Source organism: Cryptomeria japonica, chromosome 7 (genome assembly GCF_030272615.1).
Source record: "Cryptomeria japonica chromosome 7, Sugi_1.0, whole genome shotgun sequence".
Taxonomy (NCBI): Eukaryota; Viridiplantae; Streptophyta; class Pinopsida; order Cupressales; family Cupressaceae; genus Cryptomeria; species Cryptomeria japonica.
This window is the reverse complement of record NC_081411.1, coordinates 181,944,447-182,016,535: the sequence shown is the minus strand read 5'-3', so window position 1 is coordinate 182,016,535 and position 72,089 is coordinate 181,944,447. Positions and strand designations below refer to the sequence as shown.

The 72,089-nt window shown below is 33.2% G+C and overlaps 3 protein-coding genes across 3 annotated transcripts; 2 read left to right on the top strand and 1 right to left on the bottom strand.

Annotated features, from left to right (window-relative positions):
* Nucleotides 1–23,318: 23,318 nt before the first annotated feature.
* LOC131027889 (replication protein A 70 kDa DNA-binding subunit C-like) lies at nucleotides 23,319–25,655 on the bottom strand. The gene is made up of 4 exons (XM_059208392.1): nucleotides 25,611–25,655; nucleotides 24,905–25,207; nucleotides 23,790–24,665; nucleotides 23,319–23,627 (listed from the first exon to the last, which is right to left on the bottom strand). The coding sequence occupies exons 1-4, from the start codon at nucleotides 25,653–25,655 to the stop codon at nucleotides 23,319–23,321; spliced, it is 1,533 nt and encodes a 510-aa protein (XP_059064375.1).
* A 3,258-nt stretch (nucleotides 25,656–28,913) lies between these two features.
* On the top strand, nucleotides 28,914–32,661 carry LOC131027884 (disease resistance protein Roq1). The gene is made up of 4 exons (XM_057957986.2): nucleotides 28,914–29,578; nucleotides 29,681–30,806; nucleotides 30,923–31,225; nucleotides 31,444–32,661. Exons 1-4 carry the CDS (start codon nucleotides 29,040–29,042, stop codon nucleotides 32,659–32,661), a joined length of 3,186 nt encoding a protein of 1,061 aa, XP_057813969.2. The 5' UTR covers nucleotides 28,914–29,039.
* A 38-nt stretch (nucleotides 32,662–32,699) lies between these two features.
* Nucleotides 32,700–35,660, top strand: LOC131856556 (uncharacterized). The gene has a single exon (XM_059208391.1). The coding sequence runs from the start codon at nucleotides 32,700–32,702 to the stop codon at nucleotides 35,658–35,660; it is 2,961 nt and encodes a 986-aa protein (XP_059064374.1).
* The last annotated feature ends 36,429 nt before the right edge of the window (nucleotides 35,661–72,089 follow it).

Below are 72,089 nucleotides of genomic sequence, written 5' to 3'. Positions count from 1 at the left end.
ACTAAGCTTTCGCAACCGCTTTGGTGAATATATCTGCTAGCTGATCATGGGTGTTGATGTGCATCAATTCGACATCCTTCTTCTGCACCAAATCTTGTATGAAGTGATATTTCAAATCAAAATTCTTTGTTCTGCTGTGATGAACCGGATTCTTAGCTAACTTGATGGCACTCACATTGTCACAATAAATTACTGTAGGCTAAATTTGTTATTCTCCAATTTCTTCCAAAACTTTTCTGAGCCAAAGAGCTTGTGTACCTGCTGAGGTATTTGCAACATACTCTGCTTCTGTAGATGAGAGGGCAACAATACTTTGCTTTTCTGAGCTCTAGGTAATCAAACCAGAACCAAAAGGAAAACAATTTCCAGATGTAGATTTACGGTCATCCGTACTACCTCCCCAGTCTGAATCACTAAAGCCTACAAGATTGAATATTTCAGAAGAGTAGTAATGAATACAAAAACTTAAATTCCCTTTCACATACCTCAAAATCCTCTTGGTTGCCTTCATATGTATTTCAGATGGATTTGTCATATACCTTGAAACAAGTGAAACTAAATAGGCAATATCAGGCCTTGTGTGGATTAGAAACATCAAGCTCCCCACAATACTTCTGTAAGCTATCTCATCAACTAAATCAGCACCATCATCTCTACATAACAAATCTCCATGAGCACTTGGAGTGGAGGCAGGGTTACAATCAATCATATTAAATTTCTTCAGCATATCCTGTGCATACTTTGTTTGACAAATGAAAAGCTCATCCTTACTTTGAAAAACCTCCATTCCTAGAAAATATTTCATTAGACCAAGATCTTTCATCTCAAATTCTTTCATCATAGTAGCTTTGAATTCATCTTTCATCTTAGAACTACTACCCATATACAAAAGATCATCAACATACAAACTTATGATGAGAATATCAGTACCTTTTTGTTTGTAGTAAAGGGTAGGATCACTCTTACTTCTCTGGAAGCCATTCTCCCGAAAGTATCCATCAATCCTGGCATACCACGCTCTTGGTGCTTGATTGAGGCCATACAAAGCCTTCTTCAACTTGTAGACATAATTATCTTTTCCTTCCACTTCAAAACCTTGTGGCTGCTCCACATATACTTTCTCTTCGAAGTACCCATTCAAGAAGGCACTTTTCATGTCCATATGATGTATGCTCCACTTCTTCTGAGCTGCTAATGAAATCAACATTCTTATGGTCTCTTGTCTTGCTACTAGTGCAAATGTCTCTTCATAGTCAATTCCATACTTCTGTGTGAAGCCTTTAGCAACTAATCTTGCCTTGTGTCTTTCAACACTCCCATCACTATTAAATTTGGTCTTGTAGACCCATTTGGTGCCAATCCTTTTTTTGTCATGTGGAAGTTCTGTTAACTCCCAAGTATCATTCTTGTGAATGGAATCCAACTCTTCTTCCATGGCTTTCACCCAAATTTCATTAGTACATGCATCTTCAAAACATGATGGTTCAAAATCAACCTTGGCTAATAAAGCAAAATTCACTGTCTCACCTATTGGGTTTTCTTCATGTACTTGATTTCCACTCTTCTGGTAGATATCACTCAATCTCCTTACCTTCCTTGTAGAACTTGGAGAAGAAGCTGGACTTGAACTTGGTACTAAAGAACTTGATGAAGGATTGCTTGGTGGAGTTAAACCACTAGATACAGAAACATTAGTTGGCTGCTAATGATCAATATCAGGAATTATATCATCATTCAAAATAGATTTTGGCTTCTCAACATGGCCTTTTTGATGACCATAAACTCCCCCTTCATCAAAAATCACATCTCTTGAGACAATAAGCTTGTTAGTGAGGTGATTATACAATCTATAAGCCTTGCTTTTCTCACTATATCCAATAAAAATACATGACTCACTCTTTGCATCTAATTTCTATCTATTCTAATCAGGTACATGCACATAAGCCAAACAATCAAAAAATTTGAAATGATTAACATTAGGCCTTTTACCATCCCAAGCTTCATAAGGAGACATCTTTTCTAGTGCACTGGTGGGGCTACGGCTGAGGATGTACACTGCTGTAGCAACTCCATCTCCCCAATAAGAATTGCTCAATCCCTTGGTCTGTAACATGCACCTTGCCATTTCAACCGTAGTATGATTCTTCCTTTCAGCTAATCCATTCTGTTGAGGTGGGTATTCAGTAGTAAGTTACCTCTTTATGCCATTAAAATCACAATAACTTTGGAAGGCCTTTGAGCAAAACTCTCCTCCATGATCAGTCCTTAAACATTTGATCTTGCACCCTTTCTCATTTTCCACAAGGGCTTTAAACTTCTTGAATGTATCCAAGGCTTCATCTTTGGCCTTCAAAAAATATACCCAACAATTTCGTGAGTAATCATCAATAAAAGTGATGAAATATGATGACTTACCCAAACTCCTAGTCTGCATAGGACCACATATATCTAAATGAACAAGCTAAAGTGGGTGATGAGCCCTCCATGCATTGCCCTTTGGAAACTTTTCCCTTGCATGCTTTCCTTTAGCACAACCTTCACAAACCTCCTTGTGTTCCTCAACCTTGGGTAAACCAGAAACTAATGCATGCGAGGTCAGAAACTTCAAACTATGAAAATTTAAATGCCCATACCTGAGATGCCATAACCAACTTGAATCTTCGTAAGCCATATTTGCCAAATTGTTGTTATGTTCACCAAACCTCAAGGGGAACATCCTATTTCTTGTCATAGGAACAACAGTGATCACCCTATTATCCTTATTCTTATCATGGATAGTACAAGTCTTATTCTCAAAGACTACTTTATAATATTTCTCACAGTGATAACCATTTCTTACTATTCTAAATTTAATTATTATAAAATTAATCGCTTAAAATAAGTATCAATTATCTATAAATCTATTTAAAAATAAATAAAATTATTTCTTACTATAATTAATATATATATATGGAGGTCCACAAAGTAGTTTTTGCCACGACTAAGACGTATCCATTCCGCCAAATTGACCCGGGGCACGATCCTAGCCTCATCCCTTAAGATGTCGAAGCCATGCACTCAGCAAGACTTGATCCCTGGTGGGCTCATTTAGAGCCTTTCAATTTCACCAGTAGACCAAAGGCCCATTGACAAATATATATTTTTTAAATTTATTAATAATATTATTTTTTATATTAAAATTGAAAAAGTAAATTATTTAACTATTGATGAATTATTGTTTAAAAATATCAAAATTAACATTCAAATCTTAACAATAAAAAATAAAAGATAATACTATGAGGAAAAAAGACATCGCAGTTTTGTTAAATATGTCAAAAGTTTCTCTTAATCATGTTTTAAATAGGCGGCACCAATAAATTTGTAAACGGATGGGAAGGGCATCTATAATTTTAAAAACTGCCAGGAATATATCTTTACCCAAAACAAAACCGTGACTGAAAACAAAACAAAACGGGCAGTAGAAAAATCTGACGTGATAAAAATGAGATGCATGATACTAAGCTTGAAATCGCCAAAATTTTAATGCAAATAGATTAATCCTGAAATTTTTATCAACATGTGTGAGACAATTCCGATGGGCTATGCCTAGGTTATAATAGCCTATCGGCTAAACAAGGGCTTAAAATCAAAATGCGTGGGATCTTTCCCAAAGATGCTAGAGAAAACACAACAATTAGCAGATATGAAGGTATTTTATATTTAAATTGAATTAATATATAAATTATATCATAGAGTTAGAAATGGGAAAAAATAATTTTAAGTGGGTAATGTAAATCAATTAAGTAAATGTAAATAATTATGTATAAATTAAAGTAATATTAAATTGTAAATGTTGAAATGGAGTATATCGAATAAGATAATTTTATATATGAAGTATAATTGTTTTATGAATAATAATGATTGAAGAGTGAGATTGCTTAGTGTTAAGACCAAACATGACTGATTGATCAAATGATAAAGTCAATATGCTTCAAAATATACAATTTTGAAATTCAACAGTCTATAAGTTTTTCTTTAGGAGCTATTAGAAAAGTATATACTTTGGTAGAAATATATTATATTACACTCTCAAGTTTTTCCCATCAATCTTGGTAGTATTTAAAATTAAATTGGCAAACAATAGGCTTCTAGCATGCATGTGAATCTCAAAATGCTTGCTAGGTGATTCAAATGCACCATGATGGGCATGATTAGATGCTTTTTTTCATTTTAATGTAGATGTAAACAATTTTGTGTATGGTATTTAACAATTCTCTCTTAATTGAAGCATTAAAAAATTCTAAAATTAGGCCCTTGTGAATTAGTCAACTTAAGGCTAAATTTTAAGATGGGCCAACTAATCAAATGTTTGATTTTAATTTTATAAATAAGATGATCAATATCATGGTTGTCGAGATGAAATATACTTAGCAAACATGACCTAGATCTAATAGCCATTATCAGTCCTTTCTTGATTTCTTTCAAAAACAATAATTCTAGGTTGAGAGAAACATGCTCTCTCTTAAGAAAATTGTACACCTAACCTTAAAAATAAGTCATATAGTATAGTTTAATTTCTATTTATTTATTTATATTGGTGAAATATTAATAATAAAAATTATAGTTTATAGTTTATAAATTTTAATGAATTTATGAATTCAATGTCAAATACATAATTTAATATGTATAAGAGTTTGAAATAATGTTTTATATTATGTAAGGTTTAGCTATGAAGATATCCAACTAAATTTTAAAAGCTTTAATGAAAGTATAAGATTTTGCTGCAAAATTATCTTGAGCATAGTAGAGTTGATCACTCATACTTTATATATATATATATATATATATATTTCATAGGTAATAGGCCATGGCCGATATATTTTATTAATTTTGAAAAACTTTACATTCTCGGTTCAGTGTGAGCACCGGTAGGAAAGAACTGGGTAAAGAAAACCTTTTGTCTTGGCCAAGGAATATACCAAGTAAAGAAAATCTCTGGTCTTGCCCAAGGAATATAGTGAGTAAAGAAAACCTCTAGTCTTGCCCAAGGAATATACATTCCTAGTTACAAAACTGAACAAACATCTCATAAGAAAATTACATTTATTGGCTTACTACCACTTGATTACAATACAACTTTCAACAAGGTTCCCTCTCCACCCTTCCAAAAGTCTACCCTTATTACAGAGATTGTTGGTCTTCATACATCAAAAATAGCTCCTCTAGCAGGTATTTAATATATTTATTGTTTTAGTAATTGTTATGCCAGAGACGAGACCATTTCCTTAGACTGAACTTCACATATAATGCTTTGCCAATGAGAACACCTTCCCTGCAAATCTGATAACCACTAAAAGCTCAAAGACTTGTCAACTTGTTAGTACACTAGAAACCTGCTCAAAAATTTCATAATCCTTGAATTCCACCAATAAATCATGAAATCCTAACTTGAAAGTAGAATATCCTTGAAGAAGAGCAATAGCATATCAGGTCTTGAAAGGGACAAATTATCACAATAATTTTAGGAAGTCTAAACATAGACTATGCATCTGTCTCAGAGGGTGCTCAAAATAGAAGCTTAAGCCTAAGCCATAATTGCTCATAGCACAAAACCAACTCATAATGCCATTAATTTAAATATAAGTAAAAACTAAATGTGAATATTGCGATTAAGCTGCAAGAATCCATTATCCCCAGAAAGTAAATTATCAGCATTAAATTATCAATTAACCAAACATTTTGATAATCTCTAATCACGAAAGAGCTCCCAAGATGCATGAAGACTATTGCAATTAGAACTCTCTAACCACCCTAAGCAGAGATTTATCAACCAATTACTAGGAAGGCCAAATATCATTATTCATTTGGATTCTTTTCTAAGTAAAGACAAACAATTCAGTGATATAATCTTATTGCCGTTAGAGCTCATCATCCACTCAAGACAGAGATTTATGTACCAAAAAATGAGGAGTCCAAGATGAATAAATGCATTCAGTTCAGAATAAAGATAGTCAATTCTGTATCTCATTCTACCTTATGTAAATAGTCATTTGATATTAATAGTCTATATGTCTATATATATATGACAAGATATATGTAACTGTGTGTATTTTTGTATATGTGTGTGAGTGTGTGTGTGTGTGTGTGTGTGTGTGTGTGTACATACATACATACATACATACATACATACATACATATACATACAAGCATATATATACATACATACATACATACATATATACACACACATATATGTATGTATGTATGTATGTATGTATGTATGTATACATATATATACATATATGCACATATATGCACATATATATACATATGTGTATATGTATATGTATATGTATATGTATATATGTATGTATGTATGTATGTATGTATGTATTTATATGTATGTATATATTTATATATATAAATGCATATGTATGTATGTATGTATGTATGTATGTATGTATGTATGTATGTATGTATATGTGTGTGTGTGTGTATGTGTGTGTATGTGTATGTGTATGTGTATGTGTGTGTGTGTGTGTGTGTGTGTGTGTGTGTGTGTGTGTATGTGTATACATATATATACATGAGCTTAAAAATCACAAATACCAAAAAACCCCATTACAAAAGACCTTCTAATGTAACATTTTGATAAACTGAAAATATAAGGAAATGAACAGTCATCCCTGTATACCAAGAAAAAATATAACCCATAATCAAAGGTTTCTAACAGGGAAAGTGTTCAAAGGAGTAGACTGTAGAAACATATACAATAACTCATTCTCTCAAATAGAATATAGAAATATTTCCAAGTCTAGTAAATATAAAAGTCTTTAATTAAAACTGTTATTTAAGCTAAAGCATAAGACCTACAAAAGAGTCCTGTAATGGTGGGAAAATGGTGAATGATAAATCAAGAAGGAAAACTACCCTTTCCCTAAAAGAGAGATGAGAGTTTCTCTATCGATTACCATTCAAGCACTTTTCACCATTACATTAGGAAGGGGGAGAAGAGAATTCACTAGATTCAATCTCTCCACACAAAGATGGTAGATTGAATTCTGAATGTATTGGGAATGCTAAGTTGATCCCCTCTTCCCTGTTTGATTTGGAAAGGAAATTGATTGAATTATGTAGTGCAAAAGCGATAAATAACTGATTGTAACTTGAGATCGGAATATGGGATGAAGCTGTGCACCTAGATCTGGCAGTAAAATATCGAGACAAAGTCGCCCAGTGAATTTGAGGAAAAGTTGCCTAGATTGTGACAGGAATGTACCCGGTCCTCCAAAAAATCCGTGAAACAAAAAGGGTTTTTTCACCTTTGCAAATGAATCCCGAATCTGAAAGTATAGCTGCATACCTGCAACCTACACACAGAAAAGAGAGGAAAATGGGTTGTGATTGGGGGTTTGCCTTTAAGTCAAACCCCAATTTTGGATTTAACCAAGTAATGAAAGAAAGTACTTGCAAGTAGATGTAAATGAAAGATTGAATTGTAAATCACCTCAAGGGAGGTTGTAGTAGCAATGTTGATAGAAATGCTTGTGTGGAATTGTATGTTGAAATCAATCTCCTCTTCAATGGTTGAATCCTTGACTTTAATGCAACACCTAACTTTGAAGGGAGACTTGAGAATGCTCAATGTTGGAAAAGAATGCTTGAATGCTCTTGAATGCTTGATCGCTTGTACATACTCCATTCTTATATAACTTCCACCTATTGAACTTATGAAAATCAGAGAGCGAATGGCCCCCTTAAATACATTTTGGTGAATTTGAATTTTGTCACGAGCCGACATCGGGGGAGATTTCCCGCTCACTGTACAACCTTCTATGCAACCCAAGGAAGGGTCCTGCCCCAAAATAGGGCAGGGACAAGGGCACGACACCCCTATCCTAGGAGGACAAGTGCACCATGCCCCTATCCAAAGGGGGACAGTGGCGCCATGCCCCTATCCTACCCCTTTCTCCAGAGCAAAGTGCAGATAGAGTGGTGCGGAGGTTAAGGGAGAAGTTGATTCTGATGGTTGAGCAATCTCTGGTCTCTGATCAGGATAGAGGATTCGAGTTTGCATGCATGAGGACCCTAATGTAGTCAAAAATTGCTAGGGTTGTAATTTTATGATACTACAAGTCCATATCCATAATTTCAAACTACGACCCAGTTTAACATACCAAAAAGAAAATAAAAAAACTGGGGAGGCTCCACTATCATTGCCTTACTCGCATCTCCTACTATGTGTTAAAACATCGATTACTATCTATATGTGGTTAATCCACCATAGCCTATAGTAATTTTTAAATGATATCAAAAAAGGGGGTTCATCTATTCCACCTAGGGAGAACAGATCAACTGGGTTCATTTTCGTAGAGGTCTCGGGCTCCTCGCATGGCTTCTTTCTTGACTGCAACCAAGGAAGGTTCTGCATCATCCTTGAGATCCCTCGTCTTTCTTTTGAAAGGGTCCTTAGACTTCTCTTTTATGCCTTGCAAGTGGAGCGCTTTGATGATAATGGGTGGTAAAATCTATAAGTTACCGATCTCCATTTCAGAAAATTCTAAAAGGGGTTCAAAACCTTCTACTTTAATGTATTCTACCCACCAATTGATGTCCTTGTTTGGCTTCAGATGAAGCCATTTTTGGGGGAAGTCAATTTTGCATTCCATAATCGACTTTCTTTCTGTGAATTGCTTCCTACCTTTAATCACTAGGATACGGTGGTGAACAATTACTTCCTTTCAACTCTCAATAGCCGTACTACCTTCCATCTTATAATCTTTTGGGAAGGAAATTCTTAGATATTCATCGATAATTTGCACCTCAATTTCTAGCCCTATTAGCAGGTCCTCCCTGAAAATACTTTATATATAGTTTTGCAAAAAGGGTTTTGAAATTATTTTTCAATTCATTTTTGATAATTATGGGAACATCCATGTCATATTAGAAATTATGTTATTGAGATAAGTATGAGTATTTCTTTGTTGGTCATTGTTGATACTTTGTGCCACCCTTCTTTTTCAAATATTGATAACCAATCTAAGAGATATTTGTGGGTATTTCTATGTCATTTTTTCCTTTTTTTTTTCTTCCCTTTTCTTTTCTCTTAATCAACTACCTAAGTGCAAAATATCTCAAAATTAGCTAAGTGTCCTAGTCTTCTATGCTTTCCACCTTACATTATGCCTAAATGGGAACTCATAGTTTAAATTTGGGTTTTCAATCCACAACTATCATCATGGACCTCTTTGTTTGTTATGTTTGATTCATTTCATTCTATACATCATAACAAAGTACTTTTATAGCCTCTAATTAAAGAGGGATCAATTAAGGATAGTGAAACAATAGGTCCCTTAAACAAATATTAGTTATTTTTTCAATGTAAGGTTAGATGAAAGGATTTGATGAGTGAGATAGGTATGGATGTTGTAGTATAGTGGATTATTGGAGCCAATAATACCACCTATTACTTTAGGTTTAGGGATATCATATGTGGGGATGAATAACTACTCTAGCAAACATTGTACTTATGTTTATCCATTGAGTTTCCAATGAGAGAGCTAATGGGGACCATATCTTTTGCACCCTTACTATTAACTCAAGATTCTTGTTCAGTCAAGAGATTGCAACATTAATCTTATTCTTGACTGAACAAGAATATTATTTTTACCTATACTATAAACCTTGTTTTTCAATCTTTCTATTTTCTTGAGGTGAAAACTACTCTCCATGGCATCCAAATTGTTGAATATAAAGGAATATCTAAGGTGCTCACCAAGGGTGACTCCGACAATGTCATCAATATGTTACTTGGTAATGTAAACCTTAGTTGGCCTCTCCAAAATTTTACTATAGAACAACATCTTTACATGATGGACCTCTAAACCCACGGGACAAAAGACATGTCCTAAGAAGGTAACAAATTAATGAACTTTCTTGTTAATATGGGTTCTCAAGTTCAATCTATCATTAGCGACATTTTAAATATGTATCCTTGAAATATATTAGTTGAAAGGCATGAACATCATATTCAACATCATGTAAGAACTTGAGTTAAAAAAAATTATTAAAAAAAGGAAGCATTCTGAACATCATCATCATTAGTAGCAAAATTCAGCATTACATGAATCATAAATGCTTAATATATACATATACATAGATGTTATAAATAATATACTAGATGTAAATAACATATATCATACAATATGTTAAAAGTATGAACTATGTTATCATCAGATTTATTAAATCATTAATATTAACAATTTCATCACAGACTAAATTTAACAACACCATCTAACATATTTAAGAACTATAATATAATTAAAATTAACCAAAAAAATTAAACAAAAACAAAAGTTTGATGCTTATTGATGTGAAAGATGCGTCCGACAGATTTCCCATCACGCATCAAATTTAACAGTCACTTATGCCCTTAATTGTGTTTTCCACCACGCATTTGTTGAGTGCTACTGATTAGTATTGTCAATCCAATGTTAACTAGCAGTTGCACACTATTGTGTGCACAACGGGAAGTTGATAGGTAAAATGGTTCGGTGAACTGGTTTGGTTAAGGAAGCAGAAATATGTGCAATATTTTTTTAAGTATGGAAAATTAAATTGAGTTGTTAAAATTTAATAAGCATTTGGCAGCGTGAATTTTCCAAATTTATTTTACCTTTGTTTTACCAAAATAGCCAAAAAAAAAAAATGCATCGTAGCAGAAACCAAAACTTTGTATAGAAAATATTAATATTTGAGTGACAAATTTGTACAAGGGTGAGGAGAAAGCAGCAAGTTATGCTCATTCATTGAATTCAATTGTTAAACATAGTGGATTTCAGCAAAGGAGAACATTGAATTAAATGTAGCAATGATTGAAGAGAGTAACACAAGTAAGAAAACGTGAATGTTACAATGTCAATAAGTGTAAGCAGTCATTGTGGGAGTCTAGATCTTAACGACTCTTAAAAACATGATACGGTAACGGCTTGGTCATCTTGAACATGTTCATATTTGAGAACATAGGGCTTTGAGATGTAAAATAGCGGGTTTTAAAGAATCAAATAATTTGAAAGCTATTGAAAGCTGCAAGATGCGTAATGGCTGATGACGGATTGACCCGCATTGCATGGAAATCAAGTAAATACATTTGTTAGCAATAGAAAGTGTTATATAAAATGAAATATGCAAGGTTTAAACCTAAATTAGAACAACTTACTTCTTGATGAGCAACAGCATGAAGCCAATGCGATCAACTTGTTTTAAATTACAATGCTTGCTGAGTTTTAAAGCCTGCAAATTTTGGAATACGGTAAATTTTGAAGTTGTGTATCAAAGTGTTAGGCACATTTAAAAGTGAATTTTGTGTTTCAATGAATGAAGAGTTAAATATATTATTTACCTCATGTTCAGTAGTATGGAGTGAGAAAATGACCTGGTAAAGTAGAATAAATATACATTAAAATTGCACTATAGAAATAGTTTTAAAGCTTGTAACTTGGGAATTTTTCAAGTGTTACTTTTATTGAATAGTACAATGCTACAATTTATAAAATAATTTAATAAATACAAAAAAAATTTGGCATGTGAAAATCAGAGTAACAAGTAATATCTAACAAGAAAGAGGAATTGGCAATATATATTTTGCAGATCATGGCGAGGAAGGTCATGCCTATCAAGCAGATCAACCTTCATAGATTTGTAAGAGGCAATTTGTAACTATTGCAACGTGAATGAAGTGCAATCCTGCAGAGAGGAGTATGTAAGATGGGAAGGTGCCAAAAACATGGAGCTGTAAGAAATGCTAAATGTAGAGAACAGTTGGTAGGAAAAGAGAAAAAGGTAGGTAAAAAAGTGCAAAAGACAGGAAAAGATGAACCTTAGAAAGTTTGCAGATTGTATTGAATGTAGGAAAGGATTATCATGGAGGGCGTATCAAGAAAAAAATTTAAGGATAATTGTTCGTGCAGTGTGAAGCAAAATTAAACAAATGATAGCATTTAAAATGGAAGAAAGGTATTGGAAAGCAATGAATTATTCAAGTGAAATTGAATAATAGCAAGAAATGAAAATCGAGCAATGCAAAATACTTAATTGAAATTTGTAACTAACCTAATTAGTGTCATAAATCTGGAATGCAGTGAAGTTTCAAAATACCCTAAAAAAATTTTTTTGTTGTCTGCAATTTTTGCAAGGGCAACAGAGTCATAGATTTGAGATATTTAAATCTGTTTGTAATGGGGAGATAAAACATTAAAATAAAGAATGGGAAAAGTGATCAATAGCTATAATGGTCAAATTTAAATTATTTTAAGAAAGCAAAAGGAATATGACCTGAAATATGGGGAACAAAATGAACAGATATTGGTGAAATAGGAAAGCTGATTTAGTTTGGTTGGTCAAAGGTTTTGCTTGCATTGAAGGAAGCAACGTCAGAACGATTAATTTGGTAAAGTTGGAAAGCAGATATAAAGTATAAATTGGGAAATGACCTGAAACTGTTTGTTTGTAATCGGCACGGAGTGCAATCATGGGTATGTTGTTGTCTGTTAATATGTATCTCTACAACAAAAAGAAGAAATATGGTTAGTTTCTTAAATTCAACATATATACAATTCATGTGCTAAAAGAACTGAAGTGGTGTGGCAAAGGGAAGTAATTGTCATACCTGGGTGAGTTGTTTATGTTGCAGCAATGACTTTTGAATGGAACAGACACTTTTGTAACTAAAGTCACCAGAGGATAATACACAAGTGCTGTAACAATGAGAATAATAAAAGCTGTTAGAAATGTTTGAGTAGTGTAAAGTTTAAAACTGATTAGAAATATATTCATTTTAGTGTTAAAAGAGTTAGAAATTTAATTCTATCTCTATCTTTCTCTTCACGGCCCCATCGAATGCATCCCATACTAACTTGTGCTTTGCAAAGTAGCATTTTGCTATCAAGTCACCTTCATATCTTGATATGCTGTGGCAGGAAAAGAATCTTTTACTACTCAAAAAGTACCAATGTACACTATGAAACATAAATTCTAATAAAATAACATATGAGAATCTTTTAATAATTCCTTCATATCTTGATATGCATTAGCAGGAAAAGAATCTTTTATAATTCAAAAAGTAGCAATGTACACTATGAAACATAAATTCTAATGAAATAACGTACAAGAAGGTTTTAATAATTAACAAGTTACAATAATGCATTTGCATTGCAAACAGAAAATTGGGCTATGGTTTTATATTATAAGCCGTTACCTACCATGCCCCAATCCTCAAAACTGGCATATGGAAATTGGAGGCTTTGAGATTGGCTCAAGTTGCCTGGTGTGTTGCAGAACTTGCATCCTTCCTTTGAAATCACACCTAGAAAGTATTTGTAAAACAAAAGTTTCATATGAGAGGCAAAGATGCAGTCATCCACAGGTTTTATGTCGTCTTCTATTTAACTGTCAAATTGTACAGATAAATATTTCTGATACTGTGAGATGGAGCTTAATATTGGTATACATTGAAACAAATTTTTCATAGCATATACAGAAACTTAGATACTATTATTTCTCTCTTTTCTATCTATGCATATAAAAAAAAACAAAGAAAAAGAATAGACTAAGCATAGCATTGTTATGTCATACCTGGGTGAGTTGTTTATGTTGTAGCAGTGATTTTTGAATGGAACAAACACTTTTGTAAAAAAAGTTATCAGAGGATAATACACAGATGCTCTAACAGTGAGATTAATAAAAGCTGTTAGAAATGTTTGAGTAGTGTAAAGTTTAAAACTGATTAGAAATATATTCATTTTAGTGTTAAAAGAGTTAGAAAGTTCATGTTTTGCAAAGAAAAAGTACAAACTAAGTATAGCATTGTTTTTTTGTGTGTATAACTTTGTATAATCGACATTGACAAGACTTTTTAGCTACAACCAGTGCTAACTTGAAAAGTGAGAAGTGTGCAAGCATGGGTATGTTGTTCTTTGTTAATATGTATCTGTACAACAAAAAGAAGCATTGAAATTTGTAACTGACCTGATTAGTGTCATAAATCTGGAATGCAGTGAAGTTTCAAAATACCCTAATTTTTTTTTTTTGTTTTCTGCAATTTTTGCAAGGGCAACACAGTCATAGATTTGAGATATTTAAATCTATTTGTAATGAGGAGATAAAACATTAGAATAAAGAATGGGAAAAGTGGTCAATAGCTATAATGGTCAAATGTGAATTATTTTAAGAAAGCAAAAGGAATACAAACTGAAATATGGGGAACAAAATGAATGGATATTGGTGAAATAGGAAAGGTGATTTAGTGTGGTTGGTCAAAGGTTTTGCCTGCATTGAAGAAAGCAACGTCAGAAGGATTAATTTGGTAAAGTTGGAAAGCAGATATAAATTATAAATTTGGAAATGACCAGAAAATGTTTGGTTGTAATCGGCACAAAGTGCAATCATGGGTATGTTGTTGTCTGTTAATATGTATCTCTACAACAAAAAGAAGAAATATGGTTAGTTTCTTAAATTCAACATATATACAATTCATGTGCTAAAAGAATTGAAGTGGCGTGGCAAAGGGAAGTAAATGTCATACCTGGGTTAGTTGTTTATGTTGCAGCGGTGACTTTTGAATGGAACAGAGACTTTTGTAACTAAAGTCACCAAAGGATAATACACAGGTGTTGTAACAATGAGAATAATAAAATCTGTTAGAAATGTTTGAGTAGTGTAAAGTTTAAAACTGATTAGAAATATATTCATTTTAGTGTTAAAAGAGTTAGAAAGTTAATTGTATATGTATCTTTCTCTTCAGGGCCCCATTGAATGCATCCCATACTAACTTGTGCTTTGTAAAGTAGCATTTTGCCACCAAGTCACCTTCATATCTCGATATGCTCTGGCAGGGAAAGAATCTTTTATTACTTGAAAAGTACCAATGTACACTATGAAACATAATTTCTAATAAAATAACATATGAGAATCTTGTAATAATAACTTCATATCTTGATATGCGTTAGCAGGAAAAGAATCTTTTATCATTCAAAAAGTAGCAATGTACACTATGAAACATAAATTCTAATGAAATAACGTACGAGAAGGTTTTAATAATTAACAAGTTACAATAATGCATTTGCATTGCAAACAGAAAATTGGGCTATGGTTTTATATTATAAGCCCTTACCTACTATGCCCCAATCCTCAAAACTGGCATATGGAAATTGGAGGCTTTGAGATTGGCTCAAGTTGCCTGGTGTGTTGCAGGCCTTGCATCCTTCCTTTGAAATCACACCTAGAAAGTATTTGTAAAACAAAAGTTTCACATGAGAGGGAAAGATGCAGTCATCCACAGGTTTTATGTCGTCTTCTATTTAATTGTCAAATTGTACAGATAAATATTTCTGATACTGTGAGATGGAGCTTAATATTGGTATACATTGAAACAAATTTTTCATAGCATATACAGAAACTTAGATACTATTATTTCTCTCTTTTCTATCTATGCATATAAAAAAAACAAAGAAAAAGAACAGACTAAGCATAGCATTGTTATGTCATACCTGGGTGATTTGTTTATGTTGTAGCAGTCAGTTTTGAATGGAACAAACATTTTTGTAACAAAAGTTATCAGAGGATAATACACAGATGCTCTAACAATGAGATTAATAAAAGCTGTTAGAAATGTTTGAGTAGTGTAAAGTTTAAAACTGATTAGAAATATATTCATTTTAGTTTTAAAAGAGTTAGAAAGTTCATGTTTTGCAAAGAAAAAGAACAAAGTAAGCATAGCATTGTTTTTTTTGTGTATAACTTTGTATAATTGACATTGACAAGACATTTTAGCTACAACCAGTGCTAACTTGAAAAGTGAGAAGAGTGCAAGCATGGGTATGTTGTTCTTTGTTAATATGTATCTCTACAACAAAAAGAAGAAATAGAATTAGTTTCTTAAATTCAACATATATACAATTTATGTGCCAAAACAATTGAAGTGGCGTGGCAATGAGAAGTTTGTTTATTGATTTATTTTATTCAAAGATTTGTTAGAATATGCCTTGAAAGAATTACATGGCCACGTAAAAAGAAGAGAATGTAAACTATATGTGTTGGGTAGGTATGCATACCTTCAATTTGCAGTAGGAAAACTAGACTGAACGGTTGATTGAGAAGGTTTGTATTGGAGAGGCAATGTACTGTAGCTAGCGTACAAAGAGGGAAGTTAGTTAAAAGTGATATAAAGCAATGTTAGAGCAGTAAAATGTGTCAATAGAGTATGCTTGAAGCAAAAAAAACGTAAATATCATACCTGGGAGAGTTGTTTATGTTGCAGCAGTGACTTTTGAATGCAACAGACACTTTTGTAACAAAACTTATCAGAGGTATAATACACAGTTCCTCTAACAATGAGATTCATAAAAACTGTTACAAATGTTCAAGTTGTATAAAGTTTTAAACTGATTAGAAATATACTCATTTTAGTGTTAAAAGACTTAGAAAGTTAATTATGGGGTGAGGAACACATGTTTTGCAGTCAAAAAGAATAGACTAAGCATAGCATTGTTTTTATTATGTATAACTTTGTACAATTGACATTGATAAGAGATTTCAGCTACAACGAGTGCTAACTTGAAAAGTGAGAAGAGTGCAAGCATGGGTATGTTGTTCTGTGTTAATGTGTATCTCTACAAGAAAAAGAAGAAATATGTTTAGTTTGTTAAATTCAACATATATACAATTCATGTGCTAAAAGAACTGAAGTGACGTGGTAAAGCGAAGTGGAGAGGCAATGTTTTGTAGCTGTATTAGAAAGAGGCAAGTTAGATAAAAGTGACATCAAGCAATGTTGGAGTATAAAAGTTTGTTAACAGAGTATATTTGAAGCAATAAAAGTGACATATCATACCTGAGATAGCTATATATGTTGGAGCAATGAGCGATGTGAATGCGCAATGCATTGCAGCTGTATTATACCTGATATATCTTTAGACAATCATTGCAGTCTGTATAGATAGGAAGACTTGTGTGTGGTGTTCAATGCAGCATGGAGGATGTCTTCGAATGAATGCAATCTAAAATGAACAGTGAGGGAAAAAGAGTTAGTACGAGGGACGATTAAGAATGTACATGTTGTGAAGAGGTAAGACCATGTAAAATTGTAATTACCTTGTTGAAAGTAGAGGAATGTAACAAAGATGCTTTTGGAGTAAAAGATTTTAAGGTGTATAGATATCTATTTGGGCAAAGAGCAGCTGCAAATGAGTTTCTTCTTTCTTTCTAATGGTTGTATAAGCATTATTTTGCAGTTTGGAAAACCTTTCAAAAGAGAATGGTGGTTCGATCCGTATTCCATCAATTGTCTTCACTCTTGAAATAGCTGTGAATGTGATCCCTTGCTTTTCAGTATTACCTATGTCAATGGTAGCTCTGTCTAATGTAAGACCTTGGGATTTGTGAATAGTGATGGCCCAAGACATTGTTAAAGGCACTTGCGTACGCCTGCCTCACATTATTGGCAAAATGGGTATGTCTTTTGGATGTGCTATATCCCATGGAGGTCCATTATAATCGTTGAATTGGACAACCACATATTTTGGCAAGTCTGGTGGTTTTGTATTGTTTTCATATACAATTTTTTTTGTGAGACCAATAGCGCCATTGACAAGGCCAACTTGGATCCACAAGTTAGCTATTAACATCACTTGTTGATCAATAGAAAGTAATACTTCCAATGGTAGCTATTCATTGGTGTCATATTCAGTATTTGTTTGCTTAGCAATTTTAGCTAAACTTAGAGCGACAAGCAAATTCAATTCTTTGAGCATTCCTATTATGCAAGCATGCAGATTCATTTGTTGCAAATAGGTGGATCGAAGAGTTGAAATCTTTCTTTTGTTGAATAGTTAATGTTGCATTTGTCTGGCACATTAGAAACTGCCAATCATGTTGGAGTGCTTGAGCGTTTCTTAAGTTGTGAAGAAGTGCTCTGAATTGTTGTTGTCTTATAGATGCACCTTGCTGGTGGAAAATAGTGTCCAATGTTATGACAATAGTAAAAGAATGCCATAAATTGAGGGTTGTAGAGTACGAAGCATATATAGGTTTTTCCATTACAAGGGGAAGCTGAGCAAGATCACCAACAAGAATCATGGACACGCCACCAAAGTTGTCATGTTGATTGTTAGGGAATGCTTGGCGTAAATGGTTATCTATCTTAAGTAGTAGTTTCGGGCCCAAAAAGCTCATTTCATCTATCAGAATATATTTGATATGTTTCAATTGCTCTTGCAATGTCATTAATGACTACCCTGTCAAAGGATGCATTTCTCTTATAGGTATGCACAACCCTGCATGGATTGTTGTCGCTTGTATATTAAATGCAGCAACTCCTGTTGGTGCTAAAACAAGCAATGGGCTTGCCATCATAGGTGGAGATATGTTTAATTCTTTTCTAATACAATCTATTAAAAATGATTTACCAGTGCCAGCAGTGCCTTGAACAATCATTCATAGAGGTGCTGTTGTAGATTGATTATTATGATGTTGTAGAATAATGTTGAGCACAACTTTTTGCTGAGGCGATAGCTGGTTTTTTTTTGTGTCTTGGGTGGAGATTTGCATGCTAGCATGTTGGAATTTTAGCTTGCTTGTAGTTATGAATTGATCAACCACAACAATTGCTCCCCAAAAGTGGCTAATATTGTAATCACGACGGCCTAGCATTTGCAGATCATTCTGGACAATGTTATTTGTAGCTCCCATTTGTGAGAGCTGCTCCCACTCATATAGATTTGTATCATCTTGATGTTGGGAACCATTATTGTCACTGTCATCTTCATTTGGAAGGCTGAAATCATCTATAATCTGTTGATTTCCCAAACGGCTGTAATTTGTCTTTTTAAAGTTTTTCCAATTTTTTATAATTTGTTCCTTTGAAGCTCCTATTTCAGTTGGGATGTCACGGAACGGTTTGTATAGCAGCAATTCAGACAAACAAAAAATCTCAAACTGATTGGTATCTTCATCTGGAGGCTCTGTAAACTGAGGATATATAGTCACAATTGCTTTTTTATCCCTGATGTGCCATTTTGTTTTTTTGCATTGAGAATTATATGAAAACCCTTGTGCTGATTGTAGTGAATTTGTTGCATTTAATTCAAAAGGGCGTTGCATATAAGCATGGATATAAGTTGTGGAAAGGTCAGCTCCATTATCTGATTTTATGACATGGTGTAGTATTTCTCTGCCAACATTTAGAGAGACAAATTGTCAGCTACAACTTAGAAGAGGCAATTTCTGTAACATATGGCAAGTTTCTTGTGCACTGATATCACGGTCTACTACTATGCCCATCATAAATTTCTGATATGTTAATAAAATGCTATCTTCAGATTTACTTGTATTTAGTATTATTTTCAGCATTTCAATATAGGATTGTGATTTGTTTTCTGATTTTGAAGCATAGTTTGAAATGTATTGGAGGACAACTTTTTTTGAAGTGACTAGTTGACAATCAATATTAGCTCTCCATAGTGAAAGCATCCAAGGATTATGAATATTCAAACGATCATCATTCCTTGCAGGTTTATAGCATGGGTTGTTGTCATTGTCAACTATCAACATACACATCTCTTGTTGAACCCATGGAGCTTTGTAACGACATTCAAATGTGCGACCTTTTTTCTTGAGGCATGTATGTTCTGTACATTTTGTGTGTCTCTGTAAAGTATTAAGCAATGCTTCATAATCCAATGCAGCATCCATGGTGAAGATTTTTTTTGTATCGGCTAGGCAAGGGTCATCCATTGCAATGTAGTGCATTGCATTCATCTGGTCTGCTGCGTTGCGAGGATTCCAAGCAGAAACATATTGGTCGAAGAAATTTTTTGCCATTTGGACCTCATTATCATCTGTCCAATTAATGGTCTCCATATTTGGTGCTCCAGGGAGCCATAAGAAGCCATGAATATGTCCTGAGCCTCGATGTTGCCATTCATACCTATACCAATGATCCTTTGCTTGGAACAACTTTTGAATAACTTCTTCATGAAATATTGTAAATCTGTTGTGAAGGTATAATGTTGTTATATGTGTATTGCAGATCACATGGTCTGTAAGTTGTTTTCTTGTAAACTGTGTGGTTTGGCCATCATTTTCAGAGAAAAGCCTATGCAAATCAGGCCATTTCGTATCAGCTAAACTTAACGTAAAGAACAGTGTTGGGGGCCCTAATTGGAAGATCATTGAAGTAAGCTCTTTTCTAGATTTACGCCAATATGCATGGGTGCCTCGAAGTGTTGCACCAAAATGCAACAATTGATTAGGCAGCTGATCATCAGGAGTGTTTTGCAATTGTTCATGACGCGCTTCGATAGTGGTTGGGACAGACTCTCCCAAATTAGTTCTAATGAAGATAGCTGCAGATTGTTATGAACGATGTCTCATAATTAGATTGTAAATATAATACCGGAATCTAACATGCTGCCCAAATCTTTGATTAGCATATCTCAGTAAGTGGAGAGCATATTCATGTAAATGAACATGCTTGATACGTGGCTGTAGTGGAAGTGCAACTCCAGATGGGAAAAGGGTTGGGAATGCCACGCTTAACAAGCCTATTGTATTATATTCATTTATTGGAGACAAGTTTATTTCAGGCCAAGGCATATTATTATCAGTATTAGCATCTAACTGCAAGGTTCTCTTAACTGTATCTAGTTCATGGGGTGGAGTAGGCAGTTTTGGAATAAAAGACGATGAAATATCTGCATCATATTCATTGCAATTGTCCAGAAGGTCTTCTGTTGGTGGAATACCTGTTACATTAGTATATTCTTCTAAAGAGCGTAGCATATTTGATATATCTGTTGTAGTATTAGGAAGTAGGTTGACAGCATCAAAGTCTATGACAACATCATTATAGTACTGGTCATGTTGTATTTTATAGCTCATTGCATCCATAACATGGAATTTATTCACATAACAATCATATTTTGTGCCTTGTATATTACTTCGGTGGACAATAAGAACTTCAAGGTCTTTTAGTTTTGGTGGCAAAAGCTTTGCAATTTCTGAAATATCTTGGGGAAAACTTATTGTGTGACCAGAATATTTGTATTGGCCACCTCTTCCATGTCTGACTTGCAAAACAGGAGCAACCCTAGCTATAAGCATCTCTTCTACTTGGGTAAGTTTTTTTAACACAATAGGTTGCTCGCCTGGGTCTAAGTTATTTGCCAAGGGGAAATGATGAACACCATTTTTAGAAAAGCATCTTGAACAAATAATATGTTGTTGGTTCTCGCATAGCAGCATTCCAATATATCTTTCCTTACAAATACTACATGTTTGAAGCATGGACAGTGAATCAATGCGATGGCGGAAGGCTTGCAATGTTTGAATGTACTGTACAGAAGAGAAATAATTTGTTGTGCATTGTTGTGTTGTTGTAGGCTGCAATATTGTCTGATGGTATAGAGGTTGCCTGTTTTGTGCTACATGTTTCTGTTGTAGTTTGCTACTATGCAATGAAGGTTGTTGTATTTGCTGCGATACAATACTGTTCTAGCCAGATGAGAAAGGAAGGCTTTGATTCAGAATAAGCGAATCCAAATCCATCATCTGTGGGGTGTCGCATGGTGCAGGTGTAGGCAAGAGCATTTTGTGTTTCATTCGCTCCAGGTGACGCTTTTTAGAGATTTCTTCTTTATGTTGTGCATAATAGTGACAATTTTGTTCTCTTTTTTTCGCTTTCCTAAGATTGCATCCTTGTGGTGTGTTCTGCATTAATATTTTAGACAATTTAAATGAACAGAGCATATAAGATGTTGAGTGTACAAGAAACAACTGGTAAAGATAGTGTCTATGCTGTAATCTATATAGTTACATTTGAAACTTCTATTTGATGCAATCTTTGAATTGCACATGTTAAATACTTTTGCACAAAGATAAAGCACACGACCATACAGATAACTATACATGCATTAAGACATGTATGCACATAAAAGAATATGGCTAGAGACAAGGTTACTTACATATGTAGGTACATAACTTTCAAGAGACACAATGTTGTGCATGTTCATATCTATGCACCATGAGTGGCTTCCTTTGTGTGAGCATGTTTATAGGTGTGTGGTACTTTGCAGCTATGTCAAAATGTATTTGTATGGTTTTTCTTTATAAATGTATATACCAATTTCCGTGATATACACATACATGTGTACGTATTTCTATACAGAAGCACAAACACATACATACAATCATTTATGTAGTGGTACATACATGCACATAAAAAAGATGTTGCAGATGGATTCACTTACGTATGTAGGCACATAACTTTCAAGATATATAAGATTGTTCATGTGTATATATATCTGTTGTGAATGCCTTCCTTTGTATGTACATGTATAGAGGTGCATATATGGTTGTATGTATGCGAGTATGCAGCTGTGGAGGACCATATGTATGCATGTACGTGTATGGAAATATATGTAAGTGCACATAGAAATCTATAGGTATCTTTGTATAGCGTGATACATAAATGGAGATATTTATCTTTATGCATGGTGGTAAATATTGGAGAGAACATATAAGGCAATAGACATTTACATAAATTGAATGAATAAAAAGAAGAATATGAAAGCTGTTGGATGCTCAAAACTTGCATTTCAATTTACAGTTCAACATTAATGAGAAGCACAAGTGTGTCTAGACCAAGCATCAGAACGTATCTAAAAGGATTCAAAATATTACAATAAAAGAAAGAGATAGGTCAAAAAAATGCTTTGAATATTTAATAACAATAAACATAAAAGAACATTGTACAAGATATTGACATTGCAGATTATAATTTGAAATGGGTAGGGAAAGCGTGGTGAAATAGTATAATATAGAAATCATGATTTTGAGATCAGGAAATTTGTTAAAACAACATAGGTTGGAGCTATTGGTTCTTGTTTTAATATTTGCGTCAATGTGTAATCTGTATGGTTTGTTTCTTATCATATTTGTATAGCATAATATAAATATAGTTATAAAAAATAAGATTTTTTGGAAAACATGGGTTGTTCAATAATTACATAACATAAAAAGGCACAAAAGGATCTAAGATAATAAGCTGGAAAGAAGCAAAACTACATTTTTTATTTTTTTTATGATTGGAAGCATGACAGAACAAAAGCAATGTCAAAAACCAAAAGTCCTAGACAGCCAAAAAAGCACTTTAGATAGTGTTGATATAGACAATGACCGATAATTTAGTTCTGTTTGTCGATGACCACTAAAAACTAGGAACAAGCTATCTATTATATGAAGATCAAAAGGCCCATGGAAAGCATCACTATCTAATTGGTTTGCAACTATGCAATTGTAGTCATCCAAGCAATCTCTGCAAGCAGAAGAGCACTTTCAGCCTGGTAATCAATTCTGGCAACTTTGGTTATCGTTGCTTTGAGCTTGGGTTCTGAATTGTACATGTCTATTGTAATAGAGAGTGTGAAAACAAAGGAAGACAAAAGCACACACTTGATAATGGACTGAGGTGTTTTTTGTGTAGTCAAATCGTATTGCAGCATGTAAAGCTCCTTGGCAGATATTTGCAGTATATTTGTGCCAACCTCATCAAAGGTAGTAGCCCAAAGAGCGCCTCTATGATCTTGGAGCTTCATCTGCAATAAGTATTTGTAATTGCATTCTGGCACATCAGTTTGACATCTTGGACAAAACCATTAATTATCATTTTGCTGGGCGCATTTCTTTTTACATTCTTTTCCATTAAATTTCAAAGGGCAGGCTGGATAGCAAAAAGAATCAGTTTTAATGATTCTCACAACAGCCCTAATAGTACTTTCAACTGTTTCAGAGAGAACACTTGTATGCTCTAAAACAGCTGTGATTGTCATCCTACTGTATTGTGAGTTAAGCTGTCCAACAACACATGATAGCGGTAAAAGGGCATCTGGAATCTTTCCTCTTGACATAAGTGTCTCTGTTTCAGGTATAGAAGGGTTTATATTTAGAGTTGTTGTTGTGGTTGTGTTGATCACCTTTCCATTGAAATAACCAACACGAGCAATTCTAACTGCAAGGACAACAACTGTTTGGGTTGTGTGCATGTTCTTCAAATCTTCACCTAGCCCTTGCCATGTTGCTCCCCATAAGTTAACATCGATAGTAAAAGTTGAGGCATCATTTATTTTTACAGTTCTCTTTGTTACTTCGCTTCCATCCTTCCTGCGAATTATTGAGGGTTCTCCAACAGCAACTACAATACCAATAACATCAACTAAAGTGTTGTTGGTGTAGTATGTAATTTCATTGATTGGTTTGAATTGAGAATTATTTGCTTCACTTTCAACAACAACATCACAACGCTTCAATATTGAATTGTTGTCCAAAGTTATCTCAAGATGGCTGTTAAGCTTATTCCATTTAGTGTTAGCTTCTTTAACGCAACCTTTTGACATAGTATAATATAATCCTGGTTCAACCCTATGATAATGCATTTCTGCTACATCGCCAAAGCAAGTTATTCTAATTTCAGTACCTTCATCATCTATCATGTCAAAGCTAAATACTTGGCCAGTGGACTTTGGTGTACTATACTGATGCATCTTCCTCTTGTTTGTCACATGCCCCTTTATCGTCCATTTATTTTGAAAGGGGTTCAAGGCTTTAATTGGGCTGATATTAACAGAAGATTCATGCTGCACAAGTGGGAGGTGAATTCCAAATTTAAGGGATCGTTTAGTTGTGGCAGGTGTGTCTCGACCCAACATTTGTTGTTCTTACTCTTTAAACAGATATCTAGGTTTCCCAAGCAATGGAGAATTGGTAAATTTGACAACAAGGCTGAATACTATTATAGTCCTATAAAATGAACAAAATAAGAGGTTGAATAATCTAGATAGTGTGGAAAGGGAGATTTGAAAAGCCAAGAACAAACCAGCATAACATATAGAGGGCCATAACTCGAGTTCCAAACATTTCTACAAGCATAAGCTATCAATGATAGGATAGTGCCAATCTTTAATGTCTCTGAAAGCAGCAAACCACTATACTTAGGTGGGAGGATCGCCAATTGCATGTGCGTGGCATCAGACAAAACAACCTTATACCGGGCATTATCATTTTCATCATCTATCAATTTTTCAACAGACAAAAGCTGAAGCACTGGAGAGGGGACATCATCCCCAGCGTTGATGCAAAGGAGTGCATGTGGGGTCAATTGTAGATGTGGTTCCACTTCCTACAAGGATAATAGAAGACAACCAAATAGATACACAAGGTCATGTACATTCATATGCATTGGCATGGGCATGGCAACCCTTTTTTTCTTGAAGCTTCCAATTTGTATTACTATCTATGTGTGTTTTTGTTTACAGGTGTTATTTTTGTGTGCATGGACAGATTATAGATTGATGTATTGAAGCATGCAAATGCACAAGGACAATGCAGAGAACATCTGTTTCAATTTATTTATATATATAAATACATAAATAGATGCAAAAAAATAGTTCAAGCAGTGACATATGTTGGTATATGCACTTGCATCGATGGATGAGATTTCTACACAAAACTAAAGAATAAATAGAGATATAATCTTTGTAAATAATATGAATAAGAGAAAACAAATGTATAAACAAGCTCACCGAAGTTTGTGTAGAAGGTTGTTGCGAGGCAGCAGGAGAGGCCATCGAAGATGACATGGTGGCCACTATGTTTGAGAGATGAGGAATGGGGTTTTGAACGGTGAAATAGTGAGTCTATGTCACAACAATTAAAATAAGTGAATATATTTCAACGGTAAGCACAACTCATATTGCACTTGGGATCAAGAGAAAATCTTCAGTCCAACGAGATCGCAATGAAATTTCAAAGTTACAATCAGCAATGTATATGTATAGTTAGAAGACAAGCACTTATCAAGAACACTTGGAATATCCTCGTCTGCTTTCAAAGAGTTTTAGTGAAAGGAAAAATAGAAAACGCTCTAATCAATGATAAAACAAGTGCTGCATAGATACAATAAATGCCTCTTAGACTCCAGTAAATTTCTAATTACTTATATATGCACAAATGTTCAATATTTAGGTTTAGTTGGCTACATCCCTGTTGGTTATTTTGTGATGTATTTATAATATATTAGTATAGCATATTTGTCTTAAGTGTGCTTTTGATTCGGTGAATCCTGTAAATATGTGTGAAAAAAAACAATTATATTCCGACATGATAAGCTACATTAGATGAAATCAATGAAATAGAATGAATTTTGTATTTGGTTTTGCCGGCCATTTAAGGTTGTAAATTAAAAGTGAACTAAGTTAAAATTATTTCATAGCTTCCTAAATGTACGATGTTCAGAGTATTTAGTTGGAGGGTCAGTTTAGTAGCGATCGATTGGTATAATTAATTCACAAATCTTAAGACATGCTATGCTGTCCCAATTTAAATTTAAATGGTCAATAAATGCGTCTTTTGATATTCTTTATATTTTTTTCACTGGAAGACATACGGTTCAACACTATAGAGCTCTAAGTGGCAAACCCTCAAACTCCTAATGCCTTGTCCATTCTTCTTCTATAGAATTATTCCTTCATGCCTTAGCTTAAGCAGATTTACATAATTTAAAACCTGCAATCTTCGGAGTTATGCCCATTTCCAAGAAGGAAAAGAAAATGGAAGTTTACGAGAACTTGGAGAAGATTGAGAAGATTGGAGAAGGAACTTATGGTAAGGTATACAAAGTGAAGGACATTAACACAGGTCAGATTTTTGCACTTAAGAAGCTCAAGATCGAGAATAATGATGAGGGAGTTTCCGTCAGTACAATAAGGGAGATATCATTCTTAAGGGCACTTTCTAATAGCTCTTACATTGTAAGGTAAGAAATGTATACACCACCTCAATGTAAACTATCAATTTGCAAAAAAAAACTACACAAATACTTCAAAAAGAATTGTGTATGAGTTTTGGGTTTCACAAACAATGAATTGATTCTGCATTGGATGTTTTATCAGATTGGTTTCTCACAATCTTTACTTTTTAAGGTGAGAGGGGCGTTACCCACTTGAATAACCATAAAAAAGCTTATGTTAAAACAATGTACAGAAGAATTGAAATATGATGTCATCTTACCATCTTAGTGACCCATTATCATGTTTAAGTTCTGTGGTACTGAGTGTTTCTCTAAAATTTAGTGAGCTTAAAAGTCATAAGAATCAAGATAACCATCGTCAAACAAAATAAATAATAATCAAACTCCGAGAAAATTGGTATAGAAGTTAAAACCACAGGGCAATACTGACAGATTTATCCATCAATAAAACCCTAAGAACAAAGGTATCTGCAAGTTATGCAACTTCAAAAAATACTGAACATGCATGTTTTAAATTTGCCCCTTATACAGTGATGTTAAACAGAACTATACAGATTTTATTATCACAGCAGAGTATATTAAATTTTTGGTTGATAGAATAGTTCATGGAAGTCCGTTGCCTTCATGGAGACCCTGTATTAAAACTTGTTAATAACATTGGGCTACATCCCTGTTGGTTATTTTGTGATGTATTTATAATATATTAGTATAGCATATTTTTCTTAAGTGTGCTTTTGATTCGGTGAATCCTGTAAATATGTGTGGAAAAAACAATTATATTTGGATGTCTTTGAGTTTGACAAATATCTCTAAATTTAACTATGTTCTATCATCTGTATTACCAGATATGTTTTCTTCCCTCCAAAAGCAATATGTTTATATGAAATCCCCTATTCAACAGCTATATTGATGAATTAGTATTTTATTGTAGCCTATTGGACGTGAAACAAATAAGGAACAAAGTGGGTAAGCTCCTTCTGTATTAAATTCTTAGAAAATAGGTTCTTATATTCCCTCAGCAACTCCACCACCTGTTCACAGTCTATTCATGCCAATAAGCTACAATACTAACCATTTTAGGGAACTCACCTGCAAACTTGAAACAAATCTTCAGAGCTTCCGTCCTTTTCTCCTTTGATTTAGCAAATGTAAACAGGGCAAAGAAATCACCTTCTTCCTGCAAAAACCCAAATAGGCAGCAAACATTACATGAGAAAACTAAAGAAAACAACAGGAAAAAAAACCAGGCTTAGATCCCACAAAGAAAAACACCTCACTCACCTGCAAATTTCAAAGAAGTCTCCAACAGAAGATTACGAACGCAGTAGTGGAGAAGGTAGATCTACACTTCACATAAAATGACCAAAATGACTGGAAAACAAGCAAGGATGTAAACAAGAAAAGCAACACCTCGTTTAACGCAATGCTAGTTTCCAAAAAACAGCAAGGATGTAAACAAAAAATAGCGGCACCTCCTCATTTAATTAATTCATATTCCAACTGGTAGTAATAAATGTATGCCCGGTGAAATAAATACCATTGCCCAGTTTATGCCCGGTGAAATAAACCCTTCAAGTTTGCAACGTGCGAAGTAATCTTTCCAACTGGCAGTAATAAATGTATGCCCAGTGAAATAAATACCATTGCCCAGTTTATGCCCGGTGAAATAAATGCCATTACCCTGTTTTCAACCGCTTTTCTTTCCGATTCTTTTTCCCGAATGGCTGACACTTTACCAGCAAGCAAACCCCCATACAAAAAGCCTATCGGCTTAACAAGAGGGTATATTTCGGAAAGAGAAGACTGGTAGAGAAGACTGGTATATAAAGGCATGTGGTTATTAATAATACAAATTAAGGCTGATTGGGACAAAAATAAAAATATCAAGGACTTTTACAGGGAATGAACCCCACACGGAAACCCCTCTTTACAGTACTCGGAAAATTAGCTTCTCACTATGTGTGAGTGGCCGACAAAGCCAGACTTCCCCAACCACTAAGCTTGTCCTTTCCTTTCTACTTTAAATCAAATCGATGCTTTTCGTGTTTTCTGAAGTGCTGTTTCCTTGTTCTTTCGGGGAAGGAACGAAGCTGCCTGCAAGAGCTCTGATTTCTATTTTATCTACTGTCACTCTGATCTTGTGCAATTGTCTCTTCTTTCTCACATATCGTTCAACGCGTTCCAAAGGTTTGAGCTGTGATCAATGTCATCATCTTCATCGTCCCCCCAACCAAAAGATGAATGTCAAGCTTTCTCAAGAATTGAACGTGAAGGAATAAGGAGAAAGGTTTCTGAATCAACAACATTGTATGATGTCTTCATCAATCACAGAGGCCCTGATTCCAAATATTCACTGGCTCTTCCCCTCTACACTTCCCTTAAGGAGTTGGGAATACGGGCTTTTCTTGACAAGGAAGAAATGGAACTTGGTCAGTCCTTTCCTTCTACCATCGAGACCGCCATTCGCTCAGCTGCAGTTCACATCTCTATCTTCTCAAAAGGATATGCAGAGTCCCCTTGGTGTTTGGCGGAGCTAGTTCTCATGTTACACAGCCCAGCTAAGATTATTCCTGTGTTTTATGAGGTAGAACCCTGGGCACTGCGCCATATAGAAAAGGGAGTCTACGCTGATGCATTCATTCAATACCAAAATAAATCCAGGTACCTAGACAAGCTTAAGCAGTGGAAGGAAGCCCTCCAATCTATTTCATTCACCACAGGTTACGAAATGAATAATTCCAAGTAAGTTGCCTATGTTTCCATTCGCCTCTCTTTTATTCCATTGTCTTTGTAATTAAAATATGTTGCATTTGGTAACCAAAATTTATTTCTTTTTTGGTAAAGTATCGGTGACCATAAAAGCATACTATCAGCAGTCCAAAGGGAAGTACAGAGGATAAAGCCTTTGCATGTTGCCAAATATCCAGTAGCACTTGACAAGCTCGTACAAGATTTTGAAAGGCGATGCCTTCACAATCTTGTTCAAGATTTTGAAATCCACTGTGGAATGAATAGAGAAGAGGAATGGAAGGCTAAGATCGTCGGCATCTTTGGCATGGGCGGAGTGGGAAAAACAACTCTTTCGAAAGAGTTGTTCAACAGAAAGCGTCAACAATATGCTCGATCTTGCTTTCTATTTGATGTCCGGGAAGCCTCAGTTAGATGTAATTTACCTTCATTACAAAAGAAACTCCTTAAAGATTTCTTCAATGAAGATGGGCTTCCTTTTGAAAGTATAGAGGAAGGAGAAAGCTATATTTTTAATTGTATAGAAAGAAGTAGTTCTTTGAGTTTTCTACTTGTTCTAGATGATATTGATCACCTAAAACAGTTAGACGCTCTATCGATTAAGCATATGTTAGAAAAGTCTGGCAATAGTCTGGTAATAATTACAACACGAGATGTAGGAATCCTTATAGCCGAGGGAATTGATGTAGGTTATCATTTAAAAGGAATGGATAAAGAGGATGCCAGACAACTTTTTACTTGGCATGCTTTCTCTCAACCTCATCCTGCCAGTGGATATGAAGATCTTGTTGACGACTTCTTAGGTGTGTGTGGAGGCTTACCCCTCTCTCTTCAAGTTCTGGGAAGGCATGTCCATGGTCGAGATGAAAACTATTGGAGGTTAGAGCTTCAGAAACTTGGTGGGACAATGCATGGAGATATCAAAAAAAGCCTTAAAATAAGCTTTGATGCTTTGAACACAGAGGAAAAACCAATTTTTATGGACATGGCATGCTTTTTTGTTGACCAACTAAAGTGTATAGCCATAAGGGTGTGGAAGGCATCGGGATGGAGTGCTGAAAATGGATTGCAAGCACTAAAGGACAAGTGTCTTGTTGAAGAAATAGAAGATCCCATACCTCTATTGAGAATGCATGACGACTTGCGGGACTTAGGGAGGCAAATGGCAAATGAGCTCAACGAACCTCGTCGCTTGTGGCGTCATCGGGATCTTAAAAAATTGGTATGCGTGATCCTCTTTCATAATTCTGCTGTGCACCAAATTAAAATGATATCTCAATCTCAACTTATGTGAATGCACCATATTTCAAAGTAAAATGAATCCCTTCTATGATGCAGGAATCAATGAAGTTTGAAAACATTGTTGCTCAAACCAAAGGAAGGTGTTTCCATTCATATTTTGACAAGTCTCTCAATTCTCAAGTTAAATTCTTTCTAGGGGAATCCGCTGATAGTGTAGAAATGTCATCATGTTTGTTATTGCTTCATATTTGGTATCCATATCTATATTCCGGACCAAATTCTTCCAATTTAAATTTGAGCGTACAGCCAGGAATTCCTTCATGGATTCCGCTTCAAAACATGCAGTTCCTGAGAATCAGCAATGGATATTTCAAAAGATTGTGGCAGCATGATGCAGAGGTATTCTTTTATATTACATAAAATGTTAAAGTCTCCATTAATTGTATGTATTATGTCATGGTAGATATTCATCATTTTCAATATTACAAGCTGTAAGCATTATTATTTTTTTCTCTGCTGTTATAATTGTTCTATTAGATTGACTAAAAGGAACAGTAATCATTTCAGAATCTTCAATGGCGGATTCCCGATTATATCTAATTTGTTTTGAGTTTCAGGCTCCCTCCGAATTGAAGAAACTGGAGATTTATGGAACCTTTTTAGAAGAGTATCCAGATTTCTTAGGTATATTAACTCATGTGGAAAAGAAAGTCGGAAAGGAAGTCCAAAAGGAAGTCAATGCGGGTCAACACATGTCAAAAATGAAGTCATTGGTTGTGAAGACATGTAGAAGACTTTCAGGATCCCTCCCTACGACTTCTGTGAAAGAGACTTCGTCTTTTACGGTTCCATTGAACGGTGGCACAAAGTCTGTCACGGTTAAGGCCCCATTGAGTTTGCTTGAAGATTTAGTAATTAGAGAACAAGAAAACGTAAGAAGAATTGTAATTGACGGAAATTATTGTCCTAGCCTTCAACCCTTGGAAATTTCTTCCCTGAGGAATCTTATTGAATTACAATTTAGAAGAGTTGAAACATTGAAATGTCTTAATGTTAGCAAGTGTGAATTTCTCAGAATTTTGTCAGTGACATCTGATTTTACAGAGCTTGAAGAATTGAGCATTGCTGAATGTTCTATGCTTGAGGAGCCAAATCTTGGTCATCTGAGCTGCATGAAAACGATCAGAATTGAAAATTGCAATATGACTAGTGTGCCAGGAATATTTAATTTTAAGATGCTAGTTGAATTGAATATTAGTAGATGTCCAAAGCTTCATGAGCTATGTCTTGCACATCTGCATTGCCTGGAAAATCTTATTGTTAAGGACTGTGATCATTTGAAAAGTGTGACGGGACTATCTTATCTTCTAAAGCTTGTAGAAATTAGTATTTCTCGGTGTGGAATGCTGCAGCTTGATTTGTGTCTAGCGGGTTTTAACAGTCTCAAAAGGATAAAAGCTGATAGGTCTGTGAAGCTAAAATGTTTTGAGGTGAAGGACTGTAAAAATCTGGAAACAGTATCAGGAATATCATTCGAAATGATTCGAGTGGTGAACATTTGTGGCTGTCCAGAGCTTAAGAGTTTTCCAGTTATTTGTGGTCGAAGGTGCTTAGAGATGATTATAATTGATGGATGTGGGAAGCTCAATTACCTCACTTTGACTGATTGTGGTAATCTGAAAGGAGTGTCTGGTAACTTTGATCTTGATGGATTATCCATATCGGATTGTCCGATGCTTAAAGAGCTGCCATCTTTTGGGCAGCTAATTTACCTTGAGGAAATTCGCATTCTCCGGTGCGGGAGCCTGCAAAACATGACTTACCAACTACTCTGAAGCGCCTTGAGTTAAATTCTTGCCGAGAACTTAAAACAATGGTAGGAATTTCTGGTCTAAGAACACTTGCAGAGCTAAATATAAAAAGGTGCCCCAAACTTCGGCTTGAATTGAATCTTTCTAGCTTGAACTCCCTGAAGAGGATTACCATTGTTGAATGTTTGAGTGTGTACAACATAACATTGCCAACTACACTCATCGAAATCACACTGCAGCGGTGCATGAAACTACAATTTATAGCAGGAATAGGGCATCTGACAAAGCTTAGAGAGCTGCATATTAGCGAGTGTCCAGTGTTTGAGGAGATGCCAGTTGTGTGTGGTCTAAGTTGCCTGGAAAGGATTACAATTGATGGATGGGGTAAGTTCAGTTATCTTCACGTGACTGATTGTGTGATTTTGAAAGCAGTAAGGGGTAACCTTGATATGGGCCATCTGGCACAGTTGTGGATATCGGATTGTCCGGAGCTTGAAGAGCTGCCTTGTTTTGCACGTTTAACTTGCTTGGTGGAGATTCGCATATTCAGATGTAGGAAGCTACAGCAAGTTACTTTGCCAAGAACACTGAAGAATCTTCAGTTAGTTGCTTGTAAAGAACTGAAAAGTGTTTCAGAAATATCCCATCTCAAGAATCCGGTAGAACTGATTATTTCTCAGTGTGGGCAGCTCGAGCTTGAGTTGCGTCTTGAGGCTATCGACTCTCTCCAGACAATAACATTTGATGGTTGTGGGAAGATCAAGTCTTTTCAGTTGAACAAATGTCAAAATATCAAGAGAGTGTCGAGTAACTTTGTTGTGGAATGGATTTCGATTAGTGGTTGTCACGAGCTTGAGGAGTTGTCCATACGTAATTGTCGGGAACTGAGCTGGGTGAAGGAGATTAATATTGAGTCATGTGATAAGCTGCAAAACATAACACTGCCAGCAAGGCTCACCAATCTAATTGTGCAACGTTGCAGACATTTGCAAAAGATTGCAGGAATGGATGATCTTTCAAAGCTGACAGAGCTGGAAATCACCGAGTGTCCGGAGATTGAGTTGCCATTTCTTGCCGAATTGAGCCGCCTGGAGATAATCACCATTAACTCTTCCGAGAAGTTGCATAAGATAATATTGCCAGCGTCAGTCTTGAAAATCACAGTGCAACGGTGCAAAAATTTGCAAATGGTGGAAGGGACCCGCAGTCTTACAAAACTTACAGATATATGCATTGGTGAGTGTCCTGAGCTTAAGGAGTTGCCAATTTTCGCCGGAATGAAGTTCTTGGAGATGATTGCAATTTATTCTTGTGAGAAGCTGCACAACATAATATTGCCAACTACACTCATCAAACTCACAGTTCAGAATCTGTACAGAGGATCGCAAATGTTGACAGCAATCGAAAATCTCACAGAACTTGAAGAGTTGTCCATTTGTGAGAGTAGTGAGCTCGAGGAGTTGCCAAGTTTTTCAAGACTGAGCTGCTTGAAGATCATTGTAATCGATTCCTGTGAGAAGCTGCACAACATAATACTTCCAACGACGCTCATCAAGCTCACAGTGCGTAGGTGCAGAGGATTGCGAATGGTAGCAGGAATCGGCAATCTTACAAAGCTTACAGACATATGCATTGGTGAGTGTCCTGAGCTTGAGGAGTTGCCCATTCTCGCTGGACTGAGGTTCTTGGAGATGATTGCAATTTATTCATGTGAGAAGCTGCACAGCATAATATTGCCAACTACACTCATCAAACTCACAGTGCGTAGGTGCAGAGGATTGCGAATGATAGCAGAAATCGGCTATCTTACAAAGATTACGGACATCTGCATTGGTGAGTGTCCCGAGCTTAAGGAGTTGCCAAGTCTTGCCCGACTGAGCTGCTTGAAGATGATTGCAATTTATTCTTGTGAGAAGCTGCACAACATAATACTGCCAACTACTCTCATCAAACTCACTGTGCAGAATCTGTACAGAGGATCGCAAACGTTGACAGCAGTAGAAAATCTCACAGAACTTGAAGAGTTGTCCATTTGTGACAGTCCGGAGCTTGAGGAGTTGCCAAGTCTTGCAAGAATGAGCCACTTGAAGATGATTGTAATTGATTCTTGTGAGAAGCTGCACAGCATAATACTTCCAACTACGCTCATCAAACTCACAGTGCGTAGGTGCAGAGGATTGTGTATGGTAGCAGGAATTGGCAATTTTACAAAGCTTACAGACATATGCATTGGTGAGTGTCCTGAGCTTAAGGAGTTGCCAAGTCTTGCCCGACTGAGCTGCTTGAAGATGATTGCAATTTATTCTTGTGAGAAGCTGCACAACATAATACTGCCAAGTACTCTCGTCAAACTCACCGTGCAGAATCTGTACAGAGGATCGCAAACGTTGACAGCAGTAGAAAATCTCACAGAACTTGAAGAGTTGTCCATTTGTGAGAGTCCCGAGCTTGAGGAGTTGCCAAGTCTTGCAAGAATGAGCCGCCTGAAGATGATTGTAATTGATTCTTGTGAGAAGCTGCACAACATAATACTTCCAACTACGCTCATCAAACTCACAGTGCGTAGGTGCAGAGGATTGTGTATGTTAGCAGGAATTAGCAATCTTACAAAGCTTACAGACATATGCATTGGTGAGTGTCCTGAGCTTAAGGAGTTGCCCATTCTTGCCGGACTGAGCTGCTTGGAGATGATTGCAATTGATTCTTGTGAGAAGCTGCACAACATAATACTTCCAACTACGCTCATCAAACTCACAGTCCGTAGGTGCAGAGGATTGTGTATGTTAGCAGGAATTAGCAATCTTACAAAGCTTACAGACATATGCATTGGTGAGTGTCCTGAGCTTAAGGAGTTGCCCATTCTTGCCGGACTGAGCTGCTTGGAGATGATTGCAATTGATTCTTGTGAGAAGCTGCACAACATAATACTTCCAACTACGCTCATCAAACTCACAGTGCGTAGGTGCAGAGGATTGTGTATGTTAGCAGGAATTAGCAATCTTACAAAGCTTACAGACATATGAATTGGTGAGTGTCCTGAGCTTAAGGAGTTGCCAAGTCTTACCCGACTGAGCTGCTTGAAGATGATTGCAATTTATTCTTGTGAGAAGCTGCACAACATAATATTGCCAACTACTCTCAGCAAGCTCACTGTGCAGAATCTGTACAGAGGATCACAAATGTTGACAGCAGTAGAAAATCTCACAGAACTTGAATAGTTGTCCATTTGTGAGAGTCCCGAGCTTGAGGAGTTGCCAAGTCTTGCAAGAATGAGCCGCTAGAAGATGATTGTAATTGATTCTTGTGAGAAGCTGCACAACATAATACTTCCAACTAGGCTCATCAAACTCACAGTGCGTAGGTGCAGAGGATTGCGTATGGTAGCAGGAATTAGCAATCTTACAGAGCTTACAGACATATGCATTGGTGAGTGTCCTGAGCTGAAGGAGTTGCCCATTCTTGCCGGACTGAGCTGCTTGGAGATGATTGCATTTTATTCTTGTGAGAAGCTGCACAACATAATACTGCCAACTACACTCATCAAACTCACTGTGCAGAATCTGTACAGAGGATCGCAAATGTTGACAGCAATCGAAAATCTCACAGAGCTTGAAGAGTTGTCCATTTGCGAGAGTCCTGAGCTCGAGGAGTTGCCAAGTTTTGCTAAACTGAACCGGTTGAAGATGATTGCAATCAACTCTTGTGAGAAGTTACAGAACTTAACACTGCCAACTACCCTGATCGATCTCAGAGTTCAACAGTGCAGAGAATTGCCCATTCTTGGCAGACTGAGCTGTTTGAAGAGCATTATCGTCAACTCTTGTAAAAGTCTGAAGAACATAGAAGGTATTCAAGAATTACAAGCATTGGAAGCTATTCAGTTTCTATATTGCAGCAAAGCAGCAATACAGTATTGCGTTCCGAAACTCAAGGTATTGATTTCAAGCATTCATTTTATACGCAATCTTCCCTTTTTGACGGTAAATCTATTCCAGTTCACAATGAACCATCAGTTTTATTCTCACTAACACTGTAGATTTTTAATGTAATGTTTAAAGTGGATCTGTAAATGAAAATAAATTCCTTTATGCAAACCAAGAGTTTTTTTCCTTTTTCAATTCAGCGTCTTCCTTCGGGCTTTATTCAAGTGGTTGGAAGAGCAGCGGACCGTGTGGAAGCCAACTTGAAAACTGGTTTGCTTTCTGAGGCTTATCTTCCACGTTCAGACATTTGGCGTTCACCGAGAGCAATCATCATCATATGTTGTGTGGTTGTAGTCAGTAGCTCTCCTCCACCTCACACCATAAACGAATCCTTTAAAGATTCTACATGGAAATTTAAATTGCGACAAGGAGAATGGATAATTACCACGATAATTACTCACCAAAATTATGAACGGCTTTATTGGCAATTTCCTATTCTTAGCGAGCAAGGAATGTTGACGAAGTTGTGCGCGTGGAACGTGAGGAAAGGCGAAAATTGGAGAATCTGAGAAGCTTTAACTACAATTGTTGATAAGCTGCATCTAAAATAAGAAGCAAATTTTGGTAAGTCAAATCACTTTCACATCAGTCTCCTCACACCCCCATCATAATGGAAAATAATAATAGTTTCATCCTTAAACTTAGGAGACATTGGATTTTGTATAAATTTTTCCTTTATAAGTAGGTACTTTCTTCTTTGTTATTTCAATATTATGCTTGTACATTAATACTATTTTTATTGTATTTTTTAAAGTAATTATAAAGTTTTTTTTCATGTTTATGATTGGGTTATTTTTTTTTATAGTGTGACTAATCTTATTCAAAAAGTTTGGTGATAACTTAGTGGACATTAAAGTAATTAGTTGTGACAATTTGATAGTTGCATATGAAGAATTAATGGAGAGACTTCAGTTAAAGATTTATGAGATAAGATATAACAAAAAATAAGTAAGTCATTGCTTCTTGTAGAAGCACATCACAATTGGGGTGGGTCAATGAGCTAGACAAGTGGGTAGTACATTTATGCTTTTGCTAAATTTAATTGAGGGACAAGGATTTTAAACTTCTATTTCTTATTTTTGCAATGGATTTTAATGGTGAGGACCAATAGAAACTACTATTGCTTTCCAAATGGATCTAAACTCAAAAGGTTCTAACTAATTCAATTTGTGAAATGGTTGATAATGATATATTTGTACAAAGATGCACACATAGAAATAATATCATGTTTAGAATGCACATTTAAATTCAATTGATTATAGTTTTATCCATGAATTTTGGTGTGGCAATTTTATGTAGGTTTTTGCTAGAGATGTGAAGAAAATATACAAACATTTGATTGAGAGATTCTGCGTGTATAATATTTATAATGAAGGACAAAAAAAATAATGCTCATATATTACTAATTTTCTTGTTGTGTTTTCTTAAATGATATTATTCTTTAAATGCTCTTTAATTTTGATTACCCACAACAATATATGATTTAAATACAAGCCAAGGTGTAATAAATATTTTGTCTAGGGGATTCAACTGTAAATCAGTATTTAATTTCTGTTCTAAATGAAATATCCAATATATCATTTCAATATTAGGGGAAATAAGATAATTTAACTAATGTGAGATGGGTGGACTTTCAGGTTGGCAAGCATGTGTGAAAAAGGGATGGAGTGTTAATGATTGAAATTCTAAATCTAAAAACTAGTTTACATAGGCCAATCAAAAGAAATACCATTCACTATGCTAACCATATCAAGATCATGAAGTTTTATTTTTCATACTACACAATCATGTATTTTGTTTGAGCCTCATTGTCATATCCTATTTTTGCATGAGCTAAAACAATATCACTAAAAAATTAAAATTTGGTTGTGATGATCAATGAGTAATAAAAGCTTTAGAAATGCAATTATTGATTTTAATATCATAGAACTAAGTTGAACTAATATTTTCTATCGTATCTATGAGTGTACGAGAGAGGCTGACATCACCACAAAAAGAGAAACACACAAATAGACATTTTTCAGGTATGCAATCAAATTCGATATCTAAGATGTTTATTGCTTGTACTGAATTAGAGTTATGTCAGTTCTATATAAATCTAAATTAGATTTAATAGAGAAAAATTTGGGATATTAAGAGATCTTCACTATACTGTTTTGACTCCTTTAATGCTCATTTGGTTGAAACCCTGTTTCCGATTGAAATTTCTTATCTACTGCTGCCTTATGCACTTTTTGTATTCTTAATTTAGGGAGTAGTTTGTTTTTTTTAGTTTGAGAGCCTTAGTAGCTTTCCATGCAAAGCTAAGAATATATTTAGAACTGCAGTTATTATTAATTCTTTTAGGCTGCAAATTTTTTATATATACAGCCTCTATGTAATTTTTAATTAAGCTTCAATAAAGAAATTGGTGTGTGCAATTCCAAAAAACAAGGCACTTTGTCTTTTATTCTGAATTGTGATTTCTTTTTGCAATTTATTCTTTTTACTGTTATTGTTTGCTAATCAGTTGGTTAAGAGAGGATAGGTCAGGTTTAAAATTCTACAAAAACTGGTTTGCTTTCTGAGGCTTATCTTCCATGTTCAGACATTTGGCGTTCACCGAGAGTAATCATCATCATATGTTGTGTGGTTGTAGTCAGTAGCTCTCCTCCACCTCACACCATAAACGAATCCTTTAAAGATTCTACATGGAACTTTAACTTGCGACAAGGAGAATGGATAATTACCACGATAATTACTCACCAAAGTTATGAACGGCTTTATTGGCAATTTCCTATTCTTAGCGATCAAGGAATGTTGACGAGGTTGTGTGCGTGGAACGTGAGGAAAGGTGAAGATTGGAGAATCTGCGAAGCTTTAAGTACAATTGTTGATAAGCTGCATCTAAAATAAGAAGCAAATTTTGGTAAGTCAAGTCACTTTCACATCAGTCTCCTCACACCCCCATCATAATGGAAAATAATCATAGTTTCATCCAACTTAGGAGACAATTGATTTTATATAAATTTTTCCTTTATAAGTAGGTATTTTATTTGTTGTTATTTCAATATTACGCTTGTACATTAATACTATTTTTATTGTATTTTTAAAAAAAATTAAGTAATTATAAAGTTTTTCTTCATTTTTTTGATTGGGTTATTTTTTTTTTTTATATTGTGACTAATCTTATTCAAAAAGTTTTGTGATAATTTAGTGGACATTAAAGTAATTAGTTGTGACAATTTGATAGTTGCATATGAAGAATTAGTGGAGAGACTTCAGTTAAAGATTTATGAGATAAGATATAACAAAAAAGAAGTAATTCATTGCTTCTTGTAGAAGCATATCACAATTGGGGTGGTTCAATGAGTTAGACAAGTGGGTAGTACATTTATGCTTTTGCTAAATTTAATTGAGGGACAAGGATTTTAAACTTCTATTTCTTATTTTTGCAATGGATTTTAATGGTGAGGACCAATAGAAACTACTATTGCTTTCCAATTGGATCTAAACTCAAAAGGTTCTAACTAATTCAATTTGTGAAATGGTTGATAATGATATATATTTGTACAAAGATGCACACATAGAAATAATATCATGTTTAGAATGCACATTCAAATTCAATTGATTATGGTTTTATCCATGAATTTCGGTGTGGCAATTTTATGTAGGTTTTTGCTAGAGATGTGAAGAAAATATACAAAAATTTGATTGAGAGATTCGTGTATAATATTTATAATGAAAGAGAAAAAAAATAATGCTCATATATTACTAATTTTCTTGTTGTGTTTTCTTAAATGATATTATTCTTTAAATGCTCCTTAATTTTGATTACCCACAATAATATATGATTTAAATACAAGCCAAGGTGTAATAAATATTTTGTCTACGGGATTCAACTCTAAATCAGTATTTTATTTCTATTCTAAATGAAATATCTAATATATCATTTCAATATTAGGGGAAATAAGATAATTTAACTAATGTGAGATGGGTGGACATTCGGGTTGGCAAGCATGTGTGAAAAGGGGATGGAGTGTTAATGATTGAAATTCTAAATCTAAAAACTAGTTTACATAGGCCAATCAAAAGAAATACCATTCACTATGCTAACCATATCAAGATTATGAAGTTTTATTTTTCATACTACACAATCATGTATTTTGTCTGAGCCTCATTGTCATATCCTATTTTTGCATGATCTAAAACAATATCATTAAAAAATTAAAATTTGGTTGTGACAAACGATGAGTAATAAAAGATTTAGAAATGCAATTATTGATTTTAATACCATAGAACTAAGTTGAACTAATATTTTCTACAGTTTCAAAAATTTCTTCTATTTTCTGCAGATATCCTAAATATCTTTCTTATATGATCGACTCCATGATTAGGGATGTTCCAAAGTCAAGATGTCCCAAAAGTTTTGGGCTTACAGTGATGACATCATGACATTGGAGACCTCCATGATTAGGGATGTTCCAAAGTCAAGATGTCCCAAAAGTTTTGGGCTTACAGTGATGACATCATGACATTGGAGACCTTGTCCAATATTGTAATCAGTTGAACCGTTGTTTGTATTGGGACATTTTTATTGGGTTTTGCAGAACTTTATATACATGCATATATACCAAAATCCATGTGTTCGAGTCTTTACAGATGTGATGAGTCTGAAAAGTTTTGACCTTCCATCAGTCTAAAAATGAACACCCCACTTTTCTCATTGTTAGACGGTCTTGATGTAGAGGCTTAGTGACAGATGTCTGATTGTGCTGCTCTGCGTTTCTAAGTTACTGTCAGATCGTAAATCTAATATTTTATATTTGTATCGATGCATTTTCACTTTATTTTAGTCACAAATATTATATATGTTTTCATTTAGTTTGCCATTTGAATATGGAAGAACTATGTATCACTATCGAAAAATATGTTAAAGTATAAATATATTTTTATAAATATATTTATTATTAGTACATATGAGTTATTTAATGGAGTGTACTTTATTATATATACCTATGTCTTTACATTTGGTATCGGATCTTACGTTAAACAACAAGGCCTTAAGTCTACTATGCTAAGATGAGATACTTTTGTTTGTAGGATTCTTTAGTAAAAGATCATGGTGGAAACTAGGAATAATGACCATAGTCAACCAAGTAACAAACATTCTAATAAGTTAGTTAAATTATGAATGTCTTGATTAAAACTAGGAACAAACTAGACAAATTAAAGAAGTAGGTTGGCAAAACTAAGAAGGTTGAAATCAATAAGAGAACAAAAAAAATGGTGATTAGGAAAGAGAAAAAACTAGGCTAGGTTTGAAATTGAATTATGAGAAGATCTTAAGAGAAATGTGATGCCTACTTTTATGGGGAAAAAATAAAAAATGGGGCAAAAGCTTGGGTCATTGAAATGGACAAGTATTTTGAGCTCAAAAACTTGTTTGTTGAGACAAAAACTATTTAGGGTGCATATTAGCTTAGCAGTCAAGCAACTACTTGATGTGACAATGAGAAAGCTATAAAAAAAATATTACCAGGAGAAACTACATGAGAACTCTTCCTATCTCTCTTGAAGTAAAGGTGGTCATTATAGCTATTTTTTGATAAAAGGATGATAGAATTTCAGAACCTTACTAAGGGCAACATGAGTATGACTCAATATTCATAAAAATTCACTCAATTTCTTAATTATGTGTCATTTTATCAATTGTTTGAACATTTTTAAATCAACAAGTTCATTTTAGGCTTGATGCAACAAATAAGAGCACATGTAGATATCCATAACCCCTTAACAAGAGGACAAATTTTAAAGTAGGTGGTATATTCTCAAAAAGGTTATACCAAGAAAATTGGTAACTTCAGAAACAATAAATTTAAGAACAACTATTATTAGATTAGGAACCTCAAAAGAAGCAAGAATTTTTCAGGGGAATTATAGCAAATCACAATGAGAATAATAAGGGGTTGATTAACAAAAAGAATGGATCTAACTAAGAGGTCAAGGGTGTGGCATTCCTTTGTCCTACAAATCAAGACTCCAAAATGGGGGTACTAGATAGATGATGAAAATGCAGATTGGAATAAGGTGTGAGTAGAATTGGCATTGAAACTAGGCATTGGAAGCTAGAATGCAAAACTGAGGTCTAGGTGAGGACAAAATTGTATGCGAGTACAATTTAGGATGCTACATTTAGCCCCCACTTTAGTGGGAGTATACGACTAAAAATAATCACATTTAAGTACAAAGTTGCATTGAAAAACATACACCAATATATCAAAGAGACAAGACACACTAATCTCCCAAGGAATTTAGGATCTTACTACTCTAATATTAGGATAAAAGGATAACATAAGAAAGGATAAGGAGAGAGAACATGATTGCACTATCCTAGTAAGATTTGCTTACTATGAGTCATGAAAAGAAAAAAGATGCTAAATTACAAAGCAAAAGACTCAGTTTGCAAAGTAACTTGAGTATCAAAAACATGTCATGGTGTGTGCATAAAGTGTAACATTGAGCAGAGTGTATGCCCCCATGTTAAAGTGATTTCAAATGCTTTATCGGGAGCAATTGTTTTAAGGTATCATTTTTCCAAAATACAATCACGTTACCACAATGAGATGCTCCCAAGAAAGGACAAATCAAAGGATAATGGTCACAAAACAGGTAAGGGATCAACTAACTCTCGAGTCAGTATACTCTTATGATAAATAATGTATATCAAAAATCATATTGATTTGACCTCATCCCCCAAAGGTAGTGGAACTACAAACACAATGGAAGAAAAGAATGTGTCTTTTTGAGTCAACATGGAAGAGACCAAAAGAGATCTCAATGCTTTACAATTTCCCCAAGTAGAAAACACAAAGGACAACATATAGAAGAAAAGAGATAAAAACATAAGAATGTCACAATAGATTCAACCTCTTTATTACCTTCCACCAATGGAGTAACAAGGGTCATCTAAAGAGAACCTAAACATAACACAAAAACACATCAAGCAGCACATCACGGGACAAGCACATTACAAATAAATAAACACACAAGAGAGGATCCATGGCATGAACAAAGCTAATCAAGAAAATCATCTGCCTCCCAATATTGTTGAACATCATTTAGGGAAGGTGGGAAAGATACAAGAGGAGCCACTTCAAGAATAGTTAGACCCTCATTTTGGTGTTTCCACCTCCCTAGAAAGCCACATAGATTGACTAATAAATTGATAATGGAATGGAGTGTAAAATATGATATAAATATGCTAATGGGGACAATAAAGAAGAGGAAAGAAGAACTCCCCTTTCACTCCCAAATCTAAGATCTTGTCAAGTGAAGAAGATGAAGCACCAAATCCATCTCAAAGAACAATAATAATGAATCTCAATCATTAATGTCAGAATGTGAGAGAGAAAAATGCATGCAAGAGAGCCAAGAGTGTTAGAAACTATGTATATAGAGATATAGAGAGTTTCTAAAGAGTCTCAAAGCTTCTGATAGATCGAATAGAGTTCCTAGAGAGATTATCCATACCAAAAATGAAGCTCAAAATAGAAGATATGCATGCTAGGAATGTAATTGACATTGGTGGGTTCGATAAGAGGCATTACAAACTCTTCCAATTGTAGGTGTAATGCTCAAATGACAAACTTTAGTCTAAAAATTCATGAGATGTTAGCATGGTGTACTGGTGTCAACCTAGCACAAGTTAGTGTCCACAAGTCAGACAATCCAGAAAGTTTGGAAAAAGGCCAAATCCAAGGCCAATAAGGTAAGCTAAGTGGATAAAAAGACAAAGAGATAAAGGAGTTCTCTAATTAATTTAAAGACAAGGTTCTTATGTAGCATGGAATCACATGGGGTGCAATTTATTATAGTACCAGAATATTGTCATGGGTGGTCCAAGAGTTTCTCGTAGTCTAATATGGAACATAGTGCCTCCTCTAATTCAATGCACTCCATTTTGAAGATGGATCCTAATAGTTTTGCATCAATTACTCTATCAATTGGGGCCTCCCTTTTTTAAACTAGTACAAAAAATTGGTTTAACCATTATGATCTCCTCCAGTTGAAAGATTATCACCCTTAGAGAACCAAAAGAAGTAACTAAATATAGAGAAATATTACCAAAGCTAGAATTTAATGGTATTTACCAAAATGAGGTATAATTCCTCCTTTTTGGACACATTATTAGCACATGGGAGGGGCAATACAAATTTTATTTGGATTGAAATCTAGATTTAACTATTGACAACACTTGGCTACAACTAATACCTTCAAAGCATTAGAAAGATATGAAATATACTACGAGTATTTTATTTTAGATATAGTGGAACTAGAGTATGATCATTAAATGACCAGTTGTACCTCTTATCATATTTAAAGAATTTATCTTGCCTTTGATAAAAATAGGACATTATTATTTTTCTAATGATCTCCCCATTGATAGATTAAATTAAGACCATTAACTAAGTGAGTGGCAACATCAATACATGTCCCTTAAACATTCAATTTTTCACAACACAATTAAGTTGTTGATGCTTGACTCTATTTGAAGAATTATATAGGAATTTGGTTGTGTCTGAGACTTGGCTTAGAATGAAACATATGTAGTGGTGTTCGATCATCCAATGATGCATATTGCATATGTAAAACAATATTAAATACTATCTATTTTCTAAACCAAACATTTTATGTTCACACTTCACTTCCCATATACTTATTGATACTTTTCTTTGTTTTAGAGGGTTTATGTATAAATTTAGTTGTCTAAACTTTGGCCCAAAATAGAACTTATGTTTTTTATTTGTAGTCATCCAATGATATATATGTAAATATATTTAAACTTATAACCTGTCCAACTAACTTAGTTATTATTATTTATCATTTAATATTTTTTTACCACATTATGAGTTTTCAAAAACTTACTATCTCACATTTGCTTATTAATTAAATTTCTACTTTTCAATATCTATATAATTCACCCCTAAACTTATTCTATTTGTTTGAATACAACTTTAATTTGTTAATGAAATTATTTAATCATTTTTAAATATCTGCAAGCAAGACACCTATCCTACAAAAGAGATCAAGCAAAGATAATATGCTCTATAACAACTAGAGAATTCTATATATGCACAACAAATGACTGAAAATATAGTAATGGAGATAGAATTACAATGAATGAATGAATGAATTCTTATATAGGATGAATGAAACCCTAGGTGCAAACCCTAATACTAAAATTAGGAGAACTAAAGTAATGCAAAGTACAAGTTAAATTAAGCTCAACTACATCTAGAGCTAAAGCTAGAAAATAAAACTCTAAATAATAAAAAGAACCTAAGTTTAGATTAAGTGAAAAAGTAATTAAAGCATCTAATTAAAAATAATTAGATAAATGTCCTAATTATTCCAACAAATATTCTATTTGTTTGATAAAAATGTATAATTTATCGACATTCTCTACAAGTTTATAGTGACTTAAAAAAATGTCAATAACAATTAATAGTATATTCAGTAATAAAGGAGGATTCACCATAGAATAATATTTCTTCCCAAAATGATTTATTATTCACCACGATTTCATAGCTTTTTCTAAGGGATTTCTTACATTTATTCCTTGTTGAAAGATATGACTAACTAGGATGACATAAGAAGCTAGAATATTCTAGACTATATAATATTCTAGATAGTAAAATATATACACATTATTCCTTAACATAATAGAATCATATTTTGTCTATATTTCTTTGTTACTAGAAACGTGACAATTTAGGTTTATTTCATGTTTCAAAGTCAAAAACATATTTCGCATTGTGAATGACCATTTCTAATCCATCTAGGCCATTTTGACATGTTGCTGCGATGTTTCAAAAAAAAATTCACCTTGCAAAGTAAAGAGTGTTATGTGTTATTTTTAGACATGCAAAAATAGATGGAGTTGATACATTTTAACGTCCTAGGTCATCAACTAGATAAGATTATTTTTTAATGATTACACCACTTTATGCATTGCATGCATCCTTTTGAATAATAGTTTTATTATTATTAGTCATTTTAACATGACATTAATTTAATCTAAGCCTTGTAAGTATGCATGATTTGTTCCTTTGCAACATATATTTTATTATTTGAACTTTTTTTTTTTTGTCAATATTAAATTATTTAATTATATTTTTATTAAATTAAATATATCATGCATATAAAAAATTTATTATAAAAAATTAAATATATAATTAAATAGTTTATAATATATACTATTTAATAAATAAAAAATATAGTATTTATTTAATTGTATGAGATAAAAAAAATATATACAACTTTCAAATATCTTGTTTCTTGTCATATTGTTCTTATTGATGCAATTTGCAATTTTTGTTTATGATAACATAACTATATTCCCTCATCCTCGAGATTGAAAAAAATCATAAAAGAGATAGTCCTCTTCCCAAAATTTAAGGTCATAATTACTAGAATTTTTTTCATTATATTAATTTTATTCTCTTTATCATTAGGTCTCACATTGACATTTTCTTTATTCTAGATTTATCGTATAGCTCACCAATTTGTGTCCTATGAACCTTATGAACTTCCATGTAGTACATTTCCAAGACCATTTTGATAGTGTTATTCTTATCAAATGGTTTATTATAAACTACTTTAGTCCCTAAAAATGATAATATTTCATAATGTTAACCTTGTTAAACAAAAGAGATACATTTATATCATGTTTTCAATTAAAAATTTATTTTTTGCACATTAGTTGAAAATGACAATTATACTTTACAATTAGATTTCTTGAGCAAAAAAGATGTCCCTATTTTACCTTTTCAATAAATAATTAAAATTATTTGATGTAGACTTCATTATTTAGATATTTTTACTTTTAATAATAATAAAAAAAAACCATTTAAAATATTCTTGTAATCTATTTTTTAACAAAACAAGTAATTATGGAAAGATGATGATCTGAAAATTGAAATTTCAATAGATTACAAATATAACTCAAAGCAATTTCTCTTTTATAAAGAAGTTAGTTTGGAGTTAAAAATTAATGTTATTATTTCTAGTTTGCAAATGAACTAATTACATGATTATTAAAAACAAAATTAATTATATAATATTTAATGACTGTACTATTATATTATACAAGCACACCAAACTCCTATAATCCTCAATGAACTGCAATTTTTTCATAATTTAACTATTTAATTTTGAACACCTTGAATATTTCTACTACAACAATATTGTTAAATCAGCTTCCTTAAATGTATTAAAACAAAATAAACATGTGAATGTTGGATATATAGTTCTCTCCACACTTATTTGAAAATATATTTAGACTTATACCACGTCAATGGGTTCTTGTCTTTGAAAGATATTCCTTCTTATTCGGTACATGGTGGAAGCTTCTTAACGTGTTGACTTAGGAAATTTTCATGAGCTACCAATTTGAGGAATATCTTACGTTTTGTTTTTATTCATGTTTGTTTCTAGGATCTTTGTTGAAGTATCAATAGCATGACTATTTAATATTTTGCTTTTATTCACATTTTGTAAGGATCAAGTTCAAATATAGACTGGTCAGCATTGACTTCGATGCCGATTTATATGGTAAAAAGAATAGTCATTATAAGATATGATATTATAAAATATTTCTTATGACTTGAAATTATTTTTGAGAAAGTGTCAATGTATCTTAAAACCCTCTTGTAATCTAGAATAGACTTATTCTTTTTCTTTATATTTATTTTTCCGAATGCCATTTCATATTACTCACATGTAAATTTATTATGTGTTAGATAATTTTTGTAGGAAATAAATAAGTCTTAGGGTGTAAATTTAAATTTAATGTCAATGGATGATATTTTTATTTAAATTGAACATTGTTATTTTAGTGCAATATGTTTAGTCTTTAAATGCATCACTCGATTTTGTATTTAAAAATTGTAATTAAAGTAGTGCTTATTTTATTTATTTATTTTAGTTATTGCTAAAAAAATACCAAGCATTTAAAAAATGGTTCTTATGTTTTGGAACAATTAATTTATGTGCCATAGATCTTTTACTTTGAAAATCTTAACTTTGAAAGTAGTGCTTATATTTTTACTTATTTTTCATTTTTTTGTTTTTATTCATGTTTTCTTCTAGAATCTTTCTTAATCTATGAACACAAGGAACATCTTACATTTTTCTTTTATTCATGTTTGTTCCTAGGATCTTCCATTCCAATATAGACTACATTGACTTCTTTGTTGATATATATGCTAAAAACAATATCCATTATTGGGTATGATATTATAAAATGTTTCTTATGACTTGAAAAATATTTATTGATTTATTTCCTTATAGGAAAGTGTCGATGCCCACTAAAACCATCTTGCAATCAAGAATATCTCTGAAATAGAATTAGTCTTTTGTTTTTTATTTATTCCCATGAATGTCATTTCATATCATTGTCACATGTAAATTTTTAATGTTTTATAGGAATTAAAGAAGATTTAGGGTGTAATGTCAATGGGTGAAATTTATATTTAAATTGAGCACTTTCTATTTTATTGCAATATGTTTACTCCTTGTATCACTTGATTCTTCATTCAAAAATTATAATCAAAGTAGTGTTGATGTTTTTGTTTTTTTTTTTCAGTTTTTGGTAAACATTTACCAAGAATTTCAAAAATAGTCCCTATGTTTTTGACCAATTAATTTATGCACCCTAGATATTTTACTTTAAGGACCTTAACATTGAAAGTAGTGCTTATTTTTTTAATTTAGTTTTCTATTTTATTCATGTTTTCTCCTAGAGTCTTTCCTAAACTACAACTAGAAGGAAAATCTTACATTTTGTTTTTATTCATGTTTGTTCCTAGAATCTTATATTAGAATATAGACTATGTCAACGTTGACTTCTTTGCTAGTATACATCATAAAAGAATGTCGATTATAGGATATTATATTTTTAAATGCATTTTATGACCTTAAAATATTTAGTGATTTATTTCCTTTCAAGAAAGTGTCAATGTCTACTTAAACCATCTTGCAATCAAGACTATGTCTCAAGTAGACTTATTCTTCTATCTTTTTTTTTTTTTTGATGAACACGCCTTCTCTATTAATAAGAAATATTAAAGTACATATTCACAAAAAAATGCCGGGGGATACAAGATCACCCCGTGAGAGTCACTCAGCCAAGAGTCGGAAACAAAAAAAAATGACAACAGGCTATTCATCAAAAACTTTGTCAGGCAGCCAAAGCAGTGGCAGCCGAGGGAGGAGGATCAGGGTCATCTTTTTGCCCCATGCATCATTGCCACATGTAAATTTTTATTTGTTAGATAATATTTATAGGAAATAAATAAGATTTAGGGTCTAATATTACATTTAATGTCAATAGATGATATTTATATCTGAATTGAACACTTGCTATTTTATTGCAATATGTTTGTTCCTAGAATATTCCATTCAAATAAAGAATGTGTCAACATTGACTTCTTTATTGATATAAATGGTAAAAAGAATGTCTGTTATCGAATATGATATTATAAAATGCTTTTCTGACTTGAAAATGCTTATTGTATTTCCTTTTAGGAAATTGTCAATGTCTCCTAAAACCATCTTGTAATAAAGACTATGTCTCAAGTAGACTTATTCTTTTGTCTTTTATGTATTCATTTGAATGTCATTTCATATTGTTGTCACATTTAAATTTTTTGTTTGTTAGACAATATTTATAGGAAATAAATAAGTTTTAGGGTGTAATTTTAGATTTAATGTCAATAGATGACATTTGTATTTAAATTGAACACTTCCTATTTTATTGCAATATGCTTAGGCCTTGAGTGCATCGCTTTATTCTTTATTAAAAAATTATAATCAAAGTAGTGCATATGTTTTTTTATTTATTTTAGTTTTCAATAAACAATCACCAAGCATTTTGAAAATAGTGCTTATGTTTTGGAACACTTAATTTATGTGCCCTAGATCTTTTACTTTGAGAACATTAACATTGAAAGTAGTGCTTATGTATTTAATTATTTGAGCTTTTATTTTTATTCATGTTTTCTCCTTGAATCTTTCCTAAACTACAAATATGTGGAACATCTTACTTTTTGTTTTTACTCATGGTTAATCTTAGGATCTCCCATTTGAATATAGACTATGTGAATGTTGAGTTAATTGTTGATATACATGATAAAAATGAATGTCCATTATTGGATATATGAAATTTTAATATTCTTTTTATCAATTAAAAATATTTATTGATTAAATCCCTTTTAGGAAAGTGTCAATGTCTCCTAAAACCATTATGTAATCAAGGTCATGTCTCAAGTTGACTTATTCTTCTAGCTTTTAATTATTCCTCTTAACATCATTTCATATCATTGATACATGTAAACTTTTTATTTGTTAGGTAATATTTATAAGAAATATATAAACTTTAGGGTATAACTTTAAATTTAATACATTAATAGGTAATATTACTATTTAAATCGAAGGCCTACTATTTTATTGCAATATATTTAGTCCTTCAATGAATCACCAAAATTCTTATTCAGAAATTTTAATCAAAGGAGTCCCTATGTATTATTAATTTTAGTTTTTGCTAAACAATTACCAAGAATGTTGAGGGTAGTGCTTATGTCTTTAAAATATTTATTGATTTATTTCCTTTTAAGAAAGTGTCAATGTGTCTAAATACCATCTTGTAATAAAGACAATATCTCAAATAGACTTATTTTTCTATCATTTATATATTCTTTTGAATTTTGTTTCATATCATTGTCACATGAATTTTTTTTATTAAGTAATATTTATAGAAAATAAATAAATTTTAAAATATAAATATAGATTTAATTCAATCCTTGAATGCACTCAAAAACAATACCCCCACAGCTAAACTCAGTAACCTACGAATAATAAACATCATTAAGATTATTATGCAGGAAACTATTAGATAGTTCAGGATAACCAAAAGACAACAGGGGGGGGGGGGAGGGGGGGGTGAATTAGTTGTCACAGATTACAGTAACATTCAATAGTTAAAACTTTAATACCAAAACCCAAAACAATAATACCAAAATAACATTTAATCCAATTAAGCATAAACAATAATCACAAAATAAAAGCCATCCACAAAACACCAAGATTTGTATGTGGAAAACCTGATAAAGGGAAAAACCATGGTGGGAAGCCTACCCACAGTTAGATAATATTTCTACAATAAGTATATGAATTAGAATTAAGGGGCATGTACTTGTAGGAAGGCCAATAGCCTAGGGCACACTGCTCATCACAAAAGGAGCCTTAATGACTACATATAAATCTAGAATACAATCCAGAGAAGTGTTGAACTACAAAAGACAGCATCTCCTATGCCTGAGTACAGTTCTGATTAAGCTCTATATCAGAGGACTAAATCCTCTTACATAAACCCAATTCGATCTCCAATGATTGAACAACTCCTCTACCTAAATGATATTACATTATTTGCACATTACATTCCTTGACCATGACCTCTTACATTAACCATGATGATCTAAAATGAGATCTTACATCTATTTATACAAACCCTCAACCATAAACGATCAGGTCAGCCACTAGACAATAAACCGATTACATAATTACAAACCATGTCGGCCTTAGACCAAACAAGTAATATCAACACATAAGACATCCCATAAATACATCAATAGGTCCTATCCACATGTTACATTAAATTTGGTCCATAACTTAGATCAACTAGGACCAAGTATAGGTCGACACGCTTCAGCAATGATCTCCAAATGCTAAGTCTCGAATATGATCACCAACAACATCCTGAAACTCCATTAGAAGTTGCACCAATACCACTTATGCAATTTATCAAAGCTCTCCATCAATAGCTCTGTCGGTGAAACCCTCGTTGGAACCAGAAACCAATCTTCTAAACAAGCAGCATATCATCCAATAACCATACCAAAACCAACTAACCAAATATGAGTATAAGTATCATGGACAAGCTAATTCCATCACCAAACTATACCAGAGCCTCTTGGATCATGTTGGAACCAAGTTAACCAGAAAACACTCAACCTACCGGGACCAGAAGGGTCTCGGTAAAGCATCCAAACAGCTAGTGTTGACATCAATGACAAAACATCAATGCAACACATAATCAATTCCACCAAATGGCCAACAATATCCCGCTTTGGCATTGATGACAACACTAGATGTGAAAAACATCTAAGTACCAGGAAATGCCAAACAAGTCTCCCCCTATGGAAGATAGCCAATAATCACCCGCATATAGCTCAGAATATCTCTACTTTTCACTTTTCATATCTCTCCCTGTGACTTTTTCTTTTTCTTTCTTTATCTTTTTCACATCAATATCTCTCCCCCTTTGACATCAATGCCAGAAATTTGACAGAAATATCAAAGAAAAAACATAAGCCTCTAAATTCTAAAGCTGACTACTCACCCTGAGCAGTAGCATCCCACATTAGTATCAGAATGAATAGTATCTCAGATAGTGCATGTCAGACTGATGCCAAACTGCAACAATCAAGTCTCTATGAGAGGGGTAGAAACTCCTAATATGTCTCTCAGGTACTCAAATGATTCCTTAGATAAAGGTTTAGTGAAAATATCTACAATCTTCTCTTTAGTGTTCACATAAACTAGTCTAACTTCATTTTCTTCCATCTTCTCCTTTAAAAAGTTATACTTGATAGATATGTGCTTTGTCTTAGAGTGAAATATCAGATTCTTTGATATATCAATAGCAGAAGAGTTATCAAAGTGAATAACTATGGGTGCATCACAATCCACCTTTATATCCTTCATTTACTTCATCCATAAAACTTGTGTATAGTTAGTAGCAGCAGCAACATACTCAGCTTCAATAGTAGATAAATAAGTACATGACTATTTCTTATTGATCCATGAAACCAATTTATTTCCAAGAAAGAAAGCTCCTTCGGAAGTACTTTTCTGGTCATCAACATCTCCAGCCCAATCAACATTTGTATATGCACATAAACTAAACTTATCATCCTCAGGGTACCACAAGCCATATTCTGATGTACCTTGCAAGTATCTAAAAATCCTTTTCATTGTCATCTCATGATTTTCTCTAGGGTCACTCTAAAATCTTGAAACAATACAAACAACATTCATAATGTCAGGCCTAGTCTGAGTCAAATAAAGCAGACCTCCAATCATAGATTTGTATCTTGTAGGATTTATCAATGCAGAAACATCTTTTCTTGTCAATTTCTCACTAGTAACCATAGGAGTACTTACCGATTTAGAATCTCTCATACCAAATTTCTTAATAATTCCTTAGCATATTTAGTTTGATAGATGAAAATGCCTTTGTCAGTCTGAGTAATCTGCAAACCTAAGAAAAAATTCAACTCACCAATCATAGACATCTCAAATTATTTCTTCATATTCTTAGAGAATTCTAAGCATAATTTATCTTCACCTCCAAAAATAATGTCATCAATAAATACTTCAACAATTAGTGTATCATCATCAGTGATTTTATAATATAAATCATTGTTAGCACTACCTTTAGTAAAACCAATCTTCAAAAGATATTTATCCAACCTTTCATACCAATCTCTAGGTGCTTGTTTCAATCCATATAAAGCTTTCTTTAACCTGCAAACCATATATGTATCATCTGATAGTGAAAAACCATTAGGTTTCTCAATAAAAAATTCCTCATCAAGATCCCTATTCAAAAATGCACATTTAACATCCATCTAATAAACCTTATAGTTTTTATAAGCAGCATAGGCAAGAAATAATCTTATAGCTTCAATCCTAGCTACAGGTGCAAAAGTCTCTTCATAATAAATTCCTTCCTTTTGAGAATATCCTTTACAAACCAATCTATCCTTATTCCTTATAACTTGACCATCCTCATTCAATTTATTCCCAAAAAACCCATTTAGTTCCAATAACATTTTAATTTTTTGGCCGGGGAACCAAAGTCCATGTGTTATTTTTCTCAATCTAATCTAATTCTTCTTCCATAGATTTTAACCAATGGTCATCTTTACATTCTTCAATTACTGATACCGGTTCAACTTGTGAAATTAAACATACCTCATTAGTTGCCAATCTTCTTCTTGTCATTACTCCATTGTTGTTATCCCCAATGATTTGATCTTTAAAATGATTTAATCTCACATACCTAGGAGTCTTTTGACTTTTTGTTCCTCTTCCCTATTCTTCAATTACTGTAGAATTCTCTGATGTTGCCGGAGTAATTGGTTCAACTCTCTATTCCAGTAAAGGTGCTACCAATTCAGATATAATCATTTCCACTACTGGTTCCTTCTCATAAATTTTGATTTGACTTCTCTTTAGCTCATCTACTTTGACATTAGCACTCTCCACAATTCTCTGCAATCTCTTGTTATAACATCTATATGCTTTGCTTTCATTAGAATAACCAAGAAATATGCCTTCATCACATCTAGTATCAAATTTCCCAATAGTATCATCTCCCCTGATATAACATTTATTGCCAAAAATTCTGAAATACTTAACTATAGGTGTATTGCCAAACCATAATTCTTAACGTTTATTACCAGCTTCCCCTTTGATATGTACTTTGTTGAATGTATAAACCATTGTACTCACTGCTTCTATCTAGTAGATATGAGGTAGATTAGCTTCCATCATTATTGTTCTAGCATCATCCAAGATAGTTTTGTTCTTCCTTTCCACTACTCCATTTTGCTGAGGTGTCTGGGGAGCAAAAAATTGTCTTCTTATACCATGCTTGTCACAAAAGTTATTAAACTCACTGGATATGAATTCTCCACCATGAACTGATCTCAAACATTTTATCTTCAATCCTCTCTCAGTTTCTGTAAATGATGTTCAATTTACTTTCAATATGAAAGTTATATTCTACTTAGTTTTATCTTGTTTTATCTATTACTGAATTATCATATGAATCTGATTATCTTCTTTTATGTGGCAGGTGAGAGGAGCATTTATAAATTTCAATGTCCATTCTCACACATACCATTTGACATATATAGTGGGTTGGGTACGGTCAAGCGATGCCTTGACCAGCCATGTCTTTTAGACATGGCCGATGACATCACTTGATCGTGCCCTTTCACTTATAATAGTGCATGGCGTTAATTAACTAACCGTTATATGTTCAACACCCGATAACTATCGGTGTATGCCAAACGGTGTATGATTATATTTAACACCCGATGACTATCGGTGTTTGCATAATAGTAACAGTTGATAGTTATCGGCATGTGTTTAGCCTTAACAGTTCATAACTATTCGGTGTATACTTAATAGCCGATAACTATCGGTAAACTCTATCATGCCACCCGATATATAATGGAGCACATATAACCTGATATTAATTGGTGTTTGATTAATCAGTTATTATTATCAATTATGTTAATCGATACAAATCGAAATGCATGAACATGATTTAGTAATCGATGAAACAAATGATATAGTATGATTATCAATGTTAAGGATTTGATCGAACTGAATAGGTTATTTATATGCAAATGTAGAATGGCTATCAAAGAGGAATTAATTGCTTGAAGGTTTCTATGATAATTATCGATATGATAAATGATTGAATGAGAGACTTTATTTATCTCTCATTCAATCATTTATCTTACTGAAGCTATCATGCATTAACAGTCCCTCTTAGCTAGGTAAGATGAATGTAACCAACATATTCAAGCATCACAATTCAATTGATAGTTAGCAATCTTTACTTAATTTAGACATTCTAGAAATTCATACTACCTAATCACATGATATGAAGTATCACCTAAACACATGATACAGATGTCCTTCATGTCAATCTTGTGATGACAGGATATCACTTAAGCATGTGATATCAGTATTGCCTAAACATGCAATACTTAAGGATAATCATATGAGGAGGATTAACTTCTCATCTTATCCAAGTTGTGATATGTGCACTAACACTTTAGATAAATGTTTTATCACAACACAATCATGGCACATCCATGATACACCAGAGATCCAACATGATAACTGGTTTGGACATTATAAGATCATCACCTTATAATGTCCCCATACAAGTGTTCATTATCTTGAGAGATCGTCATCTCTTAGATAAGAACTCAGGAGATAAAAATCCAAAATTTCCTATCATGACAAGAAGTTTACACATTAAACATCTTATTGATATGCTAAATACATATCAAAAAGCAACTTACCTTTCTATCATACCTAAACCTTTTCTGAAGTGATCAATCTTCACTCTGGAAAGAGGTTTGGTCAGAATATCTGCAATTTGATCTCCTGTACAAACATATTCTAACTGGATCACATTCTTGTCTACCATATCTCACACATAGTGGTATGGAATCTCAATATGCTTGGATTTGTCATGGAACACTGCATTCACTGAGAGTTTTATGCAGCTCTGATTGTCACAATGTATAACAATGGGTTTCATAGGCTCTCCAAACAATCCCACAAGCAACTTCCTAAGCCATACTGCTTCTCAGGCAGCCATAGAAGCTACAATGTATTCTACCTCGATGGAGATTTGAGCTACTGAAGACTGCTTCCTACTGATCCAAGATATCATGGCTAAACCTAGACTGAAGCAACACCCTGAAGTGCTCTTTCTATCAGTTACACTTCTAGCCCAATCTAAATCTGTAAAACCATGGAGGTTTATATCAACTTTATCATATTTGAGACCAAGGTTTAGAGTACCTTGTAGGTGTCTCATGATGTGCTTTACTGCAACTAGGTGTATCTCCTTGGGTTCACACATGAACTAACTTAAGGCATTAACTACATAATAGATATCTGGCCTTGTATTCACCAAGTACATCAGGGACCCAATTATCTATCTGTAATGAGCAGAGTCAGTGCGTTGTGACTCTGCTACTGCTTCTTTAAGTTTATGTAAATTGGTTTCCATAGGAGAGGTCATGGGCCTGCAGTTCAACATTTCGAATTTCTTTAATATATCTAAGGTATATTTCCCTTGGTTTAGTATAATGATATCAAAATTCTGCCATACTTCCTATCCTAGGAAGTAATGACGGAGTCCCAAGTCCTTCATCTCAAATTCTTTGGATAGATCTTTCTTGCATTGATCTATAAGATGATCATTTCCTGTGATTAATAAGTCATCAACATATAAAATCAATATTAGCATATCATCTTTATTTGTTTTGTAGTAGAGATTAAGATCTGCATCATTCTTAGAGAAACCTAGTCCTGGGAGATAGGTGTCAATTCTTTCATACCAAGCCTTGGGAGCCTGTTTAAGCCCATAGAGACCTTTCTTGAGTCTACACACATGAGAATCTACATCATAGACTTCAAATCCTTTAGGCTACTCTAGGTAGACTTCTTCTAAGATCTCACCATTTAGAAATGTTGTTTTAACATCCATCTGGTGTACCTTCCACCCCTTAGATGCTGCAATGGCTAATACAGCTCTTACTGATATATATCTGGCAACTGGTGCAAAAGTTTCTTCATAATCTATCCCTTCTCTTTGAGAGAAACCTCTAGCTACAAATCTAGCCTTGTGTTTCTCAATACTACCATCTGTAGCATGTTTAATCTTAAAAAGCCATTTAGGTTAAAAAACAGATTTCTTAGTTTGCCTAAGAACATTCTCCCAAACATCATTTTTCATAATGGACTGATACTCTTCAGACATGGCATTCTTCCATACTTGATGTTCAAGAGGCTCTGATACATTGTTTGGTTTGATTTTAGAGAGATTATTCATAAGGGAAACATAGCTAGTGAATCTGTTGGGTCTTTTGCTTTCCCTAAAGGTTCCTGAAGGAGCAACAAACTTCTGAGCTTATGCTATAGTTTTGGTGGCCCATAGTGGTCTTTTCTTGAGGTTTTCTCTAGGTGGACTTTGAGTTTCACTTATAGTTTCCTCAGGATTCTCCCTCTGAAGCTCAGCAGTAGGATCTCTATCTATGTTAGGGGTAGGTATATAGACTTTAGAGTTTAGAGAGCTTTGGGCTCTTTTGAAGGCTAAGTCTTCTTCAAAGATCACATCTCTTCTTAGTTCAATATTCTTTTGACTAGGTATATAGATCCTATAAGCTTTGGAGGTTTCACTATATCCTACAAAGATTCCCCTCTTTCTAGAGGGCTCTAGTTTTAATCTTTTCTCCTTAGGTACATGAATATAGACAGGGCATCTAAATATCCTAAGATGGCTAATATCAGGTTTTGATTTAGTAGAGACTTCCTTAGGGGTTTTATCTTCAAGATGAAAGTGGGGACATTTGTTTTGAATATATACAATAGTGCTAGTTGCTTCTACCCAAAGATTGATATTTAGATTCTAATCAAGAATCACAGCTTTGGCAGCTTCAACGATTGTCCTATTTTCTCTTTCAGCTATCCCATTTTGTTGAGGGTTATAGGGTATTGTTAACTCCATCTTAATCCTTGAATTTTTACAAAACTCTTTAAATAATTATGATGTGTATTCCCCCCCATTGTCAGTTCTTAGGGTTTTAATTTTATTCCCTGAGTAGTTCTCTATTAGTGATTTGAATTCTTTAAACTTATTTAGGATCTCTTCTGATTCTTTATATTTCAGAAAGTAGATCCAATTTTTCCTAGAGTAGTCATCAACAAAAATTATATAATACAAAAATCCCCCCAATGAAGGTATGGACATAGGTCCACATACATTGGAATGAACTAACTCTAAAATTTTACTTGTTTTCCTAGTACTATTCTGAAAAGCACCCTTAGTATTCTTACCTAGGGCACATCCTGTGCATGCCCCTGAATGATATTGCTTTAACTTGGGTAGACCTGTGACAAGGTCCCCCATAGATGATAAAGCTCTAAAATTTAGGTGGCCTAGTCTTCTATGCCAGATTTCATTTGCATCTATGGTCTCATGAATCAGGGCTAAGCTGGGTTATGTACATAGCTCATATAAATAGCCTTGTCTTTGACCCATTGTTTTAGCTTTCTTGATGGATGAGTTCTTTGGACAAGCCAGTACTTTATTGTCCATGAAGATTACTCTATATCCATTGTCCTCTAGTGCTGATATTGAGAATAGATTTCTTTTGATGCCTGGAACATATAGCACTCCTCTAAGTTGTAATGATCCACCCAACTTTAGTTTGATGGTGCAGGTTCCAACTCCTTTGACAGGGTGTGTAGAATCATCTTCGATAGTTACTTCCTCATCATTCTCTTCTTTCATGGAGTCTAGTACTTATCTAATTTCTGTGATGTGTCTGGATGAGCCACTGTCGATCACCCAGGAGTTCACTTTGTTTGATGCATGATTTGTTAGTGCTGAATATAGTACATACTTCTCAGAGTCTTCTTCCTTTTTTGATTTTCCTACTTTGGCAAATGTGGCTTGTTTAGCTCTTTCTGGACATTTGACAACATAGTGCCCAAATTTGTCACATCTGTAACACTGAATTTGAGAAAGGTCTTTATTGAAGGAGTTCTTGCCATGATGCCCTTTTCTCTTTCTTAATTGCTTCTGCTTGCCTTTCTTATTGGAGTTCGTATTAAGATCTTGGAGATCTTCATCTATATTCTTCTATTTGATCCCTTTCTTATTTTGCCTTGGTTCCTCTTGGAGACAGCCAGCCTTCAGCCTATCAAACTTTGGAAAGTTATCCCTTGCACTGATGCCTTGGACGATGTTTCCCATATGCTAGGAACCCCTCTAGAGCAAAGAGGGTTAATTATTTTCTTTGGATCTCATATCCAAGGGTCGCTAGTTCATCCCCTAGGGCAGATATTCGCATGAAGTAGACATTGACTAATTCTCCTTTTTTCATGGCTATGTGATTTATCTCTCTTTTTAGAGGCAAGATTCTACTAGTATTAGATATCTCAAAAGCATCTTCAAGTGCTTTGAACATATTGAAGGTTGTTTCATGTTTCCTTATAATGCACATAATGTTGTTCCTCACCCCATCAACTATGATTTTGATAGCTTTATCATTTCCTTCTCTCCAGATTGCTTTGTCAGGTTTAGTCTCAAGTTCTTCAGTTTTAGTTTTTACAAATGTTTCAATTTTATTTTCTTTTAGAATCATTTGAATTCTAAATTTCCATGCAGAGAAGTCATCACCTCCTACAAGCCTGTCTTCAAATCTGATAGCGCTAGCCATTGATAGAATTGTGACCTTGAATATATGCTTGATTTGAATTTTACGTAAAATTGAACAGCCTTAGGTTTGATTTAACTTGGCTCTGATACCATGTAAATGATGTTCAATTTACATTCAATATGCAAGTTATATTCTACTTAGTATTATTTTGTTTTATCTATTACTGAATTATCATATGAATCTGATTATCTTCTTTTATGTGGCAAGTGAGAGGAGAATTTATAACCATTTGACATATATAGTGGGCTGGGTATGATCAAGCGATGCCTTGACCGGCCATGTCTTTTGGACATGGCCAATCAAGACATCACTTGATCGTGCCCCTTCACTTATAATAGTGCATGGCGTTAATTAACTAACTGGTATATGTTCAACACCCAATAACTATCGGTGTATGCCAAACGATGTATGATTATATTTAACACCTGATGACTATCGGTGTTTGCATAATACTAACAGCCGATAGTTATCGACATGTGTTTAGCCTTAACAATTGATAACTATTCGGTGTATACTTAAAAACTAATAACTATCGGTAAACTCTATCATACCACCCAATATATAATGGAGCACATATAACCCGATATTAATTGGTGTTTGATTAATCAGTTATTATTATCAGTTATGTTAATCGATACAAATTGGAATGCATGCACATGATTTAGTAATTGATGAACATAAACAAATGATCTAGTATGATTATCAATGTTAAGGATTTGATCAAACTGAATAGGTTATTTATATGCAAATGTAAAATGGCTATCAAAGAGGAATTAATTGCTTGAATGTTTCTATGATAATTATTGATATGATAAATGATTGAATGAGAGACTTCATTTATCTCTCATTCAATCATTTATCTTACTGAAGCTATCATGCATTAACAGTTTCTACTTTAGCATTAAAGATTTTAAACTTTTCAAATGCTTCAAATCTTTCTCTCAAAAAAGTAACCCACATCATTCTAGAATAATCACCAATGATTAGCATGAAATATCTATCACCATGAAAACTTTTAACTCTAGTAGGGCCACACAAATTAGTATGAATAAGATCAGGAACATCATTTGATCTATCTTGTATACTCCTAAAATAAGGTTTGACTTGTTTACCCATTTGACATTCTTTACATACCAGATTATAGGGCTTCATAATCTTAGGTATATCCCTAACTGCCTTAGTTGAACTGATCTTCAAAATGCAATCAAAATTCACATGACACAACCTTTTATGCCATAGCCAACTCTCATCAATCTGTGTAATCAAACATGTCTTCTCATTGGAGTTTAAATGAAATATATTACCCTTTTTCTATGTACCGGTTGCAATCTCCAAGCAAGATCTGTTAATGATTTTGTATTTTCCATCCTTGAACTATAATTGAAATCCCTTGTCTACCAATTTTTCTACACTCAAAAGATTATGCTTCAAAATTTCAACATAATAAACATTCTCAGTATTGTTCTTACCATCCAATGTTATATTTCCTTTTCCATTGATCATACATGCCTTTTCATCTCCAAATCTAACTAGTCCAAGATCATGTTCTTGCAAAGAAAGAAACTTCCCTTTATCTCCAGTCATATGATGTGAACAACCACTGTCAATTACCCATTCATCCTTGTCCTCAATTTTAACAGTAAGTGCCTTCTCTTCAGGTACATTCTCTTCTAGTGCCAGATCATCTTCCTTGATAGCTAGGAACACCCATTCCTTCCCATTGTCGGATCCACTAGCAGAGCCTTCTGTTGGTTCATCATCTGAATCAGTAATGCCTTCCTCATCCGCTATGTAGCATGATTTGTCTTTGTTTTTCTTGTACTTATACTTGTTATGATATTCAAGGTTAGTATTAAATAATCTTTTAACTCTTTCTTCAAATCTTCAATTCATTTTAGGACATCTAGATGCAAAATGACCAATCTTATTACATGCAAAACATTTAAAAGGTTCTTTTCCTTCATACTTACTTCCTACTAGTGCTTTCAGTACTCTTCTAGAGAAAAATGCTTCAAGTTTCTCAAACTCATCATCTTCTCTCTTCATATATTCTAACTCCTTTTCATATAAAGCTTTCTAGTCTTGCTTACCGATTGTAGATGTAGACGCATGAAAAGTAGGTTCAGTCTTTACATCTCCAGATGGTCCAAATTCCTCAAGCTCAAAAGTATATAGTTTCCCAACCAAGGTATCTATGTTGACAGATGTATTAGCCATTATTATCAATTCATTAATAGCAGTAGCCTTCATTTTGTAAGCCATTGGTAGGGCTCTCAGGACTTTAGAAACAATTTCATCTTCGCTCAGAGTTCCACCACAATATTGAATTCCCATAACAATCTCATTTACCTGTTCCATGAATGCAGTAATCCTTTCATCTTCTTCCATTTTTAGGTTTTCATATCTCACCCGGTAACCATCAAGTTTAACAATCTTCACTATAGGGTCACCTTCATTAAGAGTCTCCAACTTATCCCATATAGCCTTTCTAGATGATTTGTCGGTTAATCCCATTATCTGTTGTTCAGAAATTGCACACAAGAGGGCTTCTCTTGCTCTACAATCATTATCAAGCTCCTTGCCTAGGTTTTTTGGAGGAGGATTGCCAGATCCTAGATTATAGGGTGTGACACCATTCGGTGTGATCTCCCAAATCTCCTTGCCAAGAAATCTCAATTGAGTCTCCATCTTAGTCTTCCATACTATGTAGTTTGTTCCATCAAGCCTCAGAATATCCCTTCAAAAGATAGCTCCAGAAGAACTAGATGAATTTGAACTATTAGTCACCACAAGATCTTCCTCAAGCAATTAAGCTTTCTACAGAGAGGACCAAAGCTCTAAGACCAATTGTTAGACAATTCAGATAACTGGAAGACAACTAAGAGGGGGGGGGGTGAATCAGTTGTCATAGATTACAAGAATATTCAATGATTAAAACATTAATACCGGAACCCAAAATAATAATACTGGAATAGCAGTTAATCCAATTAAGCATAAACAATAATCACAGAATAAAATCCATCCACAAAACACCAATATTTGTACATGGAAAACCCAGTAAAGGGAAAAATCATCGTGGGAAGCCTACGCATAGTCAAATAATACTTGTACAATAAGTATGTGAATTACAATGAAGGGCCTGCACTTGCAGGAAGGCCAATAGCCTAGAGCACACTACTCATCACAAAATGAGCCACAGTGACTACATATAAATCTAGACTACTATCTGGAGAAGTGTTGAACTACAAAAGATAGCATCTCCTATGCCTGAGTACAGTTTCGGTTAAGCTCAATACCGGAGGACTAAATCCTCTTACATAAACCCAACTCGATCTCCAATGATCGACCAACTCCTCTGCCTAGATGATATTACATTATTTGTACATTACACTCCTTGACCATGACTTCTTGCATTAAACATGATGATGTACAATGAGATCTTACATCTATTTATACAAACTGTCAACCATAAACAATCAGGTTGGCCACCAAACAATAAACTAATTACATAATTACAAACCATGACAACCTTAGACCAAACAAGTAAGATCAACACATAAGATATCCCAAAAATACATCAATAGGTCCTATCCACACATTACATTAAAGTCAGTCCAAAACCTAGATCAACCGAGACCAAGTATAGGTCCACACGCTTCAGCAATGATCTCCAAATGCCAAGTCTTGAACATGATCACAAATAACATCCTAAAACTCCATCAGAAGCTACACCAATACCACTTATCCAATTCATCAAAGATCTCCATAAAAATCTCTGCTGGTGAAACGCTCGCCGGAACTAGAAACCAATCTTTTAAGAAAGAAGGATAGCATCCAATCACCAGACCAAAACCAATTGACCAAATATGAGTATAAGTATCATGAACAAGCCAATTCTATCACCAGACTATATCGGAGCCTACAGGATCATGTCGGAACCAAGTTAACCCGAAACCACTCAACCTACCAGGACCAAAAGGGTGCTGGTAAAGAATCCAAACAGCTAGTGTTAACATCAATGCAACACATAATCAATTCCACCAAATGGCCAACAAAAATAATACAAGTGGAAATAAGTATTTACTCAATAAAGCCTTTTAGTTTTCCCTAAACAACAAAGACATGATTGCCATCTTCTTGAAAGTGCTTCTTTGGAAGTAGTGGAAGAAGCTTCCCATGCACAAACTCATCAGGGTTATATAAATTCAGCCAAGGAAGAGCAACTGCAACATATGCTTGGGTGAAGTGAACTCCCTTGTCCTAGAAATGGACCTTTGTTAGACTAGTACTATCTGTAATCAATCTTCTTGTGAAAACCTAATAAGACACCAACACTCTCGACAGGAAACTCTTCAGATGAAACAATGTTGCTGCAAAATTCCTAGGAGATCTATATTCGATAGAAAAACACATGCACAGAAACTAGAAAAATAAGGAGATCTAGATTCGATAGAGCAAGAATGTCCTACTGCATTAGAAGAGCGTGCATTATAACTTTTACGTTATCAATCTTCAAATGATAATCATTGCAAATGGAGGAGTTAATAGAAGCCATGTTAGTAAAATCTCAACAAGTTTTTCCACCAATGCAAACTTCAATGATGCTCACTAATTTATAGCACTAGAAGTGCATATTTCCTATGATATTATAAAATATTTCTTATGACTTGAAATTATTTTTTGATTTATTTCTTTTTGAGAAACTGTCAATGTACCTTAAAACCATCTTGTAATCTAGATTATGTCTCAAATAGACTTATTCTTTTGTGTTTTATTTATTCATGTGAATGTTATTTCATATTAGTCACATGTAAATTTTTAAGTTGTTAAATAATAATTTTAAGAAATAAATAAGTTTTAGGGTATAAATTTAAGTTTAATGTTAATGGATGATATTTCTATCTAAATTTAACACTTTCTATTTTATTGGAATATTTTTAGTCCTTAAATGCATCACTCGATTCTTAATTCAAAAATTATAATAAAAGTAATTTTTTTTTTTTTAATTTATTTTTTTTTTTTCCACTTTTTGCTAAAAAATTACCAAGCATTTCAAAAATGATGCTTATGTTTTGGCCTAATTAATTTATGTGCCCTAAATATTTTACTTTGAAAACCTTAACATTGAAAGTAGTGCTTATGCTTTTACTTCTTTTTTTTTTTAATTCATGTTTTCTCCTAGAATCTTTCCTAATCTATGAATACGAGGAGCATCTTACATTTTTCTTTTATTCATGTTTGTTCCTAGGATCTTTAATTCAAATATAGACTACGTTGACTTCTTTGTTGATATATATGATAAAAATTATATCAATTATCAGGTATGCTATTATAAAATATTTTTTATGATTTGAAAATATTTATTGATTTATTTCCATATAGGAAAGTGTTGATGCCCACTAAAATCATATTGAAATCAATATTGTGTCTCATATAGAATTATTCTTTTGTCTTTTATTTTCATATCATTGTCACGTGTAAATTTTTTATTTTTTTATAGGAATTAAAGAAGATTTGGGGTGTAATTTTAAATTTAATGCCAATAGGTGGCATTATATTTAAATTGAACACTTGCTATTTTATTGCAATATGTTTACACCTTGAGTTCATCACTCGATTCTTTAGTCAAAAATTATAATCAAAGTACTACTAATGTTTTTAGTTTTTTTAGTTTTTGCTAAACATTTACCTAGCATTTAAAAAATAGTCCCTATGTTTTGTACCAATTAATTTATGTGCGCTAGATATGTAGTGCTTATGGTTTTAATTTAGATTTTGATTTTTATTCATGTTTTCTCCTAGAGTAATTCCTAAACTACGAATACAAGGAACATCTTACATTTTATTTTTATTCATGTTTGTTCCTAGAATCTTCCATTAAAATATAGACTATGTCAATGTTGACTTCTTTGATAATATACATGATAAAAAGAATGTCCATTATCGGATATTATATTTTTAAATGGTTTTAACGATCATAAATTATTTAGTGGTTTATTTTCTTTTAGGAAAGTGTCAATGTTTTCTTAAACCATCTTGCAATCAAGGCCATGTCTCAAGTAAGTTACTTATTGTTCTATCTTTTATTAATTCCTCTAATAACATTTCTTATCATTACCATGTGTAAATTTTTATTTGTTAGATAATATTTATAGGAAATACATAATTTTTAGGGTCAAATATAGCATTTAATGTCAATAGATGATATTTCTATATAAATTGAACACCTGCTATATTGCAATATGTTTAGTCCTTGAGTGCATCATTCAATTATTTATTCAAAAATTACAATAAAAGTAGTGCTTACATTTTTATTTATTTAAGCTTTTCCTAAAGAATTAGCGCACATTTAAAAAAAAAGTTCTTATTTTTTGGACCAATTGATTTATGTGCTCTAGATCTTTTACTTTGAGGACCTTAATGGTGAAAGTAGTGCTTATATTTTTGTTTATTTTATTTTTTATTTTTATTCATGTTTGCTCCTAAGATATTTCCTTGACTACCAATATGAGGAACATCTTAAATTTTGTTTTCATTCATGTTTGTTCCTAGAATCTTCCATTCGAATAAATTCTGTGTCAACATTGACTTCTTACTGATATACATGGTAAAAAGAATGTCCATTATCGAATATGATATTTTAAAATGCTTTTTATGATTTGAAAATATTTATTGATTTATTTCCTTTTAGGAAAGTGTCGATGTCTCCTAAAACCATTTTGTAATCAAGACTATGTCTCAAGTAGACTTATTCTTTTGTCTTTTATTTATTCATCTGAATGTCATTTCATATTATTGTCACATGTAAATTATTTTGTTTGTTAGACAATATTTATAGGAAATAAATAAGTTTTAGGGATGTAATTTTAGATTTAATGTCAATAACATTTCTATTTAAATTGAACACATATTATTTTATTGCAATATGTTTATTCCTTGAGTGCATCACTCGACTCTTTATTCAAAAATTATAATCAAAGTTTTTTATTTATATTAATTTTCGCTTAACAATTAACAAGCATTTTGAAAATAGTTCTTACATTTTGGACCACTTAATTTATGAGCCCTAGATCTTTTAATTTGAAAATGTTAACATTGAAAGTATTTCTTATGTGTTTTATTATTTTAAAAATATCACTTTTATGCGATCGAAGATAAACAGTTTTAGTTGTGTTGGTTGGTTCCTTTATAAAAGTGTGACACAGGTTTGTTCTTTTACCCTCCTTCATGATTGGGTAGAGTTCATAGATACACCTTTGGTTTTGTTTCTTCCTAAGGGGAGGAACGTTGTTCAAAATTCATGGAGCAGTTACTTCATTCAGTTTCGAGCTTCTACCATTGGTGCACATTTTACATTGAGGGGGGACTAGTTGGTTTCTCTTCTTCTCTCTTACAGGGGGGGACTTTTTCCTCACATGGGGTTTTTTCCTTCTCATACTTCTCTGAGAGTTCTCTTGTATATATTCATCTTTCTTTTGGGGGAAATTTTTTCCCATGCATTTTTTTCCCTTTCTCCATTTGTGAGAGATTTATTTGCATTGGTTTGATTGCATTTCATTTGTACATGGGTACCTAATATGGCCTTAGTCGGGACCCATCTTGCATTGTTAGATTAGGTGCATTCCCCTAAGTTGCACTTAAGGGGGGTGTTGGTGTAATTATTTATTCATATAGGATATAAATAAATCTTAAGTCGACTTAGGTAAATGCCTAACATCATAGTTTGCATATGAGACACTTAGGGATGTGCATACATTGGGAGTGTGTATGTAGGATAAATTCCACCTTTTATGGTGTGATGTTATTGTTGCTTTATCATATTCACTTATTGTGGGATGATAATTCCACCTTCGATGGGTGATCCACCTCATGTGGAATATTTTATTATTTCTCTTACCTACCCTTGCATCTCATTGAATCACATGTCATCTTTGTGTGCCCTGTTGTCTCTTATCCTTGCCTTTATAAGAAGGTTAATCTACATTGTATGTAATTTTTAATGATCATTTTGATAATATTAAGAATACCATTTATTCTCTATTTTGCCTCTCTTTTGTGCTATTCAATATACTCTTGATCTTGGCTATTTTCTACAAATTCTTACAGAGGTCTTGTGGAAATCCTTGCACCTACATATTTAAATAGAAGGCATCTATACTTTAAGGGTTCAAACCCTACATATAGTAATATTTTGCATGGAGATTTCTGTAGATTTTGAATTAATTTTATTGTGATATATTAATTAATATATTATTTATTTCATTAAATTTTTCTTATCTTGTACAATAATTTTTGAAAAAATTACTCTAAAGGGTTAGAGCTAGAAGAATCTATCAATGGTGGTTGATATGCATTCAAAGGTTTTTGTATGTTATTATTCTTATTGTTTTGAGTTAAGTTATTGTTATGATGATTGTGAACATTCATAAATTAAAAAACCTAAGCATATTTCTATGTCTTGTGTGAGACCTTTTTAATGTGATTAAGAATAGATTTGATGATGGTGTGTCAATGATCTTATCTCTTCATATCTTTAATTTTTAATTATTGTCTGAAAGACCTATTGTTCTTTATTATGGCTATATATTAATATTATAGGCACATTTATATTACATTTCTTTCTTTAGGATCCCTTTGAAAATTTCATGTTTGGTTAATTGAGTTGTTATGTTGTTATCATGTGATCCATTTTATAGATTATGTTAATTATTTCATGTGAATATTGAAGAGGGGATAGAATAGATTGAAGAATAGAAACATTAGAAATGCAATAAAATAAAATATATACCCCCATCTACCTCCATTCTCCTTGATAGAGCCTAAAATAGAATGAACCCTATTTATATTTGATTCTCTCTTGATGCATGGAATGCTCAATAAACCACCATAACCTCATTATCATATCAATGATATGATAAAAAAGTAGCATAATATCAATAGCATAAGTGTTAATGGGGTGGATTGATTGATGACCTCAAAATACATAAATCTTAAGATGTAAAATCAAGGAAAATAGTAAAGAGATTGAATGAATGAATTAAATTGAAAGAGGATTAGTGTTAGGAATGAAAATACATTCATGTAACAAGTGTCACATGATAGGAAAGATATAGGGTTTGGGATAAGATTAGGGAAACATATTTATGGAAGTGCCTAGGATTAAGAGATTTTGGTAAAGATGAATAGATAGGATATAAATTTGACCTAAGGAAAAGTGTCTAGGTTCAATAAATGAGGGAAAAAATTAAGCTAGAGACATGAAGGGAAAAGGTGGAGCATTTGTCACATGAGTATGAATTTTGAATATTATCCTTTTGAACAAGATGAAAGGCTAGGATTAGATGGATCAAGATAAAGGAAAAAATGGTGAATTATTGAACATAATGTTAAGACATATAATAAGCTAGTACCACCTCTACAACACTTGAAGTTTGTATCGGTAGGTTAGCCACATAAGCTAGGACCAAATTATAGTTGTGGTCACAAATGACCCCACCCCCATGCACCCGACCTGGATTTCCTTTCAAAAAACCATCATAATTCTTATGATTATCATTGTTATTATGAATGATTACTTTATTATTATCATAAAATATTAAAAAATTAATACTAATTTAAAAAAATAGATTTAACAGATTATTGATAATAATAATGATATTTTCTTATTTAATTTTATTATCATAAAAAAATTAATTAGTTATAGTAAAATTTATAATAAGAATAATAAGAATGAAGATAATAATGATCGTAAGAATAATATTATAATCCATTATATATATAATAATAATGTTAAGAAATATAATGTTGATAATGATTATAGAAATAAGAATAAAACTTATAAATTATTACTATTTATAATAAAAAGATAATAATTATTACTTTTCAATTCTTAAGACATTTTACAGTAGGATTTTTTTGAGCTATTATCATGATTAGTTTTCTTTTTAACGATAATTTTTTAATGAAATTGTTTACAATAGCACAAATTTATTGTCAAAATTATTATATGTGATTATGTACATGCTCTCCAACCTCTATGGATTAGACTTCAAGTTGTCTAAAATGCATCTTTGGTATAAGGTGGAGTGCTAGTAGGAGATATTGAATCCATGGAAGGACGAGAAGATAAAAAATATACTTTATTGGAAACCAATAGAGAGAAAAAGGAATCTATCGAAGGAACAAATATGAATGAAAGAGACTTAATAAAGGAAGTGAGTGCACTCCCTTTGATGAATGTTTGATAGAGAAGAGCGATAACTATGGAAAAGATGAATGGGGGGTTACAATTCAACTACCTAACAATATTGAAATTGACTTTCATTAGCATAAATGGTACATGATTAATTATTTAAAATAAATTTAAGACATTAGTAAAGGGTGGATGGAGGTCATGAGTCTATAATTAGTTATGGAAAATATTATAGAAAAGCTTTCTGAACATTACGTGGAATAATAGATGGAAATCATGTAGTCTTGTAATGATAAAAGAATTATGATTCTTCTAAATTACCAATGGATGTTGTAATTAGACTAAATTTACCTAATAAAACAATCAATTTAACTTAAAAAATTGATAGAACAATTATTGTTACAATACTAATTTTGTAATATCTAACCATAATATTGAGAAATAAAACTTCTTCTAGAATTGAATGATTGAATCTTATAGGATATTCTTTTGAGATATTATGTAAGAATTTTTTGTCCTATACCATATGCTACTAGGCACTAAGGTTAGATTTTTTATGGTTAATAATAAGCAGCCATAAATATAAATACCCAACTTGTGGAATATTTCAAATCAGCACTATTATTTTGAGCGATTCACAATATTAATTAAACAAGTTTACCATGAAAATGTGAAGATGCCTTGCCTATGCAAAAGTGTTGCATTATTTACATGACAATAATTAAAAAAACATAAATACGAAGATTCCTCGGTTGATTACTCTAAGTTGTTAGATGGTCAGTCGTTGTCCAATGTTATAAACATTTTATAGGGCCTTCGCCAAATAATTTTAAATCGAAGTGAATAGTTGGAATATGTACACTGCAAACAAAAATGTTTAGATAGGTTGAAATAGACCTATCATAGAATAGAATGTGTAAAAGAACATGAAAGGAAAAGTCAATAATGAGAGATAAAAAAATTTAAAATTAATACAAAAGCATATCTATTACTATATAATCTTTAAGAATTCTATCAAAATAAATTTAAAAAATAAACAAAAAATAATAATGATATGGAGAATACAAATTTAATCATTATATTTATTCAAAATAACATTTAGAAATTGAATTACTTAAAGAATTTAAAAAG

Excerpts from the sequence above, each read along its gene's own strand:
- LOC131027889 (XM_059208392.1), bottom strand. The coding sequence starts at position 25,655 with ATGGCCTCTCCTGCTGCCTCGCAACAACCTTCTACACAAACTTCG. Across the intron at positions 25,208-25,610 it reads AACCTTCTACACAAACTTCG|GAAGTGGAACCACATCTACA; the intron begins GTGAGCTTGTTT and ends TTATCCTTGTAG. Across the intron at positions 24,666-24,904 it reads GCCCTCTATATGTTATGCTG|CATGAATCTTCTGTTAATAT; the intron begins GTTTGTTCTTGG and ends CCACTTGTGCAG.
- LOC131027884 (XM_057957986.2), top strand. The coding sequence starts at position 29,040 with ATGTCATCATCTTCATCGTCCCCCCAACCAAAAGATGAATGTCAAGCT. Across the intron at positions 30,807-30,922 it reads ATCGGGATCTTAAAAAATTG|GAATCAATGAAGTTTGAAAA; the intron begins GTATGCGTGATC and ends TCTATGATGCAG. Across the intron at positions 31,226-31,443 it reads TGTGGCAGCATGATGCAGAG|GCTCCCTCCGAATTGAAGAA; the intron begins GTATTCTTTTAT and ends TTTGAGTTTCAG.
- LOC131856556 (XM_059208391.1), top strand. The coding sequence starts at position 32,700 with ATGGTAGGAATTTCTGGTCTAAGAACACTTGCAGAGCTAAATATAAAA.